Raw genomic sequence first — 72,089 nt, 5'->3', positions numbered from 1 at the left:
ATTACCTGTTTATGCCTATGCGGTTGTGTCACTTTATACAAAAAAAAAAAATTAAATAAAACATATGCCCATTTAAAATGAGAATTACAGGCAAAAATCAATATTAAATATACATTCAACACCCTATCATTAGCAGTGATGACACACTGTCAAGTTAAAAACCATATAGAGTGCTCGCTTCGGCAGCACATATACTAAAATTGGAACGATACAGAGAAGATTAGCATGGCCCCTGCGCAAGGATGACATGCAAATTCGTGAAGCATTCCATATTTTTTATATAAATTCCTGAAGGTACTTCTTTATTCTACCTTTATTATATTTTTACTGTTGTAGGTATATGAGTTATGGTATTATGTGAGTTACTTACTCTGATTTGCAGAAAGACTTAAGAGCCTTGATGAGCTTAGGCTTTTTCTATTGTATAATGACTACCTGTTTTTAATTAATTGACAAGCTTTCAAAAAAAAAAAAACTATACAGATAGGAATACAAACACACACACACAGTTACATTCATATGGTGGACTATAACACAGCATTTAAAAATTAGTTATTCTGACTTACAAAATAAGGACATGAAATGCACCATGTGAACCGCAGGTTCAGAGGAATGGCAAGCGTCATGGCTTTGTAACCCTAACACCGTCTCGTTTCTCCGGGACTCGCCCCGCTCCGCCCTCCTTTGCATGTCGGGTTCACCATGAGGGGCATGTCCAAGAGGAGCAATGTCTAAGGAAGCCGAGAAGCTTCGCTGGCAAGAAGGGGGAGATTCACATTCCTTGCCAGTGGGTTTCAACAAAGCTTTCAAGAAACACAGCTTCCAGTGATGTGTAAAGCATTCTATTCTGCATCTTCTTTAAGACGTTCTGTCACCACAGACTAAACTTATTTTATGACGGGTCAAGGGAGCACGCCCTGCAGGGTGAATTGCAATAGCGTAGATCCATCAGGGTCCTCCGAGAGCCAGGTAGAGTCCCCAAACCGCATGGCATGAAGGACAACATCACGGGGTCTACCACAGACTCCTGCTCCAAACCTGCAGGGCTGGGTGGGAGGCGAAGGGACCGAAGCGCAGTGACCTGCAGTGACGTGAACAGGGGTTCAGTATGGCCAGGACATGGAGCACAAGCCCCACGTGTGTGACCAGGCATTGAATGGCACAGTAAGGAGCGGTGTCTTCTCCCGAAGCAGAGGGGAGCCATGGAAGATTTTAAGGCTGGGTGATGCTAATAAGAAGGAAGACAGTTCCAGCCGTAGCGTCAACAATGTCTCGGAAGGAGTCCCCCTCGCTGAGCTCCAGCAGGAGACAGAGGGAGTAGCTGGGTGTGTGCAGGAAGAAATGGAACGGGTTAAAAACGATTCTCAGAGGTCTGTGCAGTGTACCTGTGAAAATATTAGCATGAGTTAGGAAACGAGAATATCAAACTGAAGGAAAAAAAAAAACGAGCTAAAATTAGAAAATGCTGTATTCGACGTCTTTGGGCACTTCAGGGGATACATCAGGAGTGTTAAGTAGGGATTTGGAAGATAGCAGCATCCGGAAGGAAATGGAATTAACCCGGATAGCTAGGAGGAGTGAGACGAAGGGGACTGCTAGGCATAAGGCCGTTTCAGTGTTGAGCAGAAAAGGAAGCCCGGAGAGGACTGGGAAGAGGTCTCCACAGCGCGGCTCGGTGCGCTGGGTGCTGTCCTGCAGCCTGAAAGGTCGCCAGTTCTATGCTGGGTCAACCAATCCAGGTTTCTCTCCGTCCCTTCCCCTCTCTCCCCCCCAAAAAAAGAAAAAAGAAAGAAAGAAAAAGAGTAGCCACATGGGTGAAAGACCTGGAGGATGTGGCCGCAAAGAAGTGAGAAAACACAGTGTAAAAGAAAGATCAGGCAACCCTAGAAGGAGGGGGGCTAAGGTAGGTACAAAAGTTGCCTGTTGGGTTCAGAGGAGAGAAAGAGGCCCTGGGAGAACACTGCGCTCGCTCCACAGGACCCGCGGTGCCCACAGGGCGCAGTGACCAGTGAACAAGCACCCCGTTTCCGTAACCCCAACTGTGACAGGCAGAGTCGAGTTGGACCAAAACACGCGCCGTCAAGGGAGGGCTTTCTTTTCGTTAAGACAGAAGGGCCATGCAGACCCCTGGAGCCAATGTAACGGGTCCCATTCTGGAACCACTAAGCCGCCAGGTGACTTTCGACTCGCCCTAAGCGACAGGCATTTAAAGGGATCAAACGTTCGTGCTCGGGCGTGGCTCCTCCTGGGGTCCGCAGCACCCCGTGCCGCCCGCGTTTTCCCGGGGGAACGCTCGCTCTCCAGCATGATCCCCCGCCAAAGGGGCGCGCGAGGAGCAGGGAGTTCATCCAGCGCCCGCGCCGAGCCCGTGCGCGCGGGGAACGCAGCCCCGGGCCGGCACCGCCCCGCGCCCTCCGCAGCCTCTGATCTCTGGTCCGTCCTCCCGCACAGACACGGCACCACAGATACCGCCCGGGACCCCTTCCCCCTGCGCAGAGAGCCCCGCGGCGGGGAGGACGCCCCTGCTTCTCCTGGTCTCTTTGAAGACCTGCATCTTCTCACGTCTCTGTGCTGACCGAAGGCGAAGCCAGCGCTGCCCACCTAGGGAGACAGACCTCCGATCCCGAGCACCGGGGGACAAGGAAAAAGGCGCTGAGTCGTCCGCTCCTCTCTGTCCTCGGCCCCACCGCTGTCTTCTGCAGCATAACGTCACCCACTGTGTTCGGGGCCCCGTGAGACTGGGCGGCCTTGCTGGCTCCCGTTGCGCGTGCCTTCATGGCAGTCCTTCCCATTATCCCCCCACCCCTGCTCAATGTCCCCCAACCAACAGGCCCCGTAAGGAACTCATAACCCTCCCTCCCTTCTCTTATTCCCCTACGGGGTGCAGGGTTCTCCATCAACTGCATGGAGACTGGGCGACCACCAACGCTGCTTCTTCCATCCCAGGGGTTCGTTCCGACGCTATTTACTGAGGAGCTACTAGGGACCACACAGTTACACATGAAAGTCCCCGCCCTTCGGCAACTACAGTCCGGGGGGATGTATAAAAGAATAATTACATAATACTATTCAAACCCTTACCTTGGGCGCCCGTTAAACAGGAGACTGGAGGGCAGCGTGTTGTGCCCAGTACAGCAGGGACGTCTGAGTTAGAGGCACCAAATGAATTCAAGTCTCAACTCTGTGGGAAATCGGAGGCTCAGAGTCTTCACGTGTGAAAGGAAGCCATTGTTACTCACTTCTTAGGTGTCCTGAGCTGATTAATAACGTAACATACATAAAGTCTTCTTACACAAAGTGGCTTCTCATTAAATGGGTACTGAACAAATTAATGGATCTTTGTATATGAAAGTAAGTATATTGTTGCTCCCCTCAAATACTAAAAAAACAAACACAAAAATATGAGCAGATAAAAAATGTTTTGACAAAAAAAATTTTTCTTAAAAAAAAAAAATCTCATACTGTTATCTATTGAGTGCTTACTATGTACCTGGCATTGGGGTGAGGAATTTAATTTGATCACCTCGCGTATCTCTCAAAACCAATCATCGAGTTACCTTTTTTGACAGATATCAAATTAAGACTTAGAAAGGAACAGATCAATAAGTATGAGATCCATCCGTGTTTGCACTACTGTCCAGAATACGGACCCTGATGGAGCCAGAGGTTTTTACACACACATGCAAGGATTTTCACAAACACACCAGAATAAACTGCGCCAAAGTGGCAACTCTGAATTATTACATTTTTGCATTCTGTACGCTTGGCTGACTTGTTGGGACCCACAAAGAGCTCAGCAAGTGTTTAAAAAAATAAAAGAGTAAGTTCCATATATAAATAAACTTCCAACTCAAAGTAGTCTTCCATGGTCTTAGGAAAGTCACTTGTGTATTTCAAGTATTACGATACTATTTATTTTTCAAACGTTTTCTCTCTAATTTGTGTAATATACATTTTTTTTTTTGTATTCATAAAATTGAGGCATTCTCATCTCCTGAAAGTGGATTCGATTCCTGAAGATGATCCGAAGGGGGAGACTGAGGTGTGTCATTGACTGTGTTACTGTGAAGCCAGGCAGCAGCTTCTCCCTCCAAGGGAAATTCAGGTGAGAGATGTAGAGCAGATACTCCTTTGCTCTTGTGCACATGGTCTCTCACTGCACCCAATCGTATGATAGATTTGATTGATGCAGAAAGATGCCGCGGAAAGAGTGCAATTTTCCTCCCTTTTTATTTTTGCTCCATCTGCAGGAAATGCATAATCAGCACGTGGAGACCCACTGGCAGAATCCATCTCACCATCCCACCGTCGTCTGCCATTCTGAGTTACAACACTTTGAATTTTAGAGTGATTTATAGTTTTAACATAGTCTGCTGTTAGCTAACTTCACAGGACCTCAAAGGTATAGTGGTTATTTTCACTTTTTTTTTTCTCCGAAGTATTTCAAGGACAGTTCACTCCCACACTGTTTTTGCCACACCATTCTAATCTTAGAAGGGAATTCTCTTTGTGGGTTTTTGCATTTTCTGCAAACTGTACTCACTTATATATCATATTTATATTGACTTCAACTTGATTTTAAGTTTTAAATATTACAACATCATGCATGTTCAGAAAAGCCACTCTCTCTGCATGGAAGTCAATACACATTGCAACACCACCATACCAGAAACAATGGGAAAAAAAATTAATATATGAATTCAAAAATAAAAATTCTTCACATCTCAATAAACATCACAAGCAAAGTCCAAAGACAGACGCCAATTGGGAAAATTGTCTGGAAGCTTTATATGTCATTGTGGGTTACAGGATTGGCACTCGTACAAGGATTTATGGCTTTAACACAACACAGTTAGGCAACCGTAACTCAAACCCGTATCTTCTGCCCCTCCAACAAAACAGAGGGCTCTGGGAGACGAGGGGCTGTGTTAAGCAGAGCACAGCCTCTGGAGTCAGACACATGCAGCTCAAGTCCCAACTTTGTGTGGAACAGGATTAGCCAACGACCTTCACTGAGGTTCAGTGTCTTCACTTGTAAAATGAAGCCATTACTATCTATTTCATAGGTTATAATACCATATAAGTGATATCACTAATACGTGTAATCACAAAAATATTAAAAAGCCAAACTCACGGAAATAGAGAGCAGACAAGCGGTTACCAGAAACTGGGTGTGGGGGGGGGGTTGGTAAAAGGGTACAAACTTTTGCTTATAGAATGAAGAATAAGGTCTGAGGACCTAACGTATAACATGGAGCCAATACTTAATAACACCATACCGTGTAATTAAAACCGGCTGAGAGAGTAGACGTATCGTCACCAAAATTGAAAAGGTAAGTGTGGGAGGTGATAGATGTGTTCATGAACTTGATTGGGGACCCTGGCACAGTGTTTATGTAGCTCAAATCATCACATTGTACATGTTCACCACCTTACACTTCTGTCAGTTATACCATAATAAAACTGGGAAAACAGACAGACAGACAAAGGAATAGATTCAAGGACCAGAAAGGATGATGATGGCAGGGACTGAAAGATACCCAAGGTATTGCATGGAGTGCGTCACTATTACTAGGAACAATGGTAAGTAAACGAGGCTGCCAGGATCCCATACCATGGCTGACGACAAATAAGGGCATCCCGCTTCCTTTAGCTGTATTTATGTGGCTAGTTGATCCATATTATATTCCTTTCCATGAGCAGAAACCGGGGTCCCATTGCAAAACCCCACTAGTGCTTCCTTTTGGGTTACTGGAGACATAAGCACAAAGCATCTCTCATTAAAGACAAACAGACCAAAGACAAGCAGGTTGATTCCTGACCAAAGGAGTTTCAAACAGCGATGTGCAGGCTGTGTTCAGTCTCAGAGCTCACATGCAATGGTCTTTTAAGAAAGTGCGTGAAGAAGATACCAACCATGCTCAAGAGCAACAGGTAATCTAGTAGTGTTGTGCTTCACCAGGAAGAAAAGTAATTCCGTCGTGGTGTCAAAGGTGTCCTGTCCGACTCAGAGATCATGCCCAAGTCCCCTGCGGCCATAGCCTAGCCGGAAATTCATAGGCTGACCTCCTAATCCCCATAATCTCAGAATGTGACAGTTGTCTGGAGACAGGGTCTTCGCTGAGGTCATTAGGTTACGCCGAGGTCACTAAGGCGGGCTCCGACCCAATGTGACCGGGGTCCTTGTAAGCAGAGGAAGATTTGAAGGAAGCTACAGACAGAAAGGAGAGGCGCAGACACAGGGGAGAGAGGCCTGACAGATCCTGCCCTCGCGGCTGACATCTTGATTTCAGACTTCAGCCTCCGGAACCGGGAGGGAAGAAATGTCTGCTGTTGAAACCCCTCCACTCTGTGTTGCTTTCTTATGGCAGTTTTTGCAGACCCACACGGGGGCTGAGACACCTCTTAGTCCAAACGGCAATTTCGTAACAGCCATGATGAGTGTCTGGAGCCTTAGCTGGGACAGTATCCACATGACAGACAGAAACAGGTCTTCACTAGAGGTTCGAACGTTTGGGGAGATCATGCAATTATAAAAGGCAGCTACAGATGTGGAAACACACAGAGATACCATTTAATGACAACGCCACGCGACAGACTTTTCCGTTCACGTAGAAGCATTTTTCCTGCAAACCTCAGGAAACTTTTGCTGCCTGCCTGTTAAAAAATAGTTATCTACATGCATCCAAAGACTGTAGCTCACGCTCATTTTAAACAGAATGCTCCGCACGTGGTAACTAAAGTGAAATGGTAGGAATATATATGAGTATTTACATCTGTAATTGCTCTTACATGCATTACTCATTTCAGAAGTTCGGAGACTGGAGTGGGCCATCCGGAATCTCTAATGGAATGGACTAGAACTGTGAGCCTTCCTCAGCCTTTCCCCAGCAGAACATGTATCAGGAAAAAGCGACCGTGTGATGAGGTGTGGGACAGAAGCTCTATTTGTATTCTGCCCTTTGAAGATGTTCCTTGTGTATATTTTATGTCACATAGCTCAGGGGCCGGTGATTACCTCTTTAAAGGAACTGCTAACCATTTCAAGAAACTGTTGAATATCTGAAAATGATTTCAGAATGTGAAAACATTTTATACACTTTGCAAATAAAATGCATTCAGCTGGAAGGGACTAGCTTCTGTTGCCGGCTCTATTTTGCATGTTTTCCATACTTCGAGATTTAGACGGTTTAATCTTTGGTTTCTTTGACAAGATAGAGGTACAATTACATCGCTACGCCTCAGTAAGTGTCCTTGCTTAATTTAGTGTGAGTTTTCAAGTCTGCCTCACAACGCGGCATTTTCTGCTGATGGAAAGAGAGTAAGCAAATTAATGGGTCTTTTCCAATAGGTTTTCTCCTGCTTCCAGCTACACCAAGAGTTAATGAATATCAAAAAGTTCACTCAGAATTGATTTAGAAAGAAAAAGGAAAAGGAAACAGGAAAATTGCAGGCAATAATTTCTAACAAAGTGGGCTTGGAGCCAGTTTTGGAGCAATACCCTCATTAGTCCACTTTGCTGACAAGGGAAAACCAGAACGAGGGACAACAGACAGACGTGCTCGGCCCTCGGTGTGGGCTCACGCTTCCGTAGACTGGCACCTGGCAACTTGGCGGACCTCGTCCCGTTCCTATAAAATACGGCCTTGAGTCTAGACCACATTCCCCTATCAATAATGTTACGTAAAAGTGCACAGTTCCAGGAATATTTAGGAGATCCCTGTACCTTCATCTCATTTTTCTGTGAACCTAAAATTGCCTAGACATTGTCTTAATAATTAAAAAACAACAACAACAATGTGGTTCAACTTTACAAAAGATGCTGTTAAGAAATAAAATGACAAACCATAGACTGGGAGGAAATACTTGCAGAACACATACATAATGCCGGACTGGTAGCCAAAATACACAAAGAATTTTTAAAACTCAACAATAAGAAAACAACCCAATTTTAAAATGGACAAACTCTGGACACCGCACCAAAGAAGACGTACAGGTGGCAGATAATAAGCCCATGAAAAGACGCCCCGTATCACATGTCATTAGGAAATTGTTAATTACAGCAACACCGAAGTGCCCCTCTGCACCTATCAGAATGGCTAAAACCCAAAGCAGGGACACCATCAAACGCTGGGGAGGACATGGGGCGCAGAAACTCTCACTCACTGCAGGGGGGAAAGCAACGTGGTGCAGCCACTTTGGGAGAAAGTTTGGCCATTTCTTACAGAACTAACTAAAAATACCCTTACTATGTGATCCAGCCCATGCTTCTTGATGTTTTCCAAAATTGATTGAAAACTTATGTCGGCAAAAAAACCGCACTGAAAGTTTCCAGCAACCTTATTCATAATTGCCAAAGTTTAAAAGCAACGTCAATGGGTGAATGGGTAGACAAGCTGTGGTCCATCCACACAAGGGGGCATTATTCAGCAGTGAAAGGAAACAAGTTATCAAGCCATTAAAAAAAAAAGGGGGGGGGAGGAACCCTAAATGCACATTGCTAAGGGAAGAAGCCAATCTAAAAAGGCTCGTACTGAGTAATTCCAACTATATGACATTCTGGAAAAGGCAAAACTATGGAGACAGTAGAAAAAGAAAACCAGTGGTTGTCAAGGGTTCAGGGAGAGAGATGGAGAAATGGGCAGGTGGATGGTGGGGGATTTTTAGGGCAGTGGAGCTACTCTGCATGATACAGTGATAGTGGGTACATGTCATTACACCTGTGTCAAAACTCACAGAATGCACAACAGTAGGAGTGAACATTAATGTCAAGTGTGGCCATGATAATGTATCGATATTGGCTTAACTGTCAGAGATGAGCTACATCACCCGAAGATGTTCACAATCAGTGGAAACTTCACAGGGGTGACGGTGGAGAGTGGGTACCTGGAGATGCTGCCTCCTGTTCAATTTTTCTCTAAATCTAAAATTGCTCATAAAGCTAATTTTTAAAAACGACACATCATCATAGCACATGGGAAGAAGTACTTAAGGCCGAGACTAAGAGAAAGGGTCATGTTTTTTGTGGGTCTCAGCCGTAAGGACATTCAGACATGAAGGGAATGGGCCTTCTTTCCTGCCATTTCCACAGGTTCCAGCTCCCTCACCACCGGTGCTAGAGAACGGTGGGACAACCTTCTAATAAAAGTTGGGCACAAAGATACGACGGCCTCAGTCGTGGTTAATGCTCCATGAGCGACGCATGGGAGAAGAAAATGATCTTCCTTCCACTCCTGCATAATATTCCCTTATGCGCTTGAACATTTATGCAGTTTCGGGCACCGTTGTGCACACCTACGACCCATGTCTGTAGGGGACTTATCACGAACTCTTAGTCTCTCTCCTCTTTTTGTTTTCTGTGATTTTTTAAACTTACACATTTTCCTTTGCAGCATGTGTGACTAAAGCCCCTGTGCTATCTACAAGACAAATGCCAGGAGTTGTGATTCAGATGCTTATAGAAATGTTTCTTTATCCTCCGCTTGTTTCTATTTTCAGCAAAATAAATATACATGCATATCATGTAAAATATAGTAAATGATGGTACGTTCCCCACTTACCATTCCGAGGAGAAACAAGGTGATAGGAGAGCAAGCACGTGGATGGATCAGAAACCCTCGGGAAGGAATCACTCCCTGAGCAGGTGGCCCAGCAACTGGACAAAGCACTTGAAGGCGTTAGGTAGGAGGGCTAATGTCACTCCAGGTGAGGAGAAAATGATGAATGGGATAAACTTTGTCACTCCGTAACTCTTTAAGTGCAGGAGTGACTTTACATCTTTCTTTACAATGAAGTGCGGACTGTATTTTATTATTCCTTTTGTTTTTGGTTCAGTTTGGGGATCAGGGATTTGCCTGCATCACATATCAGACTGAGCAAATTTCTACCCTTTTCTATCCTCTGGAAGACTCAATATCATGGAAATTAACTCAAATGAAAAGTTGGGTAGAACTTTCCCTTCATGTTAACAAAACCAATTTCCAAAATTATAGCTCAAACTAGAATACCTCTTAAATACCTTCTATGATTTTTAGCTCTGTAAGCTTGACCTATTTTATTCTATTTTTGATTCTTCGTATTTTCTCATAAATTACCCACTTGATCTAAAAAAATGAAATTAGAAATATATTTGAATATCAAAATAAGACTCTCTAATCTTTAATAACCATACTGTTGATTTAATATCTTTGTGTTTCCAAGATCACTGGAGGGATCAAGAAGAACAGGGAGAATTCTAACAACTGAACGAAAGGCTGAAATGAAAGGAAACATATTACACAAGAAAGTGTAGCATAGAGAATAACAAGTAAATATCAATAATACTAATGATCACCACTAATTTAATATAAAAATATCAAATTGCCATATCAACTAAGAGGGTTAACACATGCAACTGCATTCCCTTTACAAGTGACGCAGAATCGGGAGGATGTAATACACAGAAGAATAAAAATATCCTGACTTTTAACTACCAATCTGTGTACGCTAGCAGAGATTAGTTTTTAGGGGAAACAGTTTGCTTAGAGAATAAACGTGCTGTTACCAGGCAGGCCCGAGAGGTGGACTGGGCAAGGCCAAGATGTCATTACTGTTTACAACCACCAGGCTGTGCATTAAGTCACTAGGACTCACTGATCCACTAGTTTAAGGGTTTGTACGGGCCCTTCGACACCACGTCCCGGACTCGCCCGCCGCCCAGGGCCTGGGCACCACCATCACACGTGTTTTGACAAGTTCGGGTTCGTCATACCCCACGTATGCGTGAGATCAGGAGTTGTCTTCATTGCCTGGGGTTCATGTCTCCTTTGGGGCTCAGAACGCCCCAGCGGCTGGAGAGCCGGGAGGGAACGAGGCTGGAAGTGCAGCCACCTCCGACCTGCTCGCGCCTCGTGACTCATAACCTTCCGCGGGGCTTTCGCCATCCACGGGCCGGCACGCTGCGGGGTGACGCCGTCCCGCGGGTTCTGCCCACGCAAGAGGATCTTTGCGGATCTGCCCCCTTATTTAAGAAATGTTGCTCAGCGTGGCTCGGAGATAGATAACCAACTTCGCCGAGGCGTCGCGGGGCTTGGCCTGTCCCCGGGGCCGTGCTCGTTCCGAGCTGCGCTGTTTCACCGGAGACCCCGGAGTCGGTGCTTTTTCCTCCGCGTAAAGCCTTTCCCTAAATAACCACCCACTAACGCGCGGTTAGACATGAGTGACGGGCCGTAATGAGAACGGGTGTGCGCTCAGCCACGGGGTTTTTTTCTCCTAAGGGAGAAATACGAAACTAAATAATTCATGGAACATTACCGACTCCTACACTATTGATTACAATTGTCATCAATTGGCACCCGCCCCCCCCCCCGCCCCCCCGCCAGCCATCCCAACAGGTTATTACTTACAGATCGTGGTATTACTTGCTGCCAGAATTCCGTTTTTAAAAGTAAGTATAAACAATGGAAGGAAATTTTTAGCACACCAGAGAGTTCCTTTCCTCTTGAAAATAACCAAAGCTGCATGTCTGGTTTTAATTAATCAGATGCCAAGAGCTGATCCTGAAATTTCAAGTAGAATCAAAATGACTGGCAAATAATAAGACAAATAATTGCATAGCTTAAGAAAAGGTATTAGAATGAATTTATGATGTAAGACCAATGCCAGAGTAATCAAAGAATTGATCATTTTCATTGACAGAAGACTAACATTAAGTGATATACTTATTAATTAGACAACGAGAACAATGTATTTTATTACGAGATCAGGCTCCGGGATATAGAAAGAAAAAATTTTAATATGGCAAGCTATTTATCAGTTGTTAACAACTAGCAGGTTTTTAGTTAAATTCGAAGGCATTACCTTGAAGTTTTCTTTTCCTCTTCAGGAGGTTGAGGAAACCTGTTTCAACGGCCAAGTTATTAACAGGCCACGCCCCACGTCAGTGCGTGACTGCAGAGGTGTCACTAGGAAAAAGCACTATTGTGTCACACAGCACATAAGACCCAGGCTGTATACCAACCACAGTGGGGGCACTTCCTGCTTTTTATAAAATGCTGAGTTTTGAGCAGCTGTTTAAGTCACACAAGCAACCAGAATATTCACAATTTATAATTCCAGATTTTTTTTTTGGAGCTGGGTCAATTTATTCTAAGATTCATGACAAGTATTTTCTTACCTTCAAGATGATCCCTCGGGCAGTCTCAGCGATGGGAACTACAGGTGGACGAGAGAGAGAGATGGCGGCAGGACCCCAACAGACAACACACCCCAAAGGCACCGTCCAACTCCAGGTCATGCACCCTGAGGGTCAACACGATGTCAGCTGGGTCGCTGTCCTGGTTTCTTACCGTCTTACCTAGATTCCACCAGAATTTCCCCGTGTGTTTCTGCCACCTTGAGACTTAGAGGGACCTCTAACGTCGGAACCTTTTCTTTGTATTCTAGTTGCCAGACACAGCATCTGCCGCAGAATGGAGGGTGGATGCCACGTAGCTGAATTCCGTTCAACTCCCCACTTTATAGTTTTCAAAGAAAGTAACTGGAACGTTTATTTCTTTTCTGTGTACAATCGCAGGCAGAGCCAGAAGCAGACACACAAACACACCCGCTCATGTCTCTTTAGCCCCGATTCACTTCAAAATGAACTGATACCTATCTCGTTGTCTTGTGAAGAACGAAACCCTTTCTGACCTGCTTAACAAAGTCCAGCCACCCGCCTGGCCGGCTCTGCGCCATCACTTGGCGTTCAAACAGCACTCTGGACTTGCTAAGTGCGCTATAATTTTTATTCTCTCGGCTATCACACTTCTGATAAGTAACGGCGCTTCAAGGGCACTCAATTCCCTTCTGGTTGCTTCTGTCCGTCACTCAGGAGGGGAATGAAGGGCCAGGTGGGATGTCCTTGCACAGCATGAGTCTGACAGTTTCATTCAGTGTTCACATTTTAACCAAGTGGCAAACCTAGCAATCCATAGTATAATGTTAATTAAATCACCATTACTCTCTTCACAATTTATACTTTTTATTATTCATGTGGAACTGCCCAGCCTTGTCCAGGGTACTCAAGTTTCTAAAGCCAGCTTTTTGCTGAAACAGGATTGTCAGTAAGTCACTGAACCGCTGATGCCTTTTCAGATTCTGTGACATCTTTTTTCCTTTTTTATATCACATCATGGACTCTGGGTCCCTTGAGATAGTCATGTTTCATCTTCAACAAAAGAATAAAAACTTGGATATACGGAGTGCACATTAAGGTTTTTTGGGGTTTTCATTAAGGACTCTTTCAGAAATAGACGAGTTAGGAGCCATGCTGCCATCAGCATTTTTAAGCATCGTTTGCTTATATGCACCCAGGTTGTAAGTCAATGTATCTCAGGTATTCTGAAGCAGTCAGTGACACAGTATCACGCGTGGTATGGACTGCGGTTTGTCTAATACAGCATTATTCACCCTTACTCTCCTCACACACCCCTCACTGTGAACACTGACTCACTGAGTACCCGCAGCACGGATGCATCACCTGCCTTAATTCAATTCTACGATCTGGGATGTCCTCCCCGGTTTCCAATGCTCATTTAAATGTCAACAATCATTTCAGAGCCCATCTGCACATCAAGAGCCTACCATTGTAACCCACAGATTTCTTCGGGGTGTGCCGTCAGCTACAGGGAGAAGACTTGGCTTTGGGCCTTCTGTAACAGTGCACTGCTCCACCGCACCCAACACACCCTTTATGTCCCGGCGCTGGACTCAGTCGTCAAACTAGATGACATTGTGTTTATTTCTCAAGGAGGCCAGTATTCTAAAACAATGCAAAACCATAATCAGCAACAGTTATAACATCTAAGTTTTTTAATTCCCACAAGCTACTATTACGCTTAGAGTCTCTTCCTATCACGGAGCAGTGAACTATCACAGGGTTTCCTGGTTGTCTTACCAGGAAGCTTTGTGAGGCTTCACAATGGATACAGTGCCTTCACTGTGTTCTGTACAGCGTGTGAGACAGTGCTGGGAATACACCTGGTTCAGCCTGATTAGCTTATAGACGGGTTGGTTCTTTCTCTTATCCATTCAACTGGATAACTAAATAGATTAGCGAATGAATTTAACTTGATGGATCTCATTGGACATTTCATTGCCTCTTCTAAAGGGACTAAGGCATTTGTGTTCAGGGTTACTTTCTGAAACAAAACCCTGGAGGAATAAGACAGACAAACAAAACAGGTGTGCTTTATTGGGGAGAATGAAACAGTTTGGGGATACAGCAGGGATAACATTGTTGAAGAGAAGGCTGCGTATACTGAGTTACCCAGGACAGGAAGGAGAGGAATCGGAGAATGGTCTGCCCAGGACAGTGCCAAGTCCCTGCCACTCTGAGACTGACGGGGAAGCTGTGGGAAAGCTGAGCTTGGGTTACCATCATGTTCTAGCTCTGAGATCTCACACAACCACGTTACACAAGGTCCTCATGTGTAGTAGCACCTGGCTTGTAAGAGTAGGGGACAGTTTTGGCAACTTTGCATGTTATCAAAAAGCAAGCTCCTCTAAAACATTAGTCTTAGGAGGAATGAACAGGAAAGATCTGATCTGAGTAGGAGAATAACTAATACGATCAAGTAGATACCCAAGATCTTTCTTGATTTTTCTTCATGATTATCTGAAAAAAGGTGATATTTATGAATAAGACTAAATTTTTTATTGTTCAAAATTAGTGATACACACACACACACACACACATATGATGGTAGTCAGACAATATTTAAATACTTTCCTGAAGAAAAGAGAATGAATGTCTGCTTATATATATTTATTATTTATCAAGTTGAATGAAAAGGATGAAACTTCCACTCTAAACTCATGGCTTTTGAACACGATTTGTTCATTTATTACCAATAGCAGAAGACTTTTTAAAGTTTCCATGACCCGATTTTGTTCAAACTTTTCTCGCACGTCTTTGGGATTAAGCTTTTCATTGCACATAAAGCCGTTCTGCATCTAGGTTACTTGAAACACAACGCATCTAAAAATCCAGGTGTACTCTTGCCACAGTACATTTTATCCAAAGGTATAATGTATGTTTCCATCATATTTGATAGTTAAAAATCTCATGGTGTCTGTTCAAGATTATCACAATGCAGAATTTACTATCATTTTTGCTCCACCAACACTTACTTTGTAACGTGTCAAACCAATATAAAAGTTGCAAAGACAGTACAGTTAGGATCCCGGCGGGGGTCGGTGCATGACGACTTAGACTCACCAGCTGTAAACACTGGGCCTATTGGCTTTACCTGTTTGATGCTCTAAATATATACAATGAGGTCTTCATAACGTGTTTTTTAAAAACCAGCACATGTCAGACTGACTGAAAGCAGAGGGATCGGGCAAAAGCCGTGTTCCTTCCCTGTTCTGACAGGCGTCACGCCACTGAGGACAGAACTTTGACACCTCTTGTCTTCTTCTTATCATCCAATCCGAAGTTCCACAACCCAGTTTCTTAGGGAAGAAGGTGCTTTTGCCCAGAGCCCAATGGCCTAGAAATTACCTGTACCTGGTTACAAGGTGGTCGGGCAGAAATGCGCTCCTACAGAGCTGCGCTTTGGGTATTTCTGGGCTTTCTGTCTTCCATTATCCTCATGCACACCTTTTTATATCTGGGACACATTACTGGTCACATAAAACCTTGTTTCACATTAGGCAGTGCAGAAGCAAGCAGCAGACACGGAGAATGTACTTTTGTGTTTGAAATTTTGTTTCCTGCACCACTGGCCCATGAGGACGGAGCCAGGGTGGACTTCGGCTGTCCATGCCTGCCCGCTGCCCCATCATGCGTGTCTCCATCAGCAAAGACTGACCTCTGCCCCTGAGCACGGCTTTCATCTTCCGAGGAAGGCCGGTCAGATGAGAAGAGGTAAATCATCCCAGCTGGACGTAACCCACTGTCTCGCTTACAAAAATAAAAGCCACTTCCCCGACGCGGGCCAGGGCCGAGGGTCCTGGTGGGGCTACTGAAGCGTATCGCGCCCTCGAATCGTACCTGACCTCTGAGTGCTCACCAGGAAATCACAGAAAATACAACTTCTCTCAAAGGCACTGGAACTTTTACGCCTAATAATCATCTAAACAGTTGCTTCACAACATCAAAATCAGCTGGGAAGGTGGTTTTTCTCTTCCTTCTGGCTTTAAGCAGAGGTTCATTCAAGACCAACCGAACAGACTTTCGAGGGGTATGTGTATTTTTATAAGTCATCTGAGGCGATCAGTGCTCCTGTCATTCTGAGAAGCAGCACTGGTTAAGAATCCATGACGTAATAAATGTAGTGATTACTAACACAAAGGCTAACCCATTGGACTGACATTTGCAAAAGAGCTAATAACTTATCTTTCCACAGTATTTAAGGATGGAGAGTATCTGGTGACCTCAATGTTCCACAGTTCTTGATCTCTAACCTATCCTTATTTTACTGACTGCACAGATTGTATGATTTTAGACTCTTAAGTTCAATAATATAAAAATACTCCATATTAAAACAAAATATATCCAAAGCTTATGATTCTTTCATGTAACTTATCTTTCTTGTTTAATCATTAACCATTTAGATCCTTTTGGAATGTGTATTTTACATCTTCACTTAAAGTAAAATGTATGCTTTGGATTTTTAAAAATATCAGAAACCTTCAAATCTTAATGGACTGGTGATAAATACATCATTGTATAAATATATTCACTTAACTCGTTCACTTATTCTACAAATATTTATTGGATGCACACTTCATGCCAAGGGCGTTTTAAGAACTGGAAATATGGCCTTGGCAGGTGTGTGTGTGTGTGTGTGTCTCTGACCATTCAGAGCCTATATTTAGTATTTGAAGGAATAGGCAGGCAGCAAGCCATGGATATATAGTTATAAGAAAAAGTGCTTATAAAAAATAAAGCACCTGAGTACGGGCGTTAGGGAGAGCCGGAGGCCCCGGAGGTCTAACCGACAGGATAGTTAGTAAAGGCGTGAATGATACGGTGACCTGGGGAAAGCCCGGAGGGTCCACAGGACCCGAGTCCGAGGGAAGAGCAGTTCCCCTGGGCCTGCCGAGCGTCCCACAGACTCCTCCTCTCCTGACTAGTGTTACAGCTGGATCTACGGGACAGTTCCTGTCGCCTCCTGGGACACCCTCCGGGGGTAACCACTGGGAACCGTTGAAGAGTTCATTACTGACAGGCCTGGGAGCACACAAGGTCGGCCAGGGCGCACCCCGCAAGGTCCCGAGTAGGGGAGCACACAGGCCTGGCCTGGGGGGCTGCATTTATTGGGGTCGAGGGTGGAGGCCCAGGGTTTCACAGGCTCCCTCTATCGGAGGATTGAGAACCTGAGTGGGGATTTAAAGCATGGGAAGAAAAAGTAAAAATAAAAAATAAACGCAAGCTACCCATGCGGTCAGTTAGTGGATCCACCAAGATCTCTAAAACATGTGCCAACAGTAACGGACAGCGATGTCAGAGTCCTGTGGAAAGAAGTGGGAAGGGAAAGTCTCCTGTTTCCTCTACAGTTTTCAGTTCCCCTTAAGGCTTCTTCCACCCAACTACATAAAAGCTGGATGGAAACGTTCTGGATCTTCTTGTCGGAAAGAGAAGAGACCGTCGCTGACATGGGCAGAGGATGGCTTTGAACCTCACATTTATGGCCTCACAGGATCTTCCTCTCAGGACGAAACTTCATACGGAAGGGACATCCTGCTTACGTCTAAACGTTTTCAGCGTGGGGCCTCTGGGCCTCCCAGGCCAGCCCATCCTACCTGGGGACCCCTTTGTTGGGCTTCCCCTCACCTTGAACTGTGTTCCGCATCCACCCGCACTGCGGTCACAGCGCTGAGGAAACCTGACCCCTCCACGCATTGGAAGAAAGCTGACATGTTCTGTGGCATCCTGGCCTCTTACCCTCTGAGTTCCACAGACCCCGAAGATCTAAGAGCAACACTTTGATGTTGGAGAACGTCCTAGGAGAAGGGAGACTAAGACAGAAGAACAGAAAAGCAGGCGGCTTGCCACTGGGCCTTTTAAGAAAAACCTGAGTAGTGGGGACATGGCCTGAGACCTGCCAGAGGGCAGAGACTGCGACTGCCTGTGCCCTTGGCGCACAGAAGACGTTCCATGCACGCTGCAAAAATAAACCGCAAGGGAATAATTGGCACTTTTTCGCTGGTTGTTGAAACAGCTTTCTGTTTGTAGGAGAAGGCTGAGGGCTTATCACTACCGTCAGAAAGACGCGCAGGAAAATCCATACCCACTAACATTCCAGATCTAAGGCACACTTCCAACCAGCTAAGCTCTTCACACACACCGACGACCCCACCGGACACCTACACCTGCTTGAGCTTATTCATGTTTGTTAGAAGCCCCCAACTCAAAGGATTTTCAGAAATATTTGTGAACCCAAATATTTGTAACTGTAATTTCAATGTTAAAGAAATAACTTCTTCATTTCTATCCAAAATGTAAGCACTTTTAAGTCATAGAGGCCGAGCAAATGATAACGTTGGGATCTTACATCCTTTACACGCTTGCTTTTATATGAATTCTAATGCAGTAGAGACATGCACTCAGTAGGATAAAGAAGTGCTATAATTTTGGAGCTGTTACCACAGGCCAGTCGTGTGCGAAATGCGCCTCACGTGCTACGTACACTCTTACCTGCAGACCCGGCGACGGAGGAGGCGTGCTTCCCACACCACGAACAGCGGTAGAGATTGTTTCCCCTCAACGCAGGTGAGGGATGAAGCCGGCCTGGGACCCGGGCGGGGACACCGGGCCTCCCCGCACCGCGCGGCCGCCGTGCGCTCCCATGGGGTTTACGCGCAGCTGAACACGCTCCATCCGTCTTGCCACCAGCGGCCCCGTGCGCGTGCGCAGGCTGAGTGGGGCCGACTCTGCGGCTGGTACTGCTCTGCCAGAGCAAGGCTCCTTCAGGTATGTTCACGTTATAGAGCGCGTGAGACATAAATGTAAGAATTAACATGTGTGGACTGCTGTCTTTTCATAACGGACTCTTCCCCATTCAAAGCTATTTTTAAAAAGTAGATTTTGAGGCTTTAGCGTCCCATTCCACGATGGGACAGGGCAAGGGTGGGGGGCTGCACTGTGCCCAAGACCATAATCCAGTCGTTGATCAAGGACCCAGATCTAATAATATTCTAACTTCACATGCTATCCTTAACAATGAAAAATAATCGGGTTTGAGAAATACAAAAGGGACCAAACCCGTGACTCTCAGGCTCTTCCTTAGACTGTTCTGTTTCCCAAGTGCACTCAAACCGTAAAACTGTCTATTATTACAAACCACTTACAAGTTAATAAAAGGGGGAAAAAAGAAACGCTTTGTGGAAGGTCAGCCTTAGCTGTCCTCTTTGCAGAGTATTATCCATGTGCCAAAAGAACAAAAGATAAATAGTAAAAATAAATGAGTTCGTGTTTTCAATTAATTTATTTTAGAAAAACAAAGGTTTACAATTGGTGCCCTAAGGCAGGATATCAAGATTCAGCTAGTAATACAGACTTCCAAAAAACCTTTATAGATTAGCCCGAAGTAGAAAACTGCGCGCTCTTGAACTCAAGACCCATTCAGAAAAAATAGATATTTATAAAAATAAAATAGCAAACCTAACCCCACCAATTAATTGAAAGTCTCCACACCCCACAGCAGTTCACTTGAACAATTTCTGCCTAAGAACAGTTGAGTGATGTCCCCGTTCTACCTCCATATCATATTGAAGCAATGATGACTATACATATTTAAATTAATTTGCCCAATCAAAACAAACAAGCCCCCAAAACCCTGAACACAAAACACAAAAAACACCAAAAATCCACTAAATAAAAATGGTAGAGCTAATTATTTAATTTCTCGTATAAGCTCTTCCTTCAGCCTCTAGGCACTGGCTCCTGATAGTCCTGGTGGATCGGGTGCCAGGAAGCAGAACTGGTGACGGCAACGCTGAGTCCAGATCTGATCCACCTCACGGGAGTTTCAGAAGGCAGCGACACTGGAGAAATAGTCCAGCACACAGCCAGACAGACAAACGGGACTGCGAGCTACAGCGGGGTGTGCGGGCTGACTGAACACACACACTTTCCGTCTGAAGATTCTCTGAACAGGTCTGAGCGCCAGACCGAGCACCAGCAAGCACGGCAGGCCCTGGAGAGCAGAGGCTGGCGACAGAGCTTCCCGGCAACCCCCAGAGAAGGCGAAGACTAACAGGCTGAAGGATGCGCCCTCTGGTGACACGTAGTGATAGTAACACCCACCTCTACATTAGGATGCACTCTGTTCTTCCACAAGATGCCTTCGGAAAGCTGCCTTTACTCTCAAGTCTTTTCTTCCCGAAGTGAAAGACCATTCCCCCTAAGCTCTGACCTCACGTGGAAGGGAAAGCAAACCAGTGAGGGACAATCTCAGTGTGTTTCGTGAAGAGTCTGACAATATCCTGAAGACACGTAAAAAGCAAAGTATGAATACAGAAAGGAAGAAATCAATGATTCACGTACGAGCCACCCACACATCCGCTGTCCCACCGGACGCACCAGGCAACGCCACACCACGGTCATCAGAAGGGAGCAGAGCCAAAGGCAGGAACGTCTCAGAGGACAGAGTCCCTGGACTTAAGCTTGTGGGGGCACATGGCGCGTCAGCCGTCTTACGTTTCCCTCCTGAGCTCTTCCACCCGACGCTCGAGAGAAGACGAAACGTGCAGGTGAGGGACAGCGGACGGCGACACACATGCAGGAAAGCGGCGGCCGGTTCTGTCATTCCCTGCGGGCGCGGGCAGCGGCTGGGCTCGGGCTCCCTGGTGAGGCTGCGACGCGGTGAGCGGGCCAGCCTGACCCCAGGGGCGTCTGCACGCCCCTCCTGAAAGTGTCCCTCTGCCCGCTGGAGGGACCGACCGGGCAAAGGAGCGGCATCGGCCCCAGTGTCCACTCAAGAACAGGGCATTCTAGCATGTTCTGAAGTCCCCTGGGACTGCACACGGGACTCGTTGTTTAACATGTAACAGGGTGCCAAACATTAAGACTCCGTCAGTCCTACATACTACGTATGTGGACCCCGTCAAACAAGGACCAGCAACCCCCGAGGACCCGAGGTGCAGTCTCGGCCTGGCGGTGCCCGGCGCGGCATCAGCAATGGCCAGTGGCTGTCCTTGGGCCGCACGCCCGGAGCAGCTTCAGTATCAGGACCACAAATTACTTATCTTTAAATGTTTACTAAATTTCTCCATATTAGATAACTCAGTGACACAATGAAGTCGCCCAAGGAAAAGCCACTGAACAAATACCCTAACGTTAGCTAAAGACAGACTCATCCCCAACGGGCATCTACCAAGCTGTTGCTGAGACACTACCAGGTTTCACGCACACTCGGGATCGAGCCCCTCCGCTGCCGCCTCAGAGGGGGCAGGGGCTGGTGGCAGGGCTGCCAGGCCGAGCGCTTTGGTCACTGCCCAGGCTCTGCTGGCAGGCCCCTGTGCCCCTCATTACTCCTTATGAACACAGATGCGCCCGTAACATCACAGAGCAGATGTATGCCGATAAATTTTCTACATGTGTGTGTGTGCATACGCACACACCCATATGCCCATTAGAGAAGCTGCCACAAAGTTACCATGCCGTAAACATAAACTATGATACATATTACAGGGGCTATTTATCAAAGGACAGTTTTAGAAGAGATTCGCAACGTAGAAAACAGGGGAATAAAGCAGGCTGATCTGGCCAAAGTGGGGCAGGAATGACAACGGCCTCCCCTGCCTGCTAGCAGGGTCCCCGCGCTGCATCTGAAATCCCTGCTCCAAGTACACCTGGCTATGTTGCAAGGACGAAACATAAGACTATTTCTGCCACTACACAGGCCAACATGGACTTTCTATAATGCAACTAAGTGTAAAGTTAAAAAGTAACGTTTCCTCTCCTTTAAAAAATAACAAAATAAAATTGCTATGCTATATAAAACCAAATTTTTAAAATTTCATTATCTTAATTTGATCTGTGGAAGGTTATTAGTTCTCCTTAAAGTGCCTACATTGTAGAGACTTCATTTTGTCCATATAAATTTTATTCAAAATGTAAGAGGAGAATGATGGAAGGGGGGGGAGCACTGTTTTCTCTACCAAACATGTTTCCTCTGCCTGCCTGGCCAACTCACAGTATCCTACCCAGGCGTCTCACTTCTGGCACCGAACGCTCCGACGGAGACACGTGCACGGAGAACCGACCCGTGGTAACACCTAGGAGGTGAACTTCAGGGGAGTATTTTTTGTTCTAGACGAACATTTCCTCTCTCCGCTCCAAACAGCTCCCCATTTACAAAGAACTACTTTAATCCATGCAGTTGATATTAGCAAAATACAAATAACTCGTCCTCTGTAGCGGTCATGATTGAATGTCTAATCCAATAAATAGACTCTGCAGTAACGTGAACCCCTAGGGCAGTCTCAGTCCGTCTTCTTCTCCAGCACGTCCTTGGGCTCCGGCCCGGCAGGCACGGCCTCGGCCGCGCCCTGGCCCTCCGCTCCGCCCGCGGCCACCTCGTAGCGCTCCTCCGCGTAGCCGCCGTCGGGGTCCGCCGTGTAGATGCCGTAGCACATGATGCTGATGACGCCCAGGGGCAGGCCGAAGAGGAAGCAGCCCATGACTGGGGAGCTCTTGAACACAGACTGCGGAGAGAGGCGGGGAGAGGCGGGCGGCTCAGCGCGGGGCGGCAGGACGGGCCGCAGACACACGGGCCTTGTCCCGGCTGCGCCCCGCCCGCTCGCGGCGCTGTCTGCGCGGGGGCCAGCGCGTCAGAGACAGGGTGAGACAGGGGTTTCATACGCTGTGTGTGTGCACACGTGTGTGTGCGTGTAAACAGCCACTGGCCGTACACACAGGCCCCGAACGCTCTGCAGCCCTTCCCAGGGACGTCTCCATCCCTCACATGAACCACGCGGGGCTCCGCGCGCGCCGACCCGTGTGCCTGCGTGGAGTCGCGCCCGGGGCCGCAGGAGTGCTCCCCGCGCGCGCTGGCCACGTACCACGAAGGCATGCACGTTCTCCCCCCATGACGTGTACCTAGCTGGTCAGTGGGGAAGCCACGCTAACTCGGTAACTTCCCTCAGTCCACAGGCTGCCCCCTCGGCTCCCAGAACAGGAAAAGCGATTTCCCTGGGTAGGGCTTTCATGACAGTACACCCCACGGGCTGTGACTTAACTCCTGCGGTGCACGGGGACCGACGCGGGGCGCGCAGGTCACTGTGGGCGGGGAGCACAGAGGCAGGTGCCGGCGGCGGAGCGTGAGCAGGACTGAGCCCGGGGCAGCGCCCAGCGCACGGGGGGAGCGGCAGGAAGCCCGGGGCGGCCCCGGCAGCGCCGCAGACCGAGCGGGGGGCATCAGAGACGCCCGGGGCTCCGCTGTGCAGCCCAGGGAAGGGGCTCACGGCGCTGGCGCCCAGTGAGGGGCAGCAAGTGGCAGGCAGGACGGCCCCCGGGAAGGGCTGACGCCAGTCGTGCTGGTGCCGACAGGAAGGAGAGAGGGTCGCCGATAAACCGGAGGGCGCAGGGCGCAGGGTCAGGAACACGCACTTCCCACCAGCGGCAGGCCAGCTGCGACTCCGACGACTGCTTTGGGGCAGAGGGGATGGAAATACCCACGGGGGGCACCAGCCGGGACAGTGGGAAAGGTTTCCGAGCATTCTCGGCAGGAAGGGCTCCGACCCGAGGACAGGAGGGGACAGACCAGGAGAGAGACAGAAAGCCGCCTGGAGTCAGGTTGTGACGTTAACTGACCCAGAATTCCAGGTGCTCACGAATCGTAAGGAAAGGAAGAATCAGAGAAACAATTCCCACCCGGTGATCACGATTTCTTAACATAAATACACTTGTTCTTACCTTGCAAATTAAAAACCTATTTTTATCCAATCCTTTCAAACCTCAGATTCTACCCTAGTTAGACATAAAGAACCAATATAGCTATCTATATATTGCCAATTAGTAATGAAATTAGACAAACTTACCATGATAGTAGATTTGGCATCAAACGCCATTCTCTTCAATCTCTGCAAAATGCTATCACCTCCTTGGGCCTTAAATGGAACAGGAAAAGACAGTTACGGCGTTAATTTAAGTACTATTACTTCCATCTTTCTGTCACATCATCTCAACCACCTGCTGGTCCAGGGTCGGGGACAGGCTGCAAGCAGCACGTGGAAGGGCCCGATGGGGCTCCCCCGCACCCTGGGTGGACACTCACTCCCCGGGGAAGCGTGTCCCCAGAGCCCACGCCGGTCCAGGTGGCGCAGCCTGAGCTGCCCACCCTGCTCAGCCCTAGATGCTGCATGTGTGCCTGCTACTGTGCACACAGAGCCTCCCCGAGGATGAAGCTCAAAAAAAAAAAAAAAAAGAAAAAGAAACAAAACGCTGGAAGCCAGAGATGGAAAAGTCCCTGGTGACAGTCGATGAAATGCCTGCACCCAGCCGTCCCAAAGTCCGCCCCAGTCCTGGAGGTTCTCGGCGACCTGAGCCGTGAGACCTCCGTGCCGACCAACGGTCTGAGCCGGGTTTCCCTCACCCGCAAAGAGCAGGGCTCTCACGCACACGCAGGTGCTACTTTCACCAGCGTAAGACCCCTACTCTGTGATTTCCAAAGCAGCAATCCTTGTCACGCCGGGAGCCAACCTCCACACACAGTCTGCGGACAGTGGAGCAAGGGCCACAAGAGGACTCGCCTTCGCGGAGGCTCCGCTTCCGCCTGCTGAAGCAGACCGGGGCGTCACGGGCCCCTGCCACGAGTGGCGGCAGTCTAAAAGCACCGCGGGGAGATTTACAGAAAAGAGGAGGAAGGCAAACTGCCGTTCCTTATTTCTGAGGACTGTTTTACGGGATCTGGAAGCCTCCCCTGTGGCTCTGAGTCTCAGCACAGTCCCGCTTCTCTAGGAGCCCTGGTCTCAGTCACAGGCGTCCTCGGAAACCAGTCTCGGCAACTCCACCCGACCGGACCCTGGACTCCGGGGCGGGCTGGGCACCAGGGGAGGTCGCGCCAGGGCAGCTCTGCGCCCCGCGGACGTGAGCATCCCTGCACCCAGCTCTGCTGCCAGGGGCCCCTCCCAGTCCTTGCGACAGCCCAGAATGCCTCTGCCACAAAGGAACCTGCTAGGGGTCCCCAACGTGGGAGAAACGAGGCATGGAGGGGCGGCCGGCCCCACGCCCCGGCGGAGGCTGACTCTCCCTTCCAGAACCACGAGGCAAGGGCTCCTTCTGCGCCCCGCCGCCCGGCGCCCGCTGAAATGCAAGGGAACAGCGTACCTCCACGGTGCCGTCCAGAACGCCGTGGATGAACTGGACCATGTCCTCTGTGTTCTTAATCTGTCTGTCGAGTAGGAAGTATTGCTGGTTTGAGGTATTCAGTACAACTACAGTCGGGACTTCCAATTCACTGCGAATAGAAAAATAAAGAAATCAGAGCACACGTTACGCGCACAGATGAACACTGATACTTCGTTACATTACATATCAGTAACTATAATTACAAAGAGAGGGAGCGACAAGGAAGCTCGGCCTCCTTGGGCCTGCATGAAGAAAACCTCAAATGTGCACCTATTTTAAAAGACAGCTACATTAAGAGTCTGTGAAAAACAGTCTAACATACTCTATAAGCCAGCTGAGTTCTCACAATTAAAGGATGAAAATTAGTATGTACGAAGTATCAGTTTCTGGGTACTATTGCTCCTCGCTGTTGGGCAACCCCCCCCCCCCCCAACCTCGGGGAAATGGCATGCAGGGAGCTGGACACAGAGAGCGGCTTTCCCGTAGCTGGTGTTTTAAGCTTGATGCTTTTAATACATGAATGCATAGGAGGTGTAGGGGGTACCTATCTTGCTACAGAATCCCACGAAAAAGCTCCAGGTGAAGCATTCAGCGCAGCACCCTGCACGTCTCACACACGTTCAGTAAGCACCGCTCCAAGTTCTCTGAACTCCCAGGACCCCGTGGCACGGGGCGGGGCCCAGCACATGGGCAGAGGAGCCTGTGGGAAGCTATTTCAGGCATCGATACCTATAAACCCCCCCTTATCTGTCCATACTAGCGCTGCAGTAGTTAAGAGCCCCTGGAGCAGGAGGAGCTGACTGAGAACTGGCCCCTACCTCGCTCATTGGCAGCCTTTGGCACGTTATTTAACTCCTCTGAGTTTCTTCTAAGAAATCTGAATGGCCTTACCCACAGAAAATGGAGATCAGAGTAGTGCTTACACCTTCCAGAGCTACTCCGAAAGTCAGAACACACACACTGCCCACTCCGTACAGGCTCGGCCACAGCCGAATGCTCAGTAAGGACTTGCAATTACTGTTAAATAGCCATCCCTACATGCCTTCTCTCTCCTCTCAAAAAGAAAAAAATCCCAAAAATATGAATAAAAATAAAAAAATAACATCACAAACTACAAAGAAGGGATTGGCGGTAGATATTGTTGTTCTCCGCCCATAACTGAGCTCAGAAATGCTCCTACCTCACCATGCACATTAGAAACACTGCGAAGGAACATCTATCTACCTCTGCATGTCCTGGGAATTATCCGGGGTCGGGCAAGTGCTCATTGGACCCCACTGCTTCAGGCGCCTGCAAACACTGTTTAACGGAACCAATATACTGGCTTGCCTAGAAAGCTGTTACGAGAAATGGCAGTATCGAAGTCCCTAATATATATATATATATATGTGTATGTGTGTTTAACATACATATGTATTAAATATCGTATTCAAAATGTATTTCTATTACAGAGTATCACCCTTTATGAAACAATACTGCACGGCAGTTTATCTTTGGTTCCTACAAGGTCGACAACACCCCTTTAGGCAAGTTATTTTACAGGCAATGAGACATGCAAACAGCGTTTTTTTTTCTTCTCTCTTTCGTGTTATTAAAAATTCAGGGCCCAATTTTTCAAGTACATTTAATAATAGTATAGATTCTTTATTTTATTTTCCTTTGTCTTGATTTCTTCATTACATATTATCCTGGCATTTTGCATCTCTGGTAAACCCTCTCAAATTGGGATAAGGATAATAAGTTGACTATAAATGAAAACAACTTACTACTGTGCAATTTTAGGCTTTTCATTGAAAACTGTGAAGGCCCCTTTGAGTATGTAAGTCTGGTTTTTATTTGGAAAACGGAAGACGACCCCGACGCCCTGCGTCAATGCGTAAATGAGGGCATCTGCTCCCTCCGAGCTGCTGAGCACAGCGAGAGAAGAGCAGCGCTCGGCGCCCGTCCCTGCCGCCCCTGGACAGGCGCGCCTGCCCGCAGGGAGCTTGCCCCATCTTCACGCCGGGGTTCGTCCAAGCCGCACCCCGCTCCCGAGCAGCCAGTCCGCGGCCGCCTCAGCGTGCCCTGTGCGCTGCCTGGAACAGCCCCACTGCACTCGCCACTCGGCTGGGTGGTGGTGGTGGCGGTGGCGGTGGCGGTGTGTGTGTCTCTGACTCTCTCTCTCTCTCTCTCTCTCTGTTTCCAGAACCCTCCACCACACAGGCCTTTTCTGGGATAATCCTGCAGCCTTACCCAGAGTACTCTCAGCGTTTGAAGACAGAGACTCTAAGTCACTCATTTCTTTGTAGCAACAGTGGCAAACGCAGGACCGAGCACGTTCTTAGTTGGGATGTCCTAACTCGGTACAGGTGTGGCAAATGACCCTAGCATCAACCTCACGAAGTGACAAATCGGAACTTGACATCATAAATGTAATCGATGAAATCTGCATATTTTTCCTGTAACGTTATTTTAGTCTGTTGAAATAAATTCTTCTAGGATAGCAATTAATTCTTGGATATTAAAAATTTTCTACTTAAACTCAAACATTAAAACTGAACTTAAGGTAAGGTGCGTATGAAACAAAAACTACAAAATTTATGAGTTTCTGAACATCTCTTCAAAATAATATAATTAACTGAACGTGGACACATTCTTTTAGTGTAGAACAATATGAAAGTTGTAAATATAGATTTAGTAACTGAAATAATACATTTAACGGCAGAATGTCCGGATCATACACACACCAAACGTTTGCTCTTTTCAGCTATCAGTCCTTCTGTCTGTCTCAGACACAAATTTTAAAAAACTGATAGAATTGATAGTGAAGTCATTTAGTCATTTAGCACTTACTCCATCAGCAAGGCATTTATATAGTCACTCCCATCCATATGTCCAAACTGAAAATCCCTAGCCAACAGCAAGCAAAGGGAAAAAAAAAGAGAAAGAAAGCAATATTTAATGTAAAAACAGAACTGAACTTGGTAAGCATGTAAACACTAAACATTTTATATACAAAGCACACACAAAAATTGTAGAAGAGGGTATATTCTTACAGGTTTTGAGATACAAATACACATAAATAAAGTTAAACAAATTCTAAGATAGTTCTACTTTGTCCATATGTATTTAAAATGCAGGGCAATATAAGCTTTTCTAACTCAAACATGTTTAAGGAAAATTACACTCTCTATAGTAGAACTGCTGAGCAGCTGTGTTCTATGTAACAGGAGAAATACAAGTATATATCATCAATACATCATTAGAAGAGTCAATAAAAAGGGAATAGTAATTAGATAATAAAACACATTTATATTGGCTGTCTCGTGGGTCAGAAACAAACAATACTTAAGCACACGGCAAAAAGATCTGATTTCTGCGTTCCGTTACTCTCTGAGCCCCGTCACAAGCACCAACGTCTATCTGACTTGCGATCGCTCATGTGACTTCATCTCAAATGTATGAGCGTATGTGCAGACGTACACATCTTACCACAAACTTTCCCCAAATCCCATCAAGAAGCATGTATAATGCGCATCTGTTGATGGGACATTTCACCAAACGTCAAGCCCAGACAAGCCGTACAGAAATCCACGTCAGCTCCTGAACCATCTTGGAAAGCCCGAACCACTACGACTTTCGATTTACTGCGTTACAACACAGGTAAACGAAAACAAGGGGACTGTCCAGGGTGCCGGCACCTACCTGTGGAACTGATCTCTGTACTCTCTAGCCACCTCCTGAATAATTGACTTCAATCTGCAGAAGAAGAAATAAAAAAAGAATATTTCATTTTTTTCACTTGAAAAATATGTTAATTATAATATCTGTTGCAGTAAAAGATACCATATTAAGTTTATCTGAAGCCATGTAAAGTCTGAATTAGGTGATATTTGAAGCTTAAAACTATTTCAAGGCACTATACCTGGTATGTTCAACTGATGTATTTTTCTCATCAATAACTGCAATAGCCACAAGCTTTCCTGAAATTAAGAATGACATATCTAAATTCAATAACCCTTATTATACAAACTTTTCAGTTATTACTGTAACTGTGAATCAAGAATTAGTGAACATTGCTTCTAGAATTCAACTCCAACAATCTTACATGTTATACTCAGCAGAGAAAAGCAGTGAGTCAGCTCCAAGCAGTAAGGTCCCCATCAACTCCCATCCTCAAAATGTAAATGACAGCGAATATTTAACTATTCTTATACAAAAATTGTATTCTTTCACATATCCACAAAATGATTAAAGTAAATGGTTTGTCAAAAGCAAAAACCATAGGAAATAAGTTGGCAAACACATTTACTATTCATTTCTGTGGTTCTAAAATAGTGGTATAGACTTCCGGTCAAGATGGAGGCATAGGCAGACATGCTTCATCTCCTTGCACAACTAAAAAGAAATTACAATTAAATTTCAAAAAAAAATTTTTTTAAAGTAAAATAACAGCTAGAACTGCCAGGAAATCGAACTGTATGGCAGCCCGCCAACCAAGGACTTAATGAAGCCACGTTCATCCACACGGGTAGGAGGGGTGGAGATGAGGGGACAGGACAGAGAGGCAAAAAGACACACTGTGGCGTGGGGAGGCAGTGGTCCCACATTCAAGTCTGGTGGGTAACAATTGGGAGGGATACCTTGGGAGCGAGGAAGTCCAGCCCCAGGCAAGACCGCAGAGCCCAGGGTTCAAGGGCCAGGAAGATAAATCATCATAAATTCTGGCTGTAAAACCAGTGGGAGTTGGGGCAGCAGAAGAAACTGCCAGATTTTAGGAAAACTCCACTTAAAGGCCCTGCATGGACTCAAATATATGCAAACCCGCCCACTCTGGGATTCACCACAAGAGCATCAACTGGAAGGGCACCGCTGCATACGGGGAGTGGGTGAAGAGACTAGAAACGGGGTGAGTGCTTGGAAAACCTCCAAAAGCCAGGCAGTGGCACTGTCCCCTCTCTGAGACCTTCCCCTACAAGAGCCACAGAACAGTGAAGTGGGTTGCCCCACCCTGGCAATTACCTAAGCCTCTGCCCCACACAGTTTACAGGTGCCTTTTACAGGAGTCAAAGCAGCTCTACCTAATGCACAGAAACAAACACAAGGAGGCTGTCAAATTGAGGAGGCAAAGAAACATGGCCCAAATGAAAGGAATGAACCAAACCCCAGAAAAAGAACTAAATGAAATGGAGCTAGCCAACCTATCAGATGCAGAGTTCAAAACACTGGTGATCAGGATGCTCAGAGAATTCACTGAGTACGGCAACAACATAAAAAAGACCCAGGAAAAATGAAGGTTATAATAAATGAAATAAAGAAAAATCTATAAGGAACCAACAGTGGAGATGAAGCTGGGATCCAAATCAGTGAGTAGAAACATAAGGAAGAAAAAAGCATTCAAGCAGAACAGCAAGAAGAAAAAATCATTTAGAAAACGACGTTAGTATAAGGAGCCTCTGGGACATCTCCAAATGTACCAACATCTGAATCACAGGGGTGCCAGAAGAGAAGAGGAAGAGCAAGAAATTTAAAACTTATTTGAAAAAATAATGAAAGAAAACATCTCTAATTTGGCAAAGGAACTAGACATACAAGTCCAGGGAGCAAAGAGTCCCAAACAAGCTAGACCCAAAGAGGCCCACACCAAGGCACATCATAATTAAAATGCCAGACATTAAAGATAAAGAGAGAATCTTAAAAGCAGCAAGAAAAAAGTAGAGAGTTACCTACAAAGGAGTTCCCATAAGCCTGTCAGCTGATTCTTCAAAAGAAACTTTGCAGGTGAGAAGGGACTGGCAGGAAATATTCAAAATGGTGAAAAGCAAGGACCTTCAACCAAGATTACTCTATCCAGCAAAGTTATCATTTAGAACGGAAGGGCAGATAAAGTGCTTCCCAGACAAAGTGAAGCTAAAGGAGTTCATCATCACCAAGCCCTTATTATATGAAAGGTTAAAGGAACTTGTTTAAGAAAAAGAATATCAAAACTATGAACAGCAAAAAGGCAACAAATTCTCAACTATCAACAATTGAATCAAACAAACAAAAACTAAGCAACCAACCAGAAAAGGAAGAGAATCATAGGTAAGGAGATCACATGGAGGGTTGTCAGTGGGGAGGGAAAGGGGGAGAATGGGGAAAAGGTGCAGGGACCAAGAAGCGTAACTGGTAGAAACAGAACAGTCAGGGGGAAATCAAGAACAGTAAAGGAAATGGAGAAGCCGAAGAACTTACATGCATGACCCATGGACGAACTAAGGGAGGTGGATTGCTGGAGGGAAGGGGGAAGGACCGGAACAACTGTGATAACCTATTAAAAACACTTAAAAAGGGTATGCAGTAAGAGAGTAGTTTTTACACTGCTGTTCCCTTTGGTACCATCAGTCGCTACTTGCCACTGATCACACGTACAGTAAGACTGACTCATGGTTACATAACCCCACACAGGACACGAGTCAGTCACCCCTGATGTCCTCCAGGAGGCCGGCGTGGCCACAGTGTGTGTCCTGTGCCAGGCCAGGAGAACAACGGTGACGTCCTGTCACCTATTCGCTGTGGGACTCCACCTCAGGGAACTTCACTTACGTTAGAAAGCAGCATCCCTCTCGGAGCTACTGGGAGACGTAACTGAGATGGCGTGCACTGAAGTATGGGGACAGTGTCCGCCTCAGGGGAGGCGCAGAAATGTGGGCCGAGATCTGCAACCTCCCAGCATCATCCCCACATCCTAACGTCCCTTCCCTGATTCCACACCCCTCCCATGTGTCTTTCACGCCACACAATCTGGCCTCTTCACCCTCAGCCGGAAGTCAGTTCACAACGACTCTTCCCTCTCCTGAAACTGCACTATTCAATGCCCTGCTTCTGTTGTGCGTCTGTAACTCTCAGGCACTTCAAGAGCGTTTTCTTCTTCTTTTTCAGAACGCCTACGCACCCGGAGCCCCTTCCCCAGGCAACGAAGGCAGTCGTCACGGGTGAGTCTCACCGTCCCGAGCACACGCCCCGGGACGCAGTGAGCAGCAGAGACTGCTCTGCAGGGGCGGAAGGCAGTCTGGCAGGGAAGATGATCCCACGAACCCGTGCGATTCGGTCAGAGGAGCTCCGAAGGGAGGGATGTGCTTTACAGAGTTCCGGAGTCCACGGCTGTGGTCAGAGGGGCTCAGCAAAAGCCTTTTCCTAAGGAAGCAGCGCCTGGTCTCAGGCGGACGCGCGGCACGGGTTAGCTCCACAGCCCCGTGCGAAGGAAACAGGGTGCGTGGGGGTACCTGGCCGCGCGGTGCACAGGCTCTTCCGCACACCGACACCCAGCGCGGCCGGGGACGGGAGGCGGGGGAACGACGTGAGGGCCACAGACGCAGGCGGGAGCCAGAACAGGCAGCCCCGGAGCTCCCGAGAAAGACACAGTGTCCGAAGCCACCGAGATTCAGCAGTCGGTGTGGGGCCCGTGTGGGAGGCAGCCAGGCCGGGTGACAGAATGGCCGAGTCGGGCCCGACACCGACGAGGGCGGTTGTGGCGACACACCACGGGGACCGTGGCTGCCACGGCAGCTTCGTTCCAAGGAATCTGGAGAACAAGCTGTCTGAGCGGAGCCGCGGTGGCCCATCACCTGCAGGTCTCGCTGGCTCCCAGGATGACCACACAGAAAGCCAAGTGACTGCGCTCCTGCACCCCCTCCCTCCCTGCACAGCATCCCCGTGAACCCCAACTCCGAGCCCCCTCTGGAAGCCAAAGCAACGGCAGACACGCCTCGAGACAGGACGCCAAAGGGCAGGCAGGCTCAAGAGTCAGAGCCAGTGAGCGCGCAGACAGAGCTTCGGACCACGGCAGGCCCACTGAACGCTCCTAACGTGGGTTCCTAGTCACATTCAGGAGCAGGGAGTCAGGAGGAAACTCCGCGCCCATTATTTAAGAAATACGAAGCGTTCGGTTTTCCCTTTCTATCACCGCAACTGTCCTTCCATCCCACTCACTGTAAAGTTATGGAGGGGAACAAATGTGGCAACAGTGACCACGATTTCTTTCTCGTTTGTAACTTGTGATAAATTCACACAACACTTCCTCCTAAAACTTACACTGTTAGCTTCCTATAATTTGTGTACGACCCATCTAAGAGATCACATAGGTAGCTTTTCACAGCTTCCATTTCTGCGTCTATATTTACTGCTGTGCCTATCCTTGCCAATCCTGTACCTTCAAGACACCAGGCCAGTCGGGGACCCGTATTTCCCTCACAAGTTAAAGCAGGCTTTGAAGGCGGGATGAGTTCTATTCAGCTCCTATTACAAAGATGAGCTTCCTGGCTGGCCATCTTCCCCGTTTCCTTATTATCCAGGCTCCCTTTCCTGCTGCTCTCAGCTCTACCAGTAAGTCCTCTCTAGCTAAGCTCTGATCCACAAAGTTACGTGCTTCGATATTAATGTATATTCTCGTAAGTGAGAAGCGATATTCAGGTCTAAAGCAGAAATGAAATCATGAAATAGAACTTAAAATGCATTTGCTACAGGATCAGATTTAAGTGCTCAATCAACGAGAAATTCTATAGAGTGACAGAGAATTGTGTGTATGTTTGTACCAGTGTCTCCAAGTTCATACAAGAGGAAGCCGTCCACAGTCAGATAATTCTGGAACCTCTCCCTGTTGATCCAAGACGACAAGTCACCGTCCTTGTACTCTTAAAAACAAAAAAATAGTCGATCATTATAGAGTCAACATGCCTTTAAACGTTTGCGTGTTCTATTCGAACCGTATGTATAAAACACCGGGATCATGATCGTAACTTCCTCAGTTCCATTTTCGGGGCGCATCTGAGGCAAACGCACAGGAGCACAGAGGCCTCGCGACAGGCGACTCTGCACTGCGAGTTTCTACGCTGCCCCGCGGGCGCCGGGCAGGCAGTGAGGGAGGAGGTACCTGACGACGCCCAGGGACGACTGAGCACCGTTCGGTGCTGCAACGGCACGCGGTCACCCGGACGGGAGCAGCCCGCTCTCTACAGCGGCTGCGACGAAGCGCTCGTAACGGAAGGGCATCGGCCCTGCTTCCCACACGCCCGCAAAGGAGAGCACGCGCTGAAGCAAACGCAGCGAAGGGCCTGGCCACTGCCTAGCCTGGGTGATGGGCAGGCCTCGAGGGGTTTCTTACTCCAGCAGCCTCTTTACTGTTATATGATTAAAACAATAAAGCTATTTAAAAAAGCAGCCTGATACTGGCTTCCAGGAAGAAATGCTGAACGGGGTGCTTCTGTGCAGGAGGGGGAGACAAAGGTTGGGAAGGAGACACCGGTGTCACCATCTTTAATGATGTTTTATTTCTTCACATTTGTGTGTGTCTGCAAAGTACTTTTTAAAAATTTATTTTGCAATATTTTAAAGTAACACATAGAAATTGCACAGGGTTCACCTCTCAAAAGCAAATGACCTGACCACGAAAACCCCCCAAAAACCCGAAACAAAAACATAAGAGGAAGAACTGCAGTTGCAGGCAGAGAAAAGCGCGCCAGTCAGGGAACTGACGGGCGCTGGGAGCAGCCGTTCCGCTCGCGAAGGTGTCATCACCGCGGCGTCCCAGATGAGACCCCGCGCCTCGGCCCAGCGCTGGGACTCACCGTCATAGACGAAGTAGGTTCCGTCCTTGAACACGAGGACGGCGGGCCTCTCTCTCAGCGTCACGTACTGCAAAGATCAGACATGTGAGTGATCTGACCGCCTACAATTTTTCAGCTGGTAGCTATGGTTTCAAAATGATTGAAGGGTACCAGAAAAACCAAACCCAACAATGACAACATCGTTACCAAGAGTTAAAAAGAGAACGCAGAGTCCCGGGTTCACGCGAGGACTGGGTCTGAGCTCCCGGCACCCACCCTCTCACAGGTGCCCCACTCCCTACGTGAGGGCGGCGGGACATCCGCAGACGCGACCCCAGACCAGGTGTCCCGGCAGGGAGAGGCCGAGGGCAGGGCCTGCGGTGTCCACCAGCACCTGCGCGCCCGCATCCTTCCCCACCACGCCAGGGCCCTGCGGCAAGGCCGTCGCCTTCCCCGGGAAGTCAGCTTCCTCCTCTGAAGACGGAGGATGCGGAGCCCCCACCCCGCCAGGGAGTTGGGGGTATCGGCTAACTGAGAGCAGGCTGAGACTGTCAGGTGCGTTACAGACGGAGCCTCTATGGTGGTTAACGGGGGGCGCATTCAGGAGGTGGCTGCTTCCTGCCCCTGCGCTGGGGTTACCTCCCGACAGGAATGTACAGAAGGGAAAGCAGTACCCGAGCAGCCGAGACGTACGCTGGGTGTTACATGAGTGCGCTAACACCGAAGGTGACAAACACACACGGAAATCAGCAGGTAACTAATAAAATAACAACAAAACCAGAAGAGCTGCTGCGCAAAGATCAGAAGGGGACAGGGCATCTGGGGGACACTGGAGGGCCCGGCCCCGCTCCTGCTGAGGAACGGCGCCCCTCCGTGACAACAGCGCTCGGAAGGGCAGGGCAGGGCGCTCGGGCCAGCCCCTGCCGGCATGCACGCCTGCACCCGACTCTGCGCAGCCCCCCTAGGACGTGCTGACACTCGGCCGTGCTCACAGAGGACGTCCCGGGTGGCAGCACAGAAACGCGGCAGAGGAGGTGAGACCGGCCACTCCCAGTCTCTGAGCCCCACTCCTCCCCGCGCCCTCGGACTCTCGACCTCCTGTGACAGTGACTGTCTGCAGGGCAACCTCACTCCTCGTCCTTAAATGCCCCGGAGTCAGAAGCAGCCTTAATTCCTCTTTATACCCCTTATTACCCGTACTGAGGTTTTCATAAACACCCGCTGGGAGGCTAAGGCAGCCCTGCCTGACCACACGTTAAAATTCAAAATAGGGCAAGAACACGAAAGCATGAGCTTTGTCCTTATCTGGGAGTTACGCGTGGAAATAAAAAGCCTCATGTTATTCTGAAATAACTATTACTCCCTCCGGCCATCCTTAGCAGCTGCATGCTCGGAACTGAAAAAGACACGACAAATGCTGATATTTGCAGGAATTATTAAAGAAAGCTGAAAAATGACTGGCTGAGAAGGCTAGTAATAAAAATAACACTTAATAACCGAGAAGTCTGCCCCCGAGCAGGCGCTGCGGCCCCAGGGCCGCGGGTCCGACGGGATCGTTCCACGGGGACCGACATGGAGCGCGCCCGGTGGCACCGCGCCTGGAGCGCAGTGAGCCCTCTCGCGCTCTCCCAGAGAAGCTTCGTGGAGGTGGGCCGTGCCAAGTTCTCTCTAACACTAAGGTGGTCGTCACGGCATTTAAGGGGACAAAGGTCTATTAAAAGTTCCAGCTCTAGTCCATTCTAGGCCTTTATGCCACATTAAGATACCCCAAGACATTCCAAACCAGTGGCTCCTAAGCTGCTGAGGCATCGGTTTTAGAATCTGCCAGCAACTGTAGCTCACCTCCCATCCTACCTTCCCCTCCCCATCAAAGGTAAGCGCACACGCACGCAGTACGGCCGGGTGGCTTCTGAGGCCAAACTAGTGCCCCCAAGTCGGTGTAAGCCAACCAGAAACGGCCGGGGTTCCCCAGGGACTCAACATCATTTCAGAATACAGTTGTAAGGTAAACGTCTGTGTACGTAAGACAGGAAGCATCAAACACACACTTCGGGTAACTCTGCAACTTCCTTAAAACAAAATATTTAAAATTAAAATACATTAAACAGCACGTGATGAAATGTGCAGGATGGTGTGCCTTTGTGAGAAGGAACGGCCCCGATTTTCACACCTCACTCCGACTACGAAGGGGCAGCGGCCTGGACCCCTCCCATGCCCCCCTCAGTGGTGGCCAGACCTCCCAGGACCCCCCTCAGTAGGACGGGGCTGACGGGAAGGCTGCGTCCGCAGCTTCAAGGTCTCACCTGTACTCTCTCAACAGACCCCAACGAGGCGCCCGTCCCACTGCCCTGGGGCTGTTTCTCTGAAGCCACCGACCGCCAGGCGGACAAACGCCCCTGTCCTCGTCCGATCGCTCTGCAAGGACCTTGTGCACAGGCCACCCCTGCCTCCTGGCGGGCCCTGGCCGCTGCCCTGTGCTGCCCTCTGACCCTGGGCCCCTTATTTCCTTACACCTGCACCCAGAGCTTGAGGAGTTCGCGGACAGCCTTGACTCTAGACCCCTCTACCCAACTGCGCCCTTGAGGTTGTGCTTGGATGTCTAATATGCGGAATCCAATGAAAACAAACAGCTCAGAGCTGCTGACCACACCCCACCCCCTTCTGCCGCGGCCCCCAGCTCCTAAAAACACCATCTACCCAGGCATTCAAACCAAAACCTGAGAGCCACCCTGGGGCCTCCCCTCTCCCGCCAGATGAGCAACCTCACACACTTCTGTTCCCAAAGCACGAGGGCTCTTTCGCTTCCCCCCAAGGCCCCCACCGCCCGAGCCCAGACCCCTGTGTTCCTCCAGGGCCCACCTGCGCCCCGGATCTGCTCCATCCCCACCCACCGCGCCCTGTGCTCAGCACAGAGGGGTGTCCCTGACGGACGTCTGAGAGCAAGCCCTGCAGCCCCTGCGCCGACCACACAACCTCGGCCACCAGCGGCAAGTGCCCCGGGGCCCCCACCTCCCCGCTGCTTCCTCCCCGGGGCGCTGAAACACCAGGGGCCTACCGCTCAGTTCCTGGGCACCTGCAGGACCTGTCCCTGCTTCTGTTCACTCTGACCACAGGTCTCTGCATGGCGCCTTCCGTCGTCAAAGTCCCAGTTCAGATAGTTCCTTTTCAGAGACATTTCTTGACCAATGAACCTACAGCAGCTCTCCCCCTCTCAATGTCCCCGCAATTACACTGCTCCTTTATTTTTTTATAGCAGTTAACGATATCCTGTTTGTAGATTTGTTTACTAAGGTTCACCATCGCAGCCTGAAGGCCTCACAGAGGACCTCGCTGCAACACTCGAGTTAAGGCCACTTCCTCGCCCCGGACAACGGGAGCTCCATCCTGTCAGGGCCCGATGGCCGGCCTGCCCCCAGCCCAGGGCTTACACCGGGCACGGCACACCGGCAGAGGAGAAATAAATCCACCACTTAAAAACCAGCTGAGGGTCCGGATACCACCTCTCGCTAGTGCTATTATTTTAAAGAGAAAAAAAGCCCTAATGTGATAATAATGACAATCCCTAAATGCCACCAATCTAGTGGTATTTGCTTCCTAACAATAAGCAATCTGGTACCAGGAGGACAGCGTGATCAGGTTTACCATTTCCGCACAAATCACAGTTCATAAATCTTATCGATAAAATCAAGTAATTGAAAAATTAACATTTTTATTAAAATCGCATTTCAAACGTTACCTCAGGAGCCACGTCCTCTGACGCAGAGTAGAAGTACGTGTAGACAATTAATTCTGAAGCAGAGTCTATGTACTTCTCCTGTGAACATACAAACCAAAGAAGCGACTTTAAAATGTTACATCGTCATAAGTTCACCATGAAACGATCAGAGCCAGGCTGTGTCCCTCTCAGCGGCTGTCGCCACAGTTTGCTACCTTACATCCTTCTGTGCGAAAAGGGGGAACAGAAACCAATGAACCAACTGTCTTTGGCCCGAGACCACAGCACGTAAGCGTGTTTCTGCTCCTCCACATAAGAGTCCATTAAACAAAAGTTCAATTCATTCATATTAATTTAACGTGATGATTATAGGAAGAGAAGTGTGCGTGTCCACATGGACACATACGTGTATGAAATAATGTAAGACAATGATCTTTTTGCCTTTAAAACATTTATACTCAACATGTACTCTGTAGCCTCAAAGGTTCAAAATGCTGAAAAACGTAGCCAGATCAATAACGGAAGGAAGAAACACCAAGGCAGGCAGCATCTGCCCACCTCTTGCCCACCTTGGTTTCATGAACACAAACACTACAGAGGATATATAAGCAAGTATCTTTATTGAGAAAATACTTGGATTGAACTGAAGCATTTCCAACAAGAGTGAAGTAACTTTGAGCTTTTGGTGAAGTTTTGACTACACAGAACATCACATTATATAATACGTTTGTCTATTTGGATTAAAAAATACAATCATTTGATACCTTCAAGGGTGACTCTCCACCTATGTAAACAAAGAACACACGGTGCCTTTTCCGCACGTGCTCAAACATCTGCGGACTTGGCAGTGGCCGGATCAGCGCCCTGTCAGGGAGACACGCAGACAGAAAGTGAGCCTGTGTCTGAACCGAAGACAGAACAAGTCGGTCCTATTTACGTGGCAGTTTATTACGTCTAAAGTCGCCAAGTTTAAGTGCTGTATTAAGTGCATTTAAGCATACCACTCAATACACAGGAATAAAACTGTATCTTAGGACCGCTATTACTCCCATGTGTAGCACCCACAATTTCACCTACCAGTTTAACAATTAAGTTTAAAAGGCATCCCTTTAGAGACTACCAACGTAGACAATACTTTGAGAGGCAACAGCATTTATTTAGTCCTCAGCAAACACAAAACAATCCACATGAGAACTGTTTTTTTTTAAAAAGATCATTCACACAAACACCCTGTGAAATACTATCCCAGGAGCTTATGAAACTGTATTAAGAACATTTACACCTTATGCTGTCCATTTAAATACTATATAGCGTTAAAATAGCCCACTGAGGTTAAAATCTAAAATTTTTCATAAGTACCTATTTTATAAGTATGGTAGTAGGAAGGGTACCTAAGAAATGCAAAAGGAGAAGACAAAATGGTACCAAGACTTTACTGTATAAGCCTATTTCAAAGCCAACAAGACCTAAGAAATAAATCACATCAAAGGTTATTACAAAACATATGACTTACAAACTATTAAAAAATTAAATGAAGAGGCAGCCTTCCATACACCTGGCTGTATTATCGGATCTGCGACTCCACCAGCTCGGCAGAGAGCGAGGCCCACTCGGCCAAGGCAGGCGCGCGTGCAGAAGGCGCGGCCCCGCGGCCCCATCGCAGCGCTCCCCGCTGCCCATTTCCCTTCCTAATTGGCTGGGAGGTGATGCAACCCCAGCGGTGACTCTTGAAATTCCGTTTGCAGTCAAGTCACCTCTGGTTACATCAGGAGAAGCCCTTCTTAAGCTTCAGCTAAGACTCATTAAAAAATGACCACAACAGACTGATCTAAATCACGGGGGAATAAAGGACAACTTACTAGCAACCACCTCATATACTGTAACATTATCTCATAATTTATTTTTTCGCAAAGCAAACAGACAATGAAACATGCAATCACTGTAAAAACACCGAAGCTTTGCAAACGCTGACTTAAAAAGATCATTCCTAATCCTGTGGCTTATCCTCAAGGAATTGAAGCCAGAGGATGACGCCAGCCAGCAAAGCCGTCCCACCGTTCCAGTTCCCCTTGAAGCTACTCAAGGCTATCACCACAGTACATCCTGCCGGGCCCCGAAGCAGGGGCCTGTTCTCTTCAGAAAGGTGCGCAGCACACGGTAAGAACCGTGGACGCCAGTGCTCCTCCCTCCCCAGCCAGACGCAGATTAGGGAACAAACCACTGCCTGCAGGCCGGCAGGCGATGCTCCTGCACGTGGGCTGCAGCAGGCAGCCCGCGCCGCGATGCCCGCCCGCCGCACAGAGCAGCCTGTGACCGGTCAGCCGAAGTGTTTAGCGACACCTAACAGGCATCTTCCGTTATCCCAGGCCAGGGGCTAAAAGCCCCAGCCTTTCGGAACAACAGCATGGGGGAGTTTCTCTTAAAAAACTCTACAATTAGGTAACAATAAAAACAAACTGATGTAAACCAGGTAGTACAAAAGCAAAAATAAATAAAAATTAATATTCACAAAGATGTTAGAAGTAGTCAATTTTTAAGATTGTATTAAAAATTGGGGGAAATATTCTTCCATGCAGTAAATTTAAATGTGAGGGTAACGAGTCTGTAATACAAATCATGAACCCCCTTTTCATTAAAGGATCTCTGCATATGCTACACAACCCTATTTTCTCTCAGAAATACAGACACACATTTTATCCAGGTTAAGTCCTTTAATAATGATCTGCAAAAACACATTTAATTTTTAAATAACAGTATCATATAATAAAGGCCTTTCCTAGTAAAAACTTACCCAGATACTCTGTGAGCAAACTCAATAATATCATCTTTTGTTCGTGGTCCTCTATAATTATATGCGAGGTCCCCCTTTAATCTTAAAAATAAAGAACAAAGAAAAAAGCTTGGATTATTTCAGCTGTTTCACTATTTAATGCTAATCGCAACTGTTTGATAAAATTACAGTAAATAAAATAGTAAATGCCGAGATTTCAAGGAAATAGTATAATCACATAAAATACAGTAGACAGCTGGCTTCAGGGAATCAGCAACTCAAAATATAAAGAAAAACACGGTGTTTTCTTAAAATTACATGAAAATAACTTGCTCAGTATTTGATAGCTGCACGGTGTCTACGCTTCCTAAGTAATGAGCCATCTACACGTGCGTGGTCAGGACCTGGTCAAGCCGCTGTCACTCTCGCTCCCCTCCCTCTTAAGCAGCAAGTAGCAGGTCAGGGAATGAAAACGACTCGCTAGCGGCCGAACGAACGGTCAGCGCTGCGACACCACAGTAACTCGGCAGACGCGTGCGTGTCAGAGGGAGACAACGCGGAACGCCACCTCTTCTAGAGCCAGATGCTTCTCTCAAAGCCTACCGACGACTATGGGCCCAGCTGAGGTTGTGTAAAAAACTGTGAAGCCCAACAGAAGATCCATAATTAAACCGAGAACAGAAAGGATGGTTTACCCCACGTAAGAGAGCGAAGGAGCTTCAGCAAACGTGTGAACAGTGGGGCAAGTGGGAGGGCAGCACACACCTCCCCAGCGTGAGCAAAGGAAGGACGTGGGTGAAAGTCCTGAGAAACGCAGTGAGATGAGTATGAAATGAGCTCTTTAAGAGCATCACACCATCTCCTCCAGCTCGTCGTCATCGTCGTCGTCGTCGGCAGCCGTCCGTCTCGAGAGACGATGGTGTAGCTTCTTAAGAGTCTATCTGCACCGCCGAGAATGGCTGTGCAGTCCGACTCGGGAGTGACACGGTATCTGTCTCCTCCCGTGTTGAATCGACATCTTACGATGACGCTGGAGTGTCCTCTCCAGTGAAGCTGAAGCTACAGAGCCTGGGCAGGGTGATATGGAGGGTCTGCTGTTGCCCATGCAGCAGACCCCCCCTCTCTTCGCAGCTGAAGGGTCCAAGGGAAAGACGGAGTCAATACAGCTTGGCTTCAGGTGCGCCGCAGGAGTTGCCGGTGTTGACTACAACGTCAAACCGCCTTAGGGACTCCGGCTCCGGATTTTCTGTCGGGGTTTACTCCCTTAGCCTTTCCCCTGAAGAGGTATGCCGCAAGGCAGCGGAGGTTTTTTGGAGTCAGAGTTTTCCTTCTCTGCTCCAGCTCATACACCTGACGTTAGACTTGATCGGCGCCTAGACGGGAACTAACACCACAAATCTGATTCCCTTCGTCCCGTCCACCCGTGAAGGCATGCCTGTGATGCTTGCAGAAAAGCAGTGTGTTAGGAGGACACACACTCTGAGCTCCTCAGGGGCCAACGCCCTCCCGCCCTCCCGCCACTGACGGCTGTGTGTGTCCCTTGTCCTGCATGGTGCCTGTCACGGACACACACTTGACGTCGCCGTCAGGAGCACACTCCCTTCAACACGACAAAGCACAGAGGCGCAGGCCGTCTCCGCTGGTCACACCCTGCCCCGAGAAAGGGCTGCGGAACCCCAATCTTCAGTCCTCCAAGGAAGCTACTGGAACTTAGTGCAATCAACCGTAAGCAAACTAACAAAAATATACATATAAACATACAACGCTCAACTTACAGCTTAATTGTTGGGTAACCTCGAACTCCAAACTCTGAAGCAATGCCTTGATAAGAAAAAGAATAAATAATTCTAAATTTTTTTTAAATGAGGAACTAGGTAATAAATGAACGTTTTACTTAAAATATATAGGTATATATACAAACATATAGATATACTGTTTTTAAGTCAAAAAGAATATGAACACACACAAAGAAAAAAACATGACATTCTCATACAAAATAATTACTTAAATAATTTATAAGAAACAAGTGCCAAAAGAATTGCTAAAATTTTGTCTCTAAAGTACTTATTTTAAAAGATAACCTGTTTTAAAAAATATGTACACATAAACATAGGTATAAAGTCTTACTTCTCATCTGACTTCATTTCCAGCACAAGTATTTCTTTTTAAAAAAGGTGGGGGCCCATCCTTCCTTTAATGTTTTCTGAGTCTTAAAAGAACTGCATTGCATTTTATTTTGGAAAATTAAGTTATATCTGTAAAATTAAGTAATTTCTACAGTCAATATATGATCTAAAAGCAACTTCATCCACAGGTTTCGGAAGTTTCTGATTTGGTAATAACCTAGAATAACTTCAACTGACACAAAGATTATTCTGAAATCCTCACGTTAAAATGACAGTTGCTGCAGTGGCATCTTTTGAAGGAAAAGAAGAAACAGTAACAGAAACAAACAATGAGGAATCAGGTCCTCAGAATCACAGAAACCACAGCAGCAAGTTAACGCTCTGCTACTTTACAGGTTCGCGGCAACGAGGACAGCCAATAAAGCCAGAAGCCTCTCTCTCACCAGACCATACACAACCTGTCTACACAACTGCCCCGGTACCCGTGCAGGGCACTGCACTGACGGCCACCGTCTCCCCATCCGTTCACTTTCTCTTTCCACAGTATTTTCTCAGCACAGCTGGGCGTCAGGAAGTGACTTCTCCACGCGGGCTCAGTTTTCCCGACTCCTTCGGTAATCAGGCACCGCTGGTTTCAAAGCAACCCCACCAACACACGAGAAGGACGACAAAGCATGTCTGTGGCAAACAAACACCCCCAATCTCTTTGCCATCCTCGCCAGCCCCAGAGCCCCCTCTTAAACATGGAGAGGGGGTCGGAAGGCGGGCTTCGCGGCAGGCGACGCAAGCAGCAGCGGTGACGGAGGTGAGAACGTGGGCCCTGAAGTCACAGGGCCCGTCCCTGACCTGCGCGCAGACTGGTGCCATCGCTCGCTCGGGACCTGCTTCCGTCAAGCATGTTCTAACGGAAGGCTGCTGTTAGCGCGACTGCCTGCTTCCAAGTGAAAGCGCAGAAATGACCTGGGGGAAATTATGGGGGTAGAGTATGTCCTGAATGCTTCCCACCCCAAACTAAGGACAGAGGTAAACACAAGTCCTCACTACCTTCGACTAAAACATGTTAAAAACCGCCAAAAGTAAAGACTAATACACCTGCCAGGACGGGAGGGCACACGCCCCACTAGCAACTCCTCATACAATTTGGCATGAGTTATTTACACAAATCAAGTTAAAAATGAAATATGCAACCCACGAGAAAACGCAGTGGTGACATTTTACAGCCTGATGCTGTTCCTCGTAAGAGGCTCCAGAGAGAAGTTCAGTCCTGCCCCGTCACCTCCGTGGCCTGCGGCCTCGTCACCCAGGGGACAGTGGGACCGTGGGGGGGGGGGGGGGTGACGCCACCCATGCTGCAGTCCCTCGGCTCCCTGAACACTGCCCTTCACTCCCGATGGGATTCCCGCCGCAGTGGCTCCTAAAACCTCAAGCTTAGGCTTCCCAAGGGGAAAATGGTTGCATTAAAAAAAAAAAGGCGCACAAGCAAAGCCTGAGTTACAGACACGGGGGCAGGTCGGGGTCACAGCTTCTCCACTGATCACACGCACAGCTCCGCACAACCCCTGAACTCCTCCGGCTGCCTCCCCTTCGGAAAACGCCCCTCGTCCTCCGGGGCAGCGGGGGGCCTTGGAAATGGGGCCCTGTGAAAAGAACCTCACAGAGACTCCGGCACGTGGAGATCTTCCGATGCCAGTCCTGTCCTTCCTCGTCTTCATCCTGAGCTCATCTTACTGCTAATTAACTGTCTCCGGGTAATTCTACGTACAGACGGCATTCACAAGAATAAGCACGTGTACAGTATCTTATAACCGGCTTTAATATGCTTTCAATTACATCTCCAGGCAACTTTGTGTGGGAAGAAAAGACGTGAATGTTATTTTTCAGATAATACTACTGCTACTGAGGCAGATCTGGTAACCTTTTTAAAAGTATTGATTTGGTAGGAGGCCGAAGACTGAAACTCAAGTCTGAATTTACATTTTTTGTTCTTTATGTTTTCATTATTAGAGAATAGTTTGTATAGAAGGCTAAGACCAATTGCTTTCCAAACTGAAGAATCCATCTGTAACACGAATAACATCCCCTGAGGTTCTGTCACTGAAAATGTTCCTGAGTTGAGGTGGGACACGAAGCCCCTATTCCACTGTTCTCTCTCTGAAATAACTTCAACAGGACAGACCTGTGGGAGGGAGTCATGGTGACCTTGGGTTCTGGGCCTGCTTCTGCGTCTAACGCTGCTGTTTGGAATAATTCGGTCATTTCACTGCTCATTACCTTCTCTTACTTCATCTGTCCAATGGGAGGGAGAAGGAAGGAGCTCACCTCAACCTGAAGTCCTTTTCAGCTCAAATATACTATTTCCCTTAGCACCCGGCGTCACTGTGTGTCTGATATGAAAGGGGAGAAGATATAGCAGTGGTTCCTCATTGGGGGGCAGGGGCTGTCCTCCAGGAGCCACCGGGCAATGTCCGGAGACACACGTGGTTGCCACACTTGGGGGGAAGAACGGTGCTCCCGGTACCTAGTGGGAAGCATCCTGCAATGCACAGGGCCTCCTCCTCCCCCAAAGGAAAAATTAGCTGGCCCAAAATATCCACAGTGCCGAGCATGAGCAACTCTGCACGACAGTCACTGACCAAAGGGGCTTGTAATCTGACGACACGGAATCAGAACAAGAACGTTGCCGGCCCAATGCCACGGCGAGTTTACACATCACAGAGAGGCCAGCCACGATCTTTACCATAAAGCCCTGGCACACTCAGGCGGAGGAACACACAGAGTCTCAGTGGTCTCACAGTGAAATCAGTACCCCAGGACAGCTAACGTCATGACTATTTCACACCCCGGACAAGGCACAGCTCCAGCACTCAGTTTTGAAGGCATGTGTACAAAGAGAGACGCTGAAGTTCACATCTGAATGGACACTGGACGCTGCACAACTTTATAAGGTACTTGCTCATGGGATTATTAGTTAGAACCAGGCATCAGGCAACTCTTGGCACAGCTGCAAACCCACCGGGCGGGGTGACTGCGGCCGCTCGGCGCTCCGGTTCCAGGTCCACGCAGAGACCCGCTGCCCTCCCCGGGCGCCACCGCAGGGTGAGAGAGCGACCCTCACGGACACGCAGAGAGACCTTCTGTGCTTGATCGCTGAGGGGTCCTATCCCGCCCCAAGCCAAAGGCCTAGACGTAACTGTGCATCGAAATCCTATTTTACTTTGTGATTCTCCAACTCACGCGCGCAGTAGAGTCCCCCGAAGTCCGTGTAAAACTGCAGACTCTCAGGACCCACCCCCCGGGAGTCTGGGCCTCTGCAGTCCGCGTCCACGTGAGCACCCCGAAAACCCCTAGGGCAGGCAGCACGCGGACCGCACCCTGGGAACAGGCCTGCGACGCAACCGTGGGGTGCAGGAGACACCTCGGAACAGCCGAGCCTCGGGTCCCCCCGCAGTCAGAGACCGAGGGGGGTCGGCAGCCGGCTGGAAAGCGTCCATTTCTTGACCTCTTTGACTCTAAGTTTCACTAAAACGCCTGCGCTGGAGCGGCCTTGGAATACTTCAGGGGACTTTAAAAATTACAGGCCCAAGACCTATTTGTAATCTCTGGACAAGGATTCTTGAATACTTCAACTGTTTTTCAGATACTAAGGAGATGAATTTCTTCTTCGCCATAGCACACAGAACACCTACTTGATGCTGGAATAACAGGAAAAATGCACCATCACCGCCATCAAACACCACATAGCACCAGGCCACGCACTCGGTTTACTGGCTACTGTCGGTCTCTCCCCACTGGGACGGAAACCCCACGCGAGCAGGGGCTTCCGTCTGCGTTGCTCACTGACGCATCCCCGACGCCCGGGACACGCCGGCTGCGCCCCGGGACGGTAAGCGCTCACCCGCTGAGTGGGCACCTGCTCTACAACGTTCCAGCAGAGGGCCGCCTTCCCAATACGCTGTCTGTACGATTCAAGCGGTGCCAGGGCAGACAAGCAGGCCTCGCCGCGCCGCGCAGGCCGGGGTGCCGGCTGGGGAGGGGTGGGGCTCCGTGTGCCACGTCCGGGGAGTAAGGGACAGAACTGGCTGTCAGCTCCAGGCCAGGGCGGTGCTCGGCTCACACCGGTTCCCCTCCCTCGCCCCGCAGCTGGAGGTCTGCTGCAGGTAATGTGTTACGTTTCTCTTTCGTACGACGCAACCATGATCGTTCCTTTTCCCTCCCATTAATTCAACATAATGTATAACACAATGCTAAGGGAACAGGAAATGAAACCTGTAACAATTATAGCAACAGAGGTAAAATTTAAACCTCTTAATGGTTTATGAATATGAATAAAAAATGTCCCATCACAAAGCCACAAGCTGTATATGAATTCCTAAGACCGGTAAGAATTCTGTTTTCTAGTTACAACATTTAACATGTTTTCTCCTCTAAGCTACTCAGGTAAAAAGTCTTTGCTATTCTTCTGCAATGGTAGTCCCACCTGGGAGCACTTAATGAATGCTGAAGAAGGGGCTGCTGAACTAAGACAGTATAAAAATTCTGACATATGTACACTGCCAATTATCACGGTAGCATCGCGTGTTTTTACAGAATTGCGGGCAACAGCTTTCTTACTATCTCCACAGTCTCACACTCGCCCACTCGTCAGGACCCCACTGACTGACTCCAGGGCCCACCAGAACGTGCAGGTCTGAGATTTTATTGCTCCTGTGGGTCTGTTCTCCTTTCTCCCTCATTAGACTACAAGGCTTTGTTTCGGTCCTTGTTCAATTCCTACGGACAAGTACAAGGCCTGGCTGAACGAAGGGATGATGAGACGCATGAACACGTGCCGATGCACCTGTAACCAACACAAGCACGCAGACACAACCATTTACTTCCGGGAGCAGAGGCTGAAAGGAGCAGTTTCTTAGGACCTTGCTTACAGCGTATTTCAAGAGATCCCAGCTCAAGCGTATCACTGCGTCTCTCTCTGCAGTTAACTTCCCGCCATGGACCTCTTCTCCTGCCCGAGTCCCCGCAGCTCACGTGTGGGGCTCAGTAATTCCAGCTCTCGCACCTCGTCTGCCCTCCAGTCCCCCTTCCCACGCATCCATACAGCAAAGTCTGTACCACGAGTCCAGAATGGCTGCTAACGCGAAAACCGCACAGAATTAAATGCTGTCCTCCTTTCTGCAGAAGGGCAGTGACCACGCTAAGAATCCTGTGCCACTATTGTCCACCGTCCTTCCTTGCATCACAGAGCTGATCTGTCACAGCTGTGACTGCACCCTTGGAAGCGTTTCCGAGAAGTGCTGCTCCTTCCGCCCTCCGCTGCACCCACCCGGGCCTGCCCACCCAAGCTGACTGCGTCCTTTGTCCCTCTTGTCGCTACTCTGCTTTCCGTCCTGCAGGCCACTGGTCTCCTCAAAAACGTGTAATGCCTCTTGACTGATGGCCAATGAAATCCCCAACACTGTGTCCCACCCGAGGGCCCTTCAGGTCTGCCAGGACCCTCCGCACCTTACAACGCCCTGGCCATCGCAGTAAGGGTTCTGCATATGAAATAGCGACACAGCCCTCACAACCGAGAGGATCATCACTCTGGGGTACAGACAGGAAAACTACAACCGAGAGATGAGGCACGCCCCTGAAGCCACAAAACGGGGCACAGCAGAAGTGGGGTCACAGCACAGGTCTGCCTCGTCCCGACGCTGCGTCCAGAGGACAACGCCTATTTTCTAAAATGAAATGCACACCATGTCCCTCCACTTTCCTCATTACTTAAAGGTAAGGGGAGCATGTACACACTTCCCGAACACGCCCGGGGCCTTACATAAGCCACGTCACCGAAGTCCCTGCGTCCTCACTGAAGGAGGCGTCACAACGAACACCCACCAGCGCGGCTGCCGAGGCCGGCAGAGCCGAGCCGGTCTCCGGGCGCCGTGACGCAGCAAGCGCGGCAGGCGGAGCCGGGATCAAATGCAGAGGCCCCCTGAAGCCTCGCTCTTTCCAAATCTGGGATACCTTATCTTTCTGCACCCTGGATTTTGTCTTTTCCGAAACCTTTACCACAGGCCCTGTTCAACTTTTTACGTAAAGAGCCCTAAATGTTTCAGGCTTGGGGGGGTGCAGTCTCGGTTCCAACTCCTCCCTCTGCCACGGGGCGTGAAAGCGGCCACAGACCACAGAGAATCGCCCAGCCTGGCGCGGCCCGATCCTGCCCACGGCTGCAGCCTGCCGACCCCGTCTGTAAGCCCATGTCCCCTCGGGCACGGACCGCACAAGCTCAGGTCCAGCTCTGGCCTCTGCTCTCACACCCCCTCCAATGGGAACACCTCCGTGACCCTCCCCGGCATGTGTCCTACCCGGACGCGCCCTTCCCAGTCCCACGCACCCCCTTTCCTACGCCACCTCCAACTGCTCAAACAGCACGCTCTCATTTTTAATTCCCGCCGCAGCATCAAGGGTTTCACGCTCCAATTCCTATAGCTGCCCCGGGGCCCGGATAATCTCAAGTGGACTTGAAACAGAAACAGTGGCTTATGCGTCTCTAGCAGCCTGTGGCTAACAAGGTCTGCACGTTACAAACACCATGGCTAATTCGTTTACCCCACAGAGCACAGTCTTAAATGAAGAGGCCTTTAACTTTCCATGAGTGAAAATGTCTTTCTTCCCCTTACCTTGAATACTGCTCTGCATAAAGGAAACGCTTTCATTAGGAGCACAGTTAGGAAAGGACTAAGTAAATGCTTACCGGAATAGGAGGTGGCGTCCATCTTCCCAACTTTAACTGGAGAACCAATGCTTTTCATCTCAAGACCAACTTCATTCCAAATGGGTTCCAGTTTTTTACAATGACCGCACCATGGTGCATAAAACTTGTTAAAACAAAAACAGAAACCACCACTAAAAGGCTGTGATAGCATGAATACCAACCTTAATTTCTAAAGAATCGCTTTGATGAAATGATCTGATAATAATCTGCTTTAGACAAAAAAGAAATCTAAATATACTTTTCAAATTGGTTAACGCAGTAATAAATCAACACATAAACCCAGACAGGTTAACTCCTAGCGTACACCCCAGCCTCGGCACGACTTTGGGATGACTTTAAGTAACTACTAACATGTATTTAAAATAGGTATATGATTTACAATAAAAAGCATCTTCGTTTCCAAGGGGTGGGTCAATGTCATACACGAAATGAGATCACCAAATACAATACACACACCCTACTTCTACCTCTGTTTCTACTGCAGAAGTGCCAACACAGCAGGGCCTTTGCTGCTTCCAGGGTCACCACTGGTGAGACACAGGAGACCAGGGAGGGGACCGCGGGCAGAGGGACAGGACAGGCTGGTTAATCTAAGACCACGGGTCTTCCTTCCCTGCAATCGCCAGCCGGCAGGGTGGTGCATGGGGTCACGTACATGGTGTGGCAAACTGTCCACTGTACTTCCATGAAATGGGGTCAGCTACGTGTTCACGCTACGCCGTGGAAATGTGCAGACACACACGAGACAGAGAGAGAACTACAGAGGGGACCGCGTGCCCGCAGCCTGGCTTCGCTGAGTGTCAGCTCGGGGCCACCGTCAGCCTGCCTCTCCTGCCGCCACTCGACTTTGTCCCTGGGGCACGTGGAGAGGAACCCGCACGCTGTGAGGTTTAACACGTTCCAGACTTGGAACTGGGGACAGGAAGGGGAGAGTTTGACTTTATTCACGGTACGCCTTTGAATGCCACGCGTAATTCGGAATTTGGATCAACCTGAGAAAAAGTTCTATCAATATCTAACCTGAGGTACAAAAACAGTGAACAAAGCATAAAATGCGGATTATTCCACTGTGATTCACATTTAGAGCCACCAAAAAAACGTCGCTGGGGGTGACGCGGGCACGTGTGGGAAAACGTGTCAGCGCGGCTCACAGCGACGTTGACACTCAAAGGGTTACGATGAAAGAAGATGCTGACTGCCAAGGGACTGATTACACACACCATCTCCCGGATCACATGGCACAACTGAGCGTGGAACATGTAGTAAAATCACACCACAACCTCCCTCAGACGTAATCAACAGGGTGACCTCATCGGAACTTCATCAAAATCAGGTTCCTTTTCAGAACATTCAGGCTCTGAGGTTCATTTTAATAGAAAACCTGAACACAACTACCTAGGAAAACAGACTGAGCAGGGCACCAAAGTACTGATCGCATGTCCCTGCGTGGAGGAGGGAGAAAACGGCACACGCAATGGTGGGTGGTTAATCAGAACAAAAAACTACCACTCACGTCCACGAGCCAGATGTCACCTTTCCGATCGTCCTTAAACCTGAAACACAAAAGCCGAGAAAACAAATCACTGTACGTCCCCACGTGACCACTGAACAGCAGACGTGGGACAGGAGCACGGAACAAATTCTTTCAGTCATTTTTTATGTGCGGATTGTGCTCAACAGCCCCCATAACTGACCTTGAACACCCCAATAAGACAGAGAGCCGAGACCGCCGTGGAGCAGCCCCTGGTGCAGGAAAGGCGATGCCTCGGCGCCCACCCTCTGCCCCCCCGCCCCATGCCGGCAGCACAGGCAGAGCGGCAGCCCTGAGGCCCCGACCCGCGCCACGCTCTGCTGGTCTCTGGTTGCCCTGGGCGGGCACCTGGGAGCTTGAGTTTCAGCTCCTGAGAAATGGTGAGTCTTTGTTCGTACACCGAGCACACAAGACGGTTTTGTAAGAACAGCTGCTTTCTTTCCAGCCCTTTCTGACCCCCCGAGTAGAAAAGAGGTCCAGGGACTACAGGCCTATTCACCTACTGGTGCCGTCACATGGCCCACATGGGGACCTTGGTGGCGCTCCTCTACCAGGCGCAAGGAAAGGCCACTGCTTCCGAGTGCGGCTCCGCCCAGCAGGATGGCCTGGAGACCCCCCAACAGGCCACCGGGACCCTCTCCTCCTGGGCCCCACGGACCGACGCCCTCCATCGGAGCTGCGCGACTCCGTGACCTCCCAGGCCACTGATGGGCCATGAGACCCACAGGCCAGCACAGAGCCATGAGCTCCCAGGCTGCTGGAAGACACACACCCCTGAGAGGCACTTATCGGCCCGCTGGGGGGCCCGGCGGTCAATGGCAGTGGCAGGCTCATGAGCAGAAATGGCAATCATGTCACTGAACAGAGACGGAAATGCTGTCCTGCCCGTCAGACCCTCAGGTCCGCACGCCAGGGTCTTCCCTGCTGAGAGGACGCATTGCGCCCCCGTGACGGTGGCCCACGCTGCCAGGGGCGGGTCCGCTGAGGAAGGGACACGTTCTGGGCATCTGCGCCACTCATCCCCCAACTTCCCCGTCCCCAGGCAAAGTCACAGCCACCAGGCTACTCCACAGGAGGAGGCCCATAACAACACGCAACGAGATGACCACCCTGTGGACAACAGCTCCCCCCAGAATCAAGCCGTTTCTGTAAATCATCGATGTGGGCACCCAACACCCAGCGGCCTGGCTGGTCAGGGCGCTGCGGTCCCCCGAGGCCCGTCTCCTCCAGAGCAGCGCTGTGCCCACCTGCCCTGCTGCCGTGCCAGGGGGGTGCGTACAGGCGGCTCACGGGGGCACGTGGCAGTGGAGCAACAGCGAGGCTTTGCTCACTCACTGCTACGACGCGACCGACAGGCAAAACACACAGAACAGAAAGGGGAGGCAGCCCTCAGAGGTCCCTGTTAGGTCCCAAGGGCCTGCGGGGGCGCCCAGACCGAGGGATCCATCTCACCTGCCTCGGCCTCAGTACGGCCCCGTGGGCGGGGCGGGAGGGCAGGGACAATGGACAGGTGTGGGAAGGCCCCGTGTCCACGTGGAGGACAGTGCCTCAGCCGAGCCCTCAGTACGGGACGGAGGTCCCTGCAGAGGTACCCAGGAACCTGCAGGCAGGCCCCCAGAAGGCCGGAGGGCCACGCACGCAGACACGCTCCCTGGCAGGGCTGGCCGAGCCTGAGTCTGTGGCCGCGACGCCCTCCGGAGGCTGCGGGGCGCCGGCTCCACCAGCCCAGCCCGGTGCGGGGAGGGCGAAGGCTCCCCCAGCCTGTAAGGTCCCGTAGCGCTGGGTCTGCGGCAGGATCTCCCGCCGCTGTAAGCAGGGCCTGGGAGCCACGCTGCGCCGCTACCAAACCGACCAACCAAGCACGAAACAGAAACGCGGCAGGGGCCCGATCTGATGGGTGAGAGCAGGAAGACCTAACACACACCGGTAAGATGATAAAATAGAGTATACGTAAGTTCGCCAGCTGTTGCTTTTTAATTATCTTCCAACCACGGAACTTTGGAGCGCGCCCCCGTTCTGTACGAGCACAGCCCCGCGACGCCTCCCGGCACCGCACCAGCCCCGCAGAAGCGTCGGTCGGGACGGCGCCGTCACGGAGACCCCACTCCCACGCAGGGCCGGGAGCACTGTCTGAGCACACGCATACTCACGATTCGTCCAGATCCTCCACAAACCCTTTACAGAACGCCGTGTCCAGCAGGAGAACTGCAAGAAAGGGAGAAAACAGACACGGTCAACGCTGCCTTGTCCCCTGGCTCCGTCACCTCCGAAACGTGTCTGGTGTTCTACAGCCCCCCCGAGAAAAGGCATGGCGGGGCGTCGCCGGGCCCGCGCGTCCGCGGCCGGGGGGCCACGCCGGCGACCCCCGGGGGCTGTTTCCGAACACCTTCTCCTTCCCTCCCGTCTCCTGGGAACAGGGAGAGGCCGCGGCTTCTCCGCGTCTCCTCCAATGCCCGCGGCCTCCCCGGGGTAAACTCGGGGTGCCCTTCCAAGCGCTCAGTGTCCGCCCCACGCTCGCAGACGGAACACACGGGGCTCCTCCGCGAACGCGCGTCGTGGGCCGAGCACCCGCAGCCCAGAGATAACAGGGCGCGCGGGGGCCGAGATCGGGCCCACGCCGCCCCGGCGACCTGAGCCTGCCCTGCCCCGGGCCCCCGCCCCCCATCTTCGCCCCCTTCTGCGGAAAGGCCAGGACCCGGAACCCAAAGCGGCAGCACGGGGCGGCGACGCGCCGGGCAGGACGCATCCTTCCCACCCATCCGTGGGGCCAGCGCGCCGGGAACTTCCTGCCACCGCGGACCGGAGCGGACCCGCGCGGAAGACAGCCGCGCCCTCCCCGCGCGCGCGGCACCGCTCTCTCTCGGGCAGCCCGCGGCCGGCGCAGGCCCGACGCCCGCCCGCATCGCCCCCGCCAGGCCGGTACCTGCGGCGCAGAGCCACACGGGCGCCCCGCGCGTCCCAGCGGCCATGGCCGCCGCAGGAGAGCCGCGAGCGGAGGGAGAGACACAGCGGCAGCCACTGTCGGCGCGCCCGCCCGGAACAGGAACCGCGGCGCGGGGGGCGGGAGGGGGGAGAGCTCGGCGCCGCGGACGGGGCGGGGGCGGGGCTGGCCGGCCCGGTTCGCTCCCAGGACCCCGCCGGCCTCCGCTTCTGAGCCTGCGCCGGACGGGGGCGCACGCGCGGTCGGCCCTCCAAGCGTCTGCGTGCCGGGGCCTCGGGGGGCGTGGGAACGCGGCGCGAGGTCCCTGTCGCGTGCGTGTGGGCGGGGCGGGCGGCTTCGGGCGTTTCCCGGAAGTTGAGGCCGCGCTAAATTTGAAAAGCGGAAGTAGGTGCCAGGGCTGCCCCTCGCTGCTCGGTGCGGGGAGCGGCGGATTCCTGAGGGCGGGGCGTGGTGAGGTCGCCGTCTCGGCGGAGGTTTTTCATCCCCTTTGACCCCGTGTGCAAAATGGGGCGCTGACGCACAGCAGAAAGCTGCATCCGCGCACTTTTGCGCACTAAGGGAGCCCATTTTAAGTATTTTTGTCTAGAAAGCTGGAAAGATGAAGTTCCTCAGCGGGTATGTTTTTGATGACTCATTCCTTTATGTTTTCTTTAGAGAGAAGTGAAGTCCTTGTATAAAACATTAACATGGCTGTTTTTCTAAACGAAAACGACGTATAAAGGCCATGAAGTTTTATCTGAAGATCGCGGCCGCAGCCGCTCCGTCTGATTCCGATGAGATTTTAGGGGACGTGAAACACGAGGCTTTAGATGGAGGCCGTGGGCGCGCGCGGTGAGAACGGAAGCGACGGTTCTGTCGCTGGGTCGCCTCGGGGTCCACGTGCCCGCAGGCGGAGCCCCGCAAACGCCGCGGCTCCCCACGGCCGGCGGGGGCACCGCGATCCGATGGAGAGGAAGCGCTGGGCCCCCCCGTGGGTGCATCCCGCGTAGGGTCCTGCAGACCTTCCGATTCAAATGTGTATTTTAAGCGACTGTCTGGTTTATTCTAAGACCTTCACGTGCGTAAATATTGAATCCTCCTCGAGGTGCTCGGAGCAGGGAATCTAGACGGGGACCCAGCGGGGGTCGCGATGGTGGAGAAGGCGGCGGCGGACGGGGTAGCGGTGGGGACGCCGTGCTGCCCGCTCCGGGGACCTTTAGTCCAGATCCCAGCTGCGCCCCCGAGAGGAGCCGCTGCAGCTCTGGGGCTGCAAACCGAGGACCCGGAGCGGCAGTGAAGGTGGCGCCGCTGGATGCTGGCGCGGGCAGCAGGCGCGGGAGCTGGTAGCCATGGCAACAGCAGTACCCCTCTGCGACACCCGCCGCCTCGCGGGGCTCCCTTCTGCCCTGGGGTCGTCTCCCTCCCCCCTGTCCCCTTCAGCCGTCCGTTTCGGCTCGTGGTACCAGCGTTGGACCAGTCGCTTTGCCTCGGAGTCACTCCCGGCTTCGTGTTTTCCTTCTCCAACTGCGCGCCACATCTTGGCTGCTTTTGTCACCTAAGTGTCGCTTGCGTCTCAGTTATTTTCCCCTCCTCCATTTCCCCCAGGCCAGGTTCTCACCTTTTCTTCTTGGGATCACTGAAATAGCCTCCTAATTGGGCCCCGAGGCTGGTCACTTCACCTGCCCGCAAGCCATCCTGTGTACCCATCGCTAGATTGATGTTCCATAAAAACACATCAAAACTGATTCCTTCAGGCATGCAGACCGCTCCCTAGAATACCGAAGAAAATCATAGATCCATGTGACGTGGAAGCACTTCCCTCCTCCGGTTTTTTTTCTTCAAGTTCTCCCCCACAACTCTGCCGATGCGGGACAGTTCCCTGCTGAAAGCACCATGTGGTCTTCATGCCTCGTACCTTTCATAAAGTAATCTTCATCCTACGTCCGATCGAATGTATTCGCAAAAACATCTATGTTGCATTTTCTTTCGAAAACGCTTTACTTTTTAAAGAACTGTTTTCGGTTCACAGCAAAATTGAAAGTACAAAGATATACCCACCAAAAAAAGAAGACAAAACATTCTTCATTCTCATCTGATTTCAGAATTCTCTGTCTTCCACAGCCTGTAAAAGAAAATATTGGTTTTAGCATTTCGATCACAGCTTAAGTTAGCACGTGGAGGACTACAAGAACCACTCAGTCTAGATGTGCTTCCCAGTAGTAGAATCACGCGGCCTGGTGGCTGTTCAGCTCTTGAGACGTGGCTACTGTGATGGAGTAACTGAACATCTAGTTTTAGTGCTTGGTTTGAATAAACTTCCATTTAAAGCTGACACTTGGTTTAGTTACTGGAAAACTTTTAAGTATGGCTGGAATATCTGGTTATCTTTTAATTTCAAAGATAGTCCCTATGGGTAGATAACATACACACTTCTAAAAAAAATCTCTGGAGTTGCCAGTATACAGTTAAGAATGTACAGAATTTCTGAGACCAAAAGTTTGTAAACAAATTGGACATTTGTAGACCTCTGTGTCCAACAAGCAGGAGATGCATATTCTAACTTACATGGAAAAGGTAAAAGAAAACCATAGACCTAGTATATCAGCATAAGTCTCAATAGGTTGAAAAAAGTGTGGTATTATCAATATGTTATCTGACCACAACAGATATCTATATCTATAAATATCTATAGATTATCTATAACGAAATACAGGTTATCTATAACAAAAGATAAAATGCTCAGATTGGGAAATTTAAAAAAGCACTAATATCTTTGTAAAAAACACTAGTACTTGAAACTAAAATATTTATAGAACTAAATAAGAAAGAAAATGTGTCTATTAAAATTGCAGGATGCAGCAAAATCTGCATCAGAGGAATGTACCACTTTCAGATACATTTACAGACATAAATGCTTTTTTTAATTTGAGAACAAAAAAGAATGTGAGTGAACGAAACTTTCTCCTTAAGAGAAATAACAAGGGGAAAAGGAAGGCATGAAAGATGAATGGGGACATTCATTGCATTGAGCCAGCAACGGTGCTCGGCACTGAGAACATGGCATTGAACCCAACAGAGCCATGCGGTTCGCTTCCGAGGGGGCAGTAAGAGTTTCCACTCATGGCCTCTGCACACGCAGGCAGTGGGCTAAGTGCCCTGCGCGCACGAACTCATTTAGAGTGAGGGACAACAAGATACAACAGGGAGATTCAAGGAAGGCCCAGAGTGGGTCTTTCATCCAACCGATAACATGGACGATTTTGTTACAGTGAATTCAGAAGTAGAGTGAGAACAGTGACAGAGGTTTGAGGAAACCTCTCGAACACCCAGAAATGAGGACACCTCCCAAGAGGCAGGCTGAGTCCTCCTTCAGGTCCAGAGAAGTGGAAGCCAGGTTAGTGTTGGCCCAGCTCACGTAGCTCGGCTCCTGCCCCTACCCGCTTCTGCCTCTCTGCATAGCAGCCGCCGAAGGGGAAAGCCCCTGGTTGCTAGCTGGGGACCGCAGAAAAAGATGGTGAGTCAAGACCCCCTATCCAAATGCAAGTTTCCAGCCTAAAACAGACTCTAGGAAGGGTAGGGGAAGTTTTTTCAATGGTAAATCTACTTCAGAATTTTGATTAATACTAGAAGTCTTTATGCCAATTATTATACTGTATTTGCAACTTAAAGTTAGTGGGCTTGTTAGAATTTTTATACAGGGTCAGGGGAAAAAAATACCACTCTGAAAAATGTTTAATGCATAATGAGATGACAATCAGTTATATTTTATGTTGGCATTATTGCTTATTCAGTATATTAATCACAATAATATCAATTATTATTAGGACCAAAAGAAGAGCATAAATATAGACTACAAAGGTTTAAAAGACAAAAATTAAACAAAATTAAAAATTTCTAAAAAATATAACCTACCAAGACTGGCTCAAGCGCTAGAAAGACAATAGTTGGATGGCCGTGAAAGGAACTGAATCAGAAGTCTGAAACCGTCCCGTAAAGAAAATGTGCTATCCAGCTTCTGTGAAATAAAAATGTGTTAGAAACTCTTCCAGTGAATAGAAAAATATGGAACACTACCGTATTTGCAATAAGGTTAGTATAGACTTGGTAGCAAAACCAGAGGAGACGTGTGAGAAAGGAATTATACAGGTGAACTCATTCACCAACAAAAGTGGAAAAATTTCCAAGTGAAACATTATCAAATCAGATATAGCATTGCATCAAAAAAGACCAAAACAATGTTTTTCCCCAGGAAAGCAGGCATGATTTAACATTAGGGGGAAGGCTGATATAAATTTTCCACTGTAACAGATAAAAGATGAAAGATATGTAATCATTTAAATAAATGTGAGCAGGTTAATTCCCAGCAGCCCTGGAATTTAGCCTGAGCTGTTTTGCTGAAGTTCCTACATGTCATGAGCTCTGGTCCCAATACCTGAAACATGCTGGTTAATGATGTTGCCTTTGTCATCGTGGCTCCGAGGAGTCTGAGAATGTTTTTTATCAGCTTGTCAGCATCGTTTGTTGGTAAGAGTGAGGTTGATAATTTGCGTCTGGTCTTCGACCTCAGAGAGCTCTCCTGGGGAGGCTGCCCTGTAGCAGGAAAATGCCTGTATGACCAGAAAAATATGAAAACCCAGCCAGATTCCTGGACTCCACGGTTCCAAGGTGTTCTCTGCACATGTAGGTGGGCCCTGATACAGAAGCGATAGAGGTTACAGCCATGATCTATATAGAATATGCAGGTGGGAGCTCGGACCAGGCCGCCCTAGGCCTCCTGCTGACCGACGGCCTTGGACATGATCCAAATCCCACTTCAATACTGTTCGTATGTGACTTCCGTTTTCTCTAACGAATTGTAGATTTATATTGCTCTTCGGGGTCCTCGCAGTCTTGCTTGGCAGCTGCCCCCTGTTTTAGTGCAGGTGGCATCAGAGGTGAGATTGCTTAGAAGACTCCTGACTCCGCTTTCATAACGTATGACTTGGGCTTCCGATAAAGGCGGAGAAAATGAGCCATCGATGCAGAGGTGGCTGCCAAGCCGGTCTGGGAGTGGCGCAGAGCCCGGGCTCCGTAAGACTTCCCAGCGCAGCAGAGAAGCGGTGGACCTGAACGCAGGAGCTGGCGAAATCGGAAGGCGGGGCGCACTGATGGCGGGTGGGCTGAGCCCATTTCTACCTGCTCCTTTCGACAACAGCAAAAGGGAAAATTCGGCACCTTCTTCAGTCAGACTGCACCCTCCCTGGGGGACAGCTGGGGCCCCGAGCAAAGGAAACTGCGCTGTGGCTCTTGATGGGTCAGCCGAGCCTGCGAGATTCCGGGGGGGGGGGGGGGGGGGGGGGCGCTGACGTCGCAGGGCAGGGGTCAGTAAGCGATTGTTCAGTGACGAAGCAGAGGCACGTGGCAGGTTGTCACCGTGTTTCCTGATGACCCTCGTGCAGAGGGCTCCTGGGCTTTGGTTCTGTCTGTTACGGGCGGTGTGTGCCCCGGGGCTCCTTTGGGTGCTCTCTGTGCGGGGACAGTTCTGGGAAAGGTCCTCACTGATGGGACTGGGTTGAGACAGGCGGCCTCCTTCCTAGAGTAGGGTGATGGCTCTGTCCCTCCCTTGTGACTTACTGGAAATGTCAGTATCTGCGGAGCTGCGGGTCCCGGGCTGGCTCGCTGCGGGGTGCCCCTCACCCAGGTTAGGCCAAAAGCAGCCCCGCCACCATGGCCACTGCAGTGACTTTGCTCTCAGGACCTCAAAGAAATTAAAAGAAGCCGTTTTGGATCTTTTGTCTCAGCTTCCTCCTGTGAGACTTCAAGATCTTACAAAGGTTAGCGGTTTACAGAAGAAAGGAAACAGCAGCAAGAAAGGGACGGGAGTTCAGGACCCGCCCGTGTGGGAGCCTTTGGATGGTTAATTTAAAATGGCTTTAAAACGGAGGAAATTGGCAAAGCGCCCACCGAAACCTTGATAGAAGGTACTGGAAGCCGAGGAGACACACCGCGTCCCCTCCCACTTCCCAACATGTCCGAGTGCCCAAGCAGATGTGCGGGTCCTGTCCAAGGTCAGAGGCATTTCAGCTCGGAGAGGCTCTCAGGAGCCGTCAGCCTTGCATTCCAGAATCCTGACTTAATACTAAGGCGAGATACCAAATTTTTATGATTGTAGCTCAAAACAACAGGAAGCTATTATTTTATATCTTTACACTTGCGCAGACCACGGGTGGTCACCGCAGAGGAGCGAGGGCCTGGAGGAGGGGGTCTCCTGATCAAACCCCTGTGGGAGAACCTAGGCCTCCTACGGGGGCGCGTCGGGCTGGGGGGATGACCTGCAGATTTCAGGTCAGCTCCAGTAAGGAGCCCTGCCTGGGCCTGCCAAGGAGCCCCTTGGGGGTGACAGCATTAATTTAGGGGGAACCAGGAGATGCTACTGTAAAAGGAATAAAAATGGAAGTCTTCTTAAAAGTGTGATTATTAAAAAGAGACTTTGGGGATTCTGAATGCAGAATTTGTGCGTTTATAACAATTGGCTAAAACTGGCTTCCTCCACTGAAGGAAACGAGAAAAATAACGTATAGATCTGCCCTAACTCCAGCGCTAATTGGATATGAATAATGGGAGCTGCTGCCGTTAGGGAAGCCACTGGAACAGTTACTATGGAATGCTGTCGCATGCCTAGGGCGGCAAGAATCACGGCCCCAATTAAGGACATGGTAGACGCGGGAGCGCTCGTGCTCACATGCGTGACAGTCACCCGGTGCTTCCGGCCAGGAGGCTGACGGATCGTGGAGGCTGACCATGGACTCCAGGGGACTCCAGGGGTCTCCATTAGCAGTAACCCTGATTCTTGTCCAGACCATTCAACTGTTAAACACAGGATTTCAACAAGCTAAAGGGGCCCGGTTTTCTGCAGTTGACCCAGCTTTTTTTTTTTTTTCTTTCCAATATTAGTTGCTAGGGAGAGTCAACAACAGTGTGAGTTCATGCGGAATGGTTTCCAAAATACATTTGCCTCACGGATCCTTGAACGCCCCTGTGTATTGTCACGATTTACTAAGGAGGGTCTTGTGTAATAACAAGTATACAGAGTTCCAGTGCACTATATCCAAGACATTACGATTATTTCTGAAACTGAGAACCAGGCTATGAGCAACTTTACCATGACCATAAATCATGTGACTGACTGAGGATGGGTAATAATTGCTGGGGGAAAAAATCCGGGACCTTGCACAGGCTGTCAAGTTTGGGAGGATTACACGGGCTGGAGTGTCTCACGATATACTGCAGACCACGGGGAATGAAATGGTCTCGCTGCGTGCCCCACAAACTGAACGAGAGATGTAATGCCTAAGAGGCTAAGGTGGATTTTGGAGAAATCATACCCTCCTTTAAGGATCCATCTAAATAACAAGCAAAAGGCTGTATTTCAGTGGAAGCCTAAACAACAAGCTGTCCTGGATCTGCAGAGGAGGTAACCCAAGCGATCCCATTTGGACTACATTATGTTGCAGTTATGGACTGAATTGTGTCCCCCCAAATTCGTGTGTTGAATACCCAAGTTCTAATGTTCGATGATATTTGGAGGAGAGGTCTTTGAGTAGCCTCATTTATTTATGTAAATGCACATTAAATCAATTGTCTTCTATGGCTGTTACCTTGCTCAAAGGGTTGGGAAATACAAGGATCCGTAAGAAGGATGAATAACTTATATCAAACATTGTTGTTAAGGTAAAACAAAATAGAAGAATTTTCTTTAATATCAGAAACTAGATAAGAAGTTTATTATTACCACACCTATTAAATGTTGCTTTGAAAGTTCTGGCTTGTGTAGTACAACAAAGAAGATAAAGGATAGCATAAAGATGGGAAGGAAAGGAAACTGTCATTAATTACAGATAAGACTATCTATATTGAAAAAATTAAAAAACTCATGCAAGTTATTAGCACTAATAAAGTTTTACCAAAGTGAGAAGGCATAGTAGGTATAAGGTCATTATGCAAAGATTAATTGTATTGTTTTACATTAGCAATAAAGAAACATTAAAAACTTATCATTAATATTATTAACAAAAATGTTGCCTCGTAATAAACTTCGGGTGTATGATACCATATGGGTTATAAACATTTAAATAAACTAAAAAATACATTAAGTAAATGGAGGCAAAACATGTTAGTGAGTGGAAAAGTCAGGCTCCCACAGGCAACTGTTCTGTCCCAGATTATCTGTAATCCCAATGACATGTCACCGAAAGTCTTAGGTTTTATCAAGGACTTTGACATGGAGGTTTAAAAATTTGTATAGAAGAGCCAATATCCAAGTATACCCAAGACATTCATACAGAACAAATGAGGTGAGAGACCTTCTTCTGCTGGCCATGAACACTTAAAACCACAGAAATGAGGATGATACCATATTGGCATGGGGGTAGACAAATTAACCAGTGGAATAGAATAGACAGCTAAGGAACAGACTCCAGACTAAAACCTGGCATGTGACAGACACCACACTGGAGAAAAGAATGTATTGCAAGAAGACAATACCCATAAAAACAAAACAATTTATTTGATTCCAAATCTCACACCATTGACAAACATCAATTCCAACAAGAAAAAAAAAAAAAAAAACAAGTGAACAAGCAAATATTAAAATATTTAGAAGACTATATGAGACCATCTTTGAGACTTTGATGTAGAAAATAATTTCTTAAAGATAAAAATTGCTGGTCAGAATGAAGAAAACCGATAGATTTGTGGAAACACACCACAGAGAGAGTGGAGTCAGAAGACAGGCAGCAGAGCTGGGACCACTGTGTGCGGCACACACCGACAAAAAGAATTCGCTAATAAACGTCACTGAGAAAGAATACAAAGCCCACGGCATAACAATGAACAAAGTATACGGTATGAGCGGGCATCTTACAGAAGAGGAAGTATCAAACTATAAACAAAACGCTCCACTTTATTTAAATGTGTCAAATTCAGAATAAGACCTCACCGACATACCATTTGACTTTTATTTTGTATGAGATTGTGGAACATTGGGAATTCTCACACTGCTGATGTGAGTAAAATGTATATTTATAAATCATATTTATATTTATAAATACATTCCATCAAAGCTTCTCTCAGATGTTTTAAAAATACTAAATATAAAATATAAGATTTCTTCTAAATAAATACCTTGATTATGTATTTTAGATGAGATTCAAGGCTGTCATTACAACAGGTCAAATCCTTTTACCCATTATAAAGATAAATATACAAAAATGTGATTGCTTCTTTTTATTTTTCATAAAATATATTTATTTCTAAGTTTCCCTAGAATTGACAGGTGCTAACCCAATTGTGGCAATCAAGTAATATTCCTGTTATTTAGTTTATTCATTTCTGGAGAGTTAGACCGGAAGAATAGAATAGAATAGCACAGAATAGAATAGAATAGAATAGAATAGAGACTTAGGTTCTTGTCTGTGACTCTGAAGAAACACTTTGAACCTTATTTTTAGTTATTATGCTAATCTTTCCACAATTTCAACAAAGGAGCGACTCACGTGATAATTCTGTTTGCCTCTTGCAGTCACCAGCTTCACTAGGACAAGGAGCTGATTAGAACAGTTAGAACTGTAAATATCTTTTCCATGGACTTTAAAGACTTATAGTCATTTATATTTTAACAGCATGCAAATCTGTCTGATTTTAATGATAGCAGGTTCATTATGGGTATCATATATCTGATGGATGCCATTCTGGAATCAGAAAATGTCTTGTAAGTGATGTATTTAATACCAACTAGGTTCTGTGTCATCATCATTATGATAAATGTGTCAACAACACCGGAAGGACTGGGTAATGAGATCCAGTAGGAATATACTCTGATCTCTTGACCTTCTTTGGTGCATTTAAATTGATATTTTTCTTTTTGCGTATCATGGACTCAGGACTTCAGTAGACTTAATGTATTTTAATGAGGCACAATCATAATTCCATTTCTGATGCTCATATCGTACAATCAGACCTCTACAGTTAGGTACCTATCTTCTTTATATCCGATTTCATTAACCCTTGAATGAAACCTTGGCTTTTGATAAGGAATCTTTGTGTTCTCTTATCCCTTCCTTTCAAGTCGTCCTTCTAAAAAGACCCTGGTTTCTTCTCAGAAAACTGATTTTTGAGACTGTCCTTTAGGCTTTACCTTACGTTATCAGCCAGGTCCCATCTGAGATGCCATTGTCTTTATGCCACTTCAGTAGGCTGAAAGATAAACAATTAATTTTATTAATAGTTACGTACCTTTGTAAGTGTAACCTTGTTAGGTATACAGTCTACACATTAATATTAATTCAGGTGTATCTAGTTTGTTAAATTCATTTGGAAAGAAACTCTTCAAACAGGGATTTGTACCTAAGGCTGAAATCCTGAAATCCCTGAACACCATTGCCCCTTTAATGAAAGTTAACAAAGTTATATGAATCAATGTAGTCCAAGCTCTTTTTGAAATAAACAGTATTTTTTTTTTGAGAAAACCGTGATTGCGCCTCATATCAAAGGAGAATAGTTTATAGTTTTCCAGATTTAAGGTTTAGAATCTACTGAATATTTCCTATTTTTCTTTCAGATAAAAAGAATTTTTCAATCCTCTGACTTTAGTATTCTAAGATTGCTCTGAGGAACTTCCTGCATTTTGATATATGTTCAGGTATTCAGATGTTTCAGTTCAGAGAGTGGAAGAGTTAGTTCCAAAAGTATTTCTGCTTTGGGGAAGGAGCCTTGAACCTTTCACATGGGCCAGAGTTTATTGGAGCACTGGCTTTCATGTGAGTACCCAGTGTATTTTAAGTATTTCTAGGGTAGACCCCACAAGGGGCTCATGAAATAGTAATCGTACCTTGAGGTCTTATTCCCCTAAGTGGGTGTTTGGCATTTCTTGAGGGCTTTTTCACGGGAATGGCTCCTGGGTATCTTTCTCTTGTAACTCCCGTCTGACATCTGACCGCAGGTACCGTGATTTCATCCGTTCAGGGCTGAAGTTTTTCAGTTTTCATGTCAATGTATCAGGCTATGATGGCTCACAGAACTATGGATAGTTTTTGGGAGAAAGAAGTTTTTCTTCTCCCTTCTAGGTTCTTGTGGCTAGTCTATAATGAAATCAACATGAGCTACGTTAGCAAGAGAAAATATCCTAATCAATTGTTAAATACATATAAGAATCCCACATACAGGACAGAGACAGAGACAAGTTTAAAATGAGGTCTGTATGGCACCTGAGCTCAGGATGAGGTCAGGCGCCCGGGGGCCTCGGAGGAAGGAAGGTCATTTGCAGGCGATAAGAGCAGATGTTCAGTGAAGTAATGGGATGGTCGTCCTGCCCTAGCGATAGTCCATAACAAGTTATTTCTGGCCATAACTCTTATTATGAGTAAGACCCCCAATTTAAATTCTTTAAGGGAGAGGTAAATGTTTCTCGTGAGCCCACAGGGTCTCCATTGCCTTCAGCCCAAGTAATCCGCAAAGCAGCAGATCTTGGGGAGGCCTGTTCTGATCGCCCGCAGTAGAAGCCTGTGGTTTTGCGTCATTCCTGCCCTTCCAGTTACAAGTTTACAGACCATGATGGTTTACCGTGGACGGAACAAGGGCAGGACCTCCTTCCCGATCCTTGAACTGAGAACCTACCGCGGTGGAGTGACCTAGCCTAGGGACAGAAGGAAGACGTCCCTTTTATGAGAACTAAGCAGAGGTGTAAGAGCTGGGGAAGAGGTTATGCAGTGGCTAAACAGACGTGGTTTATGGTCCTTCCGTGAAGTCAAAGTCTTTCTGAACTAAACCAGCTCAGGAATGCAGCCCAAGCCCGCCAGGGAGATAAGAGCACAGACTCCAAACTTAAAATGTGTTGTTTACTAAGAAACACGTAAAAGATAAATACAGGAGAGGGGGAGATACATGCCACATTTTGGTACCTTAACACATCACAATTACAAACCCGGTTAGGTCCCACAGAGGATGCTGCCCGTGTGGCTAACAGCAGACCAGACAGGGAGGGGTTCTTGGAAAGAGGCACCAAAAATATAGATTTCATTGGGGTCATAATGCATTTCAAATAAAATATTAAGGATCTGTCATTTTGTTGCCTTTCTCTTGCTCAGACTACTGAATAACTGGAGCTGGGTTTTTCTTTTCTTTTTTAAAATGTTTATTGTATTCTTCCATTACCATTGAGTCCCCTTATGCCCCTCCCCCACAGCACCACACTGTTGTCTGTGACCCTGAGTCATTTTTCCTTTTTGCTCAGTCCCTCCCCCCCTTTAGCTGTCATCCTGCTCTCTGTCTGTGAGTCTGTCCCCATTTTGCTTGTTAGTTCAGTTTGTTCATTAAATTCCACACATGAGTGAAGTCATATGGTATTTGTCTTTCTCTGACTGGCTTATTTTATAAATAACTTATAAAACTCAATGCCAAAAAACAAACAACCAATTAAAAAATGGGCAAAGGAGCCTTGGCTGGTGTGGCTGAGTGGATTGAGCACCAGCCTGCAAACCAAGGAGTCACCGGTCCAATTCCCAGTCAGGGCACACGTCTGAGTTGCAGGTCAGGTCCCCAGTTGGGGGCACACAAGAGGCAACCACACAGTGATGTTTCTCTCTCTCCCTTTCTCCCTCTCTTCTCCTCTCTCTAAAAATAAATAAAATCTTTTAAAAAAAATGGACAAAGGACCTGAATAGAAACTTCTCCAAAGAGGACATACTGATGGCCCATACACATATGAAAAGATGCTCAACATCACTAATCATCAAAGAGATGCAGCTTAAAACCACAATGAGATATCATCTCACACCTGTCAGAATGGCCATCATCAATAAGTCAACAAACAACACGTGCCGGCGAGGATGTGGAGAAAGGGGAATGCTTTTGCAGAGTTGGTGGGAATGCAGCTTGGTGCAGCCACTGTGGAAAGCAGTGTGGCGCTAACTCAAAAAATTACAAAATGGATCTGCCTTTTGACCCAGCAATTGTTATTCTGGGAATATTTCCAAAGGAACCCCAAACACTAATTTGAAAGACCATAAGCTATGTTCATTGCAGCGTTACTTACAAGCGCCAAGATCTGGAAGCAGCCCAAGTGCCCCTCAGTGGATGAGTGGATAAAACAACTAGGGGACATTTACACAATGGAATTCTACTCGGCTGTAAAAAAGAAGAAAATTTTACCCTTGGCGACAGTATGGATGGACCTGAAGAACATTATGCTAAATGAAATAAGCCAGTCTGGGGCTGGGTTTTTCATGATTGGGTTTTGCCAAATATATTTTTATACTCTTGAAGCGAAGTAAATTTGCATATGTTGAGCGCACTGCACCCAATGCACTTCCCATATGTTAGTATAAAACTCATTTATAATAACGCCAACAGTTATGAGTTGATGACTGTGTAGGTGAGGTTCTAATCAACCTCCTCTAAGTTCAAGTATTGGAAAAGAACTTGACATTTGAATACATGGGTTTAAGCCTTCCATTTGGCAATATTTTTCTCAGAGCTAAGATGGTTTCTGTCTGCCTGGAAGGACCTTCAGATTTGAATTCTGCTAGTTCAAAGAATGGTGACATCTGCTGGAATCCTGTGTTTTGGCACCAAAAAGCTAGGTGCCAGCAGCTGATGAACTTGACCCAAGTCCTGCCTGCCTTTCCCAGGAGAGCTTACAAATGGAGAAATAACAAAGCCCATGCTTTATTTGTAACAAAGATATAAATAAAGCCCAGCTCTGTGAGGCAAGATTTTGAAAGAAACAAAAATCTTCTTGAATATCTTTGCAAAGAATCCCCTACTACAAAGAAGCTTAAAAAGTCAGAGAGAACGCCTTTCACCCAGGTTGCTAGAGTAGAGAAAGGAAACCTGACCTCTGGGAACGGAAGGGAATAGTTAGCTGCCCCAGGCGTCAGGGCTCATTTAGGGGCCAGTGGACAGGAGATCCCTAGGGCTGGAAAGACACCTGAAAGAAGTGTCTGTTAGTACATTTGTTACGCGAAGCTGCCGCATCAGAAGAGAGATTCCCGAAAACACCAGGCACCCATGTGTGATTATTTTAAAGTCCAAACTGCATTTGAGGTCAGCACAATGCGGTGTGTCTTTATTGCCATTGGGTGACAATAACAGAGATCACCCTCCTCGCCTGGCTTAGGGAGAAATACTATGCATCACATATGTTTAACCCACGAGTAGGAGTCCGTGAATGTCACGGGTTTTATGGTCCACAATTCTAAGTCTGTGATTTAAGGCAGTGCCCCCTCATACCGTGCTGTGAAAAGGAGTCCTCCTGCTCGTTTCCTCTCGGACTTTTATACATGTCGACCTTTGTGGATATGTTTTTCAAGCTAGAGATCACGACCGATTAAGTGCGTGTCCTAAAAGAAACACGTGACCATTTTATTACCGTTCTTTAGACATTTCCCTTCTTGCTTTCCACAACTCAGGAGGAGGAAGGCGGTGCATGGAAGGGATAAGTAGTTGCCCTTCCTCCTCAGCCTGCCGATGTTCTCTGGAATTGAGTTCGGACGGGTGTTACTTCCTTTGACTCTCTTTGGGGTCTGGATTTTTAGACCACATGGCCCTTTCATGATGACATGTGGCCACCCTCCCCATGTCTTTCACAGCCACGTGTGCCAGTGTTTCCTTCAGGGATGTCTGTAAAGGGCTTCTCTGTTTAGAAACTGTTCTGAGGCCTGATATTGTTGACATATGTTTTTATTACAACAATTTGTTTTTACTCTAATGATATATTTGTATTATAACAACATATTTAAAAGGACACTTGCTTGGGTATATAATTTAAAATCTCAAATTCTTTTCTTAAATACTTAAAAACATACTGCTTTTTATGATCTTGTGTCCATATTTTTGTGATGTCTGATGTCCTTCTGACCCTTGTTTCCTGGCAGGTGATCTGCTCTAACTGTAAGCTTTATAAATTATACTCTATATTATAGATTAACAATATAATACAATCTCTATATTTAATATGAGATATAGAGGTTATAATAAATCAAAATTGTACTATAGCTCTATGTTATATGGGGAAAGTATAATAGATAAACCCCTGGCTGGTATGGCTCAGTGGATTGAGCGTCGGCCTGCGAGCTAAGTGTCGCTGGTTCGATCTTCCAGTCAGGGCACATCAGAGAAGGAAAACTCTGACTCCAAAAAACCTCCGCTGCCTTGCGGCATACCTCTTCAGGGGAAAGGCTAAGGGAGTAAACCCCGACAGAAAATCTGGAGCCGGAGTCCCTAAGGTGGTTTGACGTTGTAGTCAACACCAGCAACTCCTGCGGCGCACCTGAACCCAAGCTGTATTGACTCCGTCTTTCCCTTGGATCCCTCAGCTGCGAAGAGAGGGGGGGTCTGCTGCATGGGCAACAGCAGACCCTCCATATCACCCTGCCCAGGCTCTGTAGCTTCAGCGTCACTGGAGAGGACACTCCAGCGTCATCGCAAGATGTCGATTCAACACGGGAGGAGACAGATACCGTGTCACTCCCGAGTCGGACTGCACAGCCATTCTCGGCGGTGCAGATAGACTCTTAAGAAGCTACACCATCGTCTCTCGAGGCTCTGTAGCTTCAGCTTCACTGGAGAGGACACTCCAGCGTCATCGCAAGATGTCGATTCAACACGGGAGGAGACAGATACCGTGTCACTCCCGAGTCGGACTGCACAGCCATTCTCGGCGGTGCAGATAGACTCTTAAGAAGCTACACCATCGTCTCTCGAGACGGACGGCTGCCGACGATGATAATAGATAAACAATATAATATTATAAGTTACCCATATATTATATATTATATAGTGAGATTATAATATCATAATTTTATAAATTTCAAAATCTATTTTTTTAATGTTCTAAAATTTCACCGTATTGCTTCCAGGTATACATTTTTTAATGCACCCTGCTTGGCATGAAGGCAGATGTGGTGAGGAAGCTCGAAGGCATACACACCCCTGGTTCTGTAACCTGCCCATACCTTTTGCCAGGTGTCCCTTGCCAGCACGGAAGAGTGAGATTCAGCATAAACTCACCCTTTAGAAACACCTACTACTGCACTGTATGTATGGCTCACAATAGTTCTAACCGAACATTTCATCTGCAACGTATTTCTTTTACCTATCTTTCTACTTACTTATGTATTTAAGTATAGTTGGCATACAATATTATATTAGTTTCAGGCCTACAATATAGCGATTCTACATTTATGTCCCTTATGATGTGATACCACACCAAATCTAGTAATCATCTGTCACCATGCAAAATTGTCACGATATAATTGACTATATATTTCATGTAATTATTTCTTCTAAAGATTTTCCTCCATCCTTAGAACCTTGCATTAGAGCGACATCGTGTGGTGGTATGAGGTTATGCAGGCCAGCGTATTAGCAACGTAACTTGCTGAATCACTTTTCTTAAGAGATCAATTCTTCAGTGACCAGATACACTTTTTCTAACAGATTTTCTGTGCCAAGCACTATACCCCTTAATACCAAAACAACATTTCATCACAATATAATAGAGTTAAGTTGGACAAGAACTTTAAGATCTTTAAAAGCACGTGTTTTTGAAGTAGTCGGACTCATGTTTCCAAAGCATGCCGTAGGACCAATAGTGCTCAGAAGCTCAGGACTCCCAGGGAGTGTCGTCTTCGAGCAGGCAGACTTGTCTTGGAGTTCGTGTTTTCTCCTTCCTAATTTAAGATCCTTATGAGACAAGATCAACCCTAACGAAAACTGGACCGTGGAGGTTTTACAACATTTCTAAAAATAGTTTGGTGTTCTTCTCATGACCACTGGGGGTTTAGGGTCCTCCCTCTCGAATCTGGACTTTGTCGGTGACTGGCTTGTAAAGCAGAAAATGCAGCTGCGTGACGCGCCAGCATCCTGGGACGAGGTCAGGAGAAACCTTACCGCTTCCTCGGGCTCTTGGGACACTTGTCTTGGGAGCCCTGAGCTGCTCTGCAGGGAGCCCCACCCATCAAGGCCTGCGGGCTGGGAAGACGCTCAGGCCCCGTGGGATGACTGTAACACACCAGCTGAGGTACCTTCTTCTGTGCTTCGGACTGCAGCTCATTCACCTTCTGCTGTGTGCCGCCTCCTACGATGCAGTTTTGTGAATGTAAAGATGATGTTTTGTCCCCTTAAGGGCCTGTTCCTCACTTAACTTCCATTATGTCCAAAAAAATTTGTGTAGGAGTGAAGGGTGCCATTTACTGGGCTTCCTTAAGATGCCAGAATAATTCCTCTGTATTTCCGGCATTCCCTCGGTCATGTGGTTTAAAGGCATGCGAATTATCTAACATGGGAGGGAGCGGGTCTCTAATGCTTTTACTTAGAGCAAATTAAAAATACATACAATGGATGTATAACATCT

The 72,089-nt window shown here is 48.2% G+C and overlaps 1 protein-coding gene and 1 non-coding gene across 2 annotated transcripts; one reads left to right on the top strand and one right to left on the bottom strand.

Moving 5' to 3' along the window:
- Positions 1-170: 170 nt before the first annotated feature.
- On the top strand, positions 171-277 carry LOC150002461 (U6 spliceosomal RNA). The gene has a single exon (XR_016512912.1). It is a non-coding gene; the product is annotated as a U6 spliceosomal RNA (small nuclear RNA).
- Positions 278-22,058: 21,781 nt separating this feature from the next.
- Positions 22,059-54,850, bottom strand: TMX3 (thioredoxin related transmembrane protein 3). Its single transcript, XM_090285399.1, has 16 exons — positions 54,704-54,850; positions 53,931-53,985; positions 51,763-51,802; positions 50,229-50,352; positions 43,145-43,190; positions 41,391-41,471; positions 39,364-39,463; positions 38,621-38,698; positions 34,906-34,972; positions 33,874-33,972; positions 29,226-29,283; positions 29,006-29,059; positions 28,154-28,210; positions 25,301-25,430; positions 24,013-24,081; positions 22,059-22,677 (listed from the first exon to the last, which is right to left on the bottom strand). Exons 1-16 carry the CDS (start codon positions 54,747-54,749, stop codon positions 22,456-22,458), a joined length of 1,326 nt encoding a protein of 441 aa, XP_090141525.1. The 5' UTR covers positions 54,750-54,850; the 3' UTR covers positions 22,059-22,455.
- Positions 54,851-72,089: the final 17,239 nt, after the last annotated feature.

This window comes from Furipterus horrens, unplaced genomic scaffold (genome assembly GCF_987537825.1).
Source record: "Furipterus horrens unplaced genomic scaffold, mFurHor1.1.pri manual_scaffold_8, whole genome shotgun sequence".
NCBI classification, from domain to species: domain Eukaryota; kingdom Metazoa; phylum Chordata; class Mammalia; order Chiroptera; family Furipteridae; genus Furipterus; species Furipterus horrens.
Note: the sequence above shows the minus strand (reverse complement) of the source record. Positions and strands in the feature narration are given on the sequence as shown.

Bases quoted from the DNA above. Each gene is read 5' to 3' on its own strand.
- TMX3 (XM_090285399.1), bottom strand. From the start codon at position 54,749: ATGGCCGCTGGGACGCGCGGGGCGCCCGTGTGGCTCTGCGCCGCAG. The intron at 38,699-39,363 runs GTATCAAATGAT...GTATGTTCACAG, and splicing joins GTGGAGAGTCACCCTTGAAG to GAGAAGTACATAGACTCTGC. The intron at 34,973-38,620 runs GTAACGTTTGAA...TGATCTTTGCAG, and splicing joins CAGAGGACGTGGCTCCTGAG to TACGTGACGCTGAGAGAGAG.